The sequence below is a fragment of the Ceratotherium simum genome, chromosome 22 (assembly GCF_057802395.1).
Source record: "Ceratotherium simum simum isolate JZ-2026a chromosome 22, ASM5780239v1, whole genome shotgun sequence".
Taxonomy (NCBI): Eukaryota; Metazoa; Chordata; class Mammalia; order Perissodactyla; family Rhinocerotidae; genus Ceratotherium; species Ceratotherium simum.
Window position 1 is genome coordinate 16446227 of NC_141921.1, and position 60948 is coordinate 16507174.

The window sequence follows — 60948 nt, forward strand, 5'->3', positions numbered from 1 at the left end:
GGGCACCTCTGTGAGGCCCAAAGCTCAGGGCTGCAGGGGTCTGGGGGCGGGGAGAGAAAGGCACCTCCAAGAAGAGGCGAGGAGAGGAAAGGCCTGTCTCCCTGTGCCTTTCCTGAGACCAGGCTGTTCTGAGAGATCCCACATCCTTCCAATAAACACTCCATGTTGCCAAAACAATTTGAGTTTGATTTCTGTCACACAGAGCCAAAAGAGCCATGACTGACACTGAATTTGGAGCCTGGGAACTGAGCGTGGTGGTGAGGGCTCCTGGTGCGTACGCCAGCTGAGCAGAGTGGGGTGTGGCCCAGGGGCGAAGTTCCCGCTCCCGGGCTGCAGATTTGGCAACACTCTCTCTCTGGTCGTGAAGCAGTCGGCCAGGGAACCATGTGTCGTCTCTTGAGGGTCAGGGTCCTCCAGAGGCTTGGGACTTGCTAGGAAGATGTCGGGATAGAACGTGCTGGCAGTTTCTTGTGGGTTTCAGGGACAGACTGTGAGAGAGGCAAGCTCCGTGCCAGTGGGCAGGCCTGACAGCAGCGTGGGAGCAAGCTTCAGTCTGATCCTTGTGAAGGAAAGCCCTCTCTGCTAATAGCTGGGGGTTGGAGAGGCGGGGAGTCTGATAACCACATACAACCCAATTACATACACTGGTCAATGACGTAGTGGGAGCCTGGCAATGGGAAGGCAATGCCTGGGAGAAGTTAGAGGAGTTGGAAGCTGGAAGTTTGGGAAGCCTGATCCCCCTGGGTCTCTCCGGAAGCAACCTCTCTCAAATGTCCACATCAAGGTCCCCTGGATTGCCAGCCAGCGGCAGGGCCAACTTTCCAGGCCTCCTGCCTGAGCTCCTGTTTACTGTCCCAGCCCCAGGGCTAAAGGATTAGGCGGAGACCCAGGAAGGTGGGGCTCAGACTCCAAGCGCATGATCCTAAAGCTTTTGTCATGTTAGCAGAGTTCCCCCAGAGTGAGATTGGTGGGTCATTGAATACGGTTTTAGGAGGCCTATACCTGACAGCTCAGCCCCTAAGGAAAGCCACAGACCCAACTATCATGGCAACAGAAGGTGCTCAGCGAAGGGGAGTGACCCTGGGCCCTGGAGTAGCTGACCAGGACCACCTGTGCCTGGGAAGAGTCTCGAACACCATGCATCTGAGAATAGGGATATGGATGAGTATTAGATGATGTCAAGGAATTATTGTTTATTTTGTGTTATATGCATCATTAATTTTGTGTGATAATGACACTGGTTTTTTTAATCCTTATCTGTTACACACTGAAATGATATAATGGATGGATTTGTTTTAAAACAAGTCTGGGGGCCGGCCCTGTGGCGTAGCGGTTAAGTGCGCGTGCTCCGCTGCTGGTGGCCTGGGGTTCGCAGGTTTGGATCCCCTGCGCGCACCAACGCACCGCTTGTCAGGCCATGCTGTGGCCGCGTCCCATATAAAGTGGAGGAAGATGGGCATGGATGTTAGCCCAGGGCCAGTCTTCCTCAGCAGAAAAGAGGAGGATTGGCATGGATGTTAGCTCAGGGCTGATCCTCCTCACAAAAAAAAACAACTCTAGGAACACAAAGGTCAGGGCAGAGGAAGTTATGAGATTGGTAGATGCCAGTGGTACTTAGGGGTCACTCTACTCTGTTTGTGTGTATGTTTGCAAGTGAAAAAAAAATAATAGGTTAAAAATACCTCTAAGCTTTGCTGGTTGTATCATTTAATACACCCCACTGACCACTGGAATGAGGGTGATAAATACTCCACAAACTCTTGCTACTGCCCACGGCAGCATCGCCTCACCTGGACACTTGCTAGAAATACAGAATCTCAGGGCTGGCCCCGGTGGTGTAGTGGTTAAGCTCGTGCCCTCTGGGTTTGCAGGTTCGGATCCCAGGCGTGGACCGACAGTTATCAAGTCATGCTGTGGTGGTGGCCCACATACAAAATAGAGGCAGATAGGCACAGATATTAGCTCAGGGCCACTCTCCCTCACCCAAAAACAAAAACAAAAAAGGAAATATAGGATCTCAAGCCCCACCCCAGACCGAGTGAAACAGATGAGGTGTTTTACTGAGATGTCCAGGTGAGTCACACGCAGACTGAAGTTTGAGAAACGCTGATCTAGGCTAGTGAAGGCTGTGTGGTGCTCCTCCTTTTCTAGAGGAGAATTTCAACTGAGCTTACCTGTTCTCCTCCATCATTTGAATATCAGGTATATTGAAAGGGGGTTGATTTGTGATTCCATCTAGAGTTGGCCAGATTATGGAGAGTCACAACTAAACCTGATCCAGGCGAAACTGGAGACGAAGGACGACACCCAGAGCAGGGCTCCCTGACCTTTTCTCCTCAGAGAGCACCTCCAAATAATACTTGGTTCAATTTATGAGAATACTGCCGGCCGTTTTATTCTGGACAACATTTCTGTGGAAAATAACTAAAAATGTTGGGGAAAGTGTAAAACATTCTTCAAAGCATCAAAGGGCTGGCACTGTCCTATGGAATCACCAAGTCAAACCTGAGAAGCACGCCTTCTCCCTCTGGGCCACATGGTGGCCACAAGGCCACCACGGAGCTGAAGAGTACTTGGCTGGCAGCGTTGGAGGCCGGTTCCATAGAAGGGGATTGTAGAAATAAATGAATATACTGAAGATAATGGGAGTCAGGCTTCTCACTGCCAGAGAACAAACTGACAAAGAGGGAAAGGGGAAAGACTAGAATAAATCCTGTGGTGTTGGACTGGAATTGGAGGTATCTGGATGAACACATGGCTTTTAATATATGTAGATAAAGATTGAAATAGATATCATCGTGTGTGTGTGTATGTGTGTGATATATGTACATACATATATCTATGAGCTCAATCCCCTAGAAAGGCCTAGAAGCAATGACACCCGAGTAGTAAGCTCATATCTTGATTTCTGAATACCATTCTCCACTAAAAGTTACCATAGCTCTGTGGAGAAATGGCTGATTTGAGGGCTGGGATAAGGAAAGTACAAAATAAGTTTGCAGCACCTTCATGTTCCAGAAAGTAACAAAGTGCTCAAGGAATGATGGAGACATGTCTAAAGGATGCAGAAACCAGATTAAAGCGGTTCCTACTGGCTTTATCTGGGACAATTTGAGCACCAAAATAAATAATTTTAGTAATGGATTTTAACTCAGAGAATAAAAATAAGAATCCATTAGTTCATACCAATATGAATAATTAAATAAGTGGGGAAGAAGAAAATTTACTTTACAGTAAAATGCCAACTAATATGAATAATTTATTTACTAAGTACAAAATACTTAACTTTACAGTGGTGAAACATAGCAGATACATCTTAATCAAGTGATAAGAGTTAACACCACCAGTAATGGGACAAGTCAGAATTGTGTGCCCTTTGATATAATGCACTGAGAAGAACACAGCATCATTTATATGATAGTCTTGCTAAAGGTGCAAAAATGGAATTACTGATGACAAGACAGAAAAATCCAAATTGAGGTTATTCTACAAAATAACTGCCTGTACTCTTCAAAACTGTCAAAGTTATGGAAGTCAAGGAAAGACTGAGGAGCTGTTCCAGATTGAGGAGATTGAAGACACCTTATAACTAAATGCAACCATTGATCCTGGATTGTATTCTGGTCCTATAAATGACATTCTTGGGACAACTAGTGAAATTTGAATGGTGTCTGTGGTTTAGATGAAGTAGTATATCCAAGTTAATTTCCTGAGCTTGATAGTTTCCAACAGTGGTTTTATGGTTTTGTAGGACAGTGTCCTTGCATTTTAGGAAATACACACTGAAGTACTAAAGGGATAATGAGACATCAGAAAGCAATACGCATAGATACACATGAAGAAAGGGCTGCAAGGCAAATATTTGTAGCATAATATTAATTGGGCAATCTAAGGGAAAAGCATACAGGAGTTCTTTGAACTATTCTTGCAACTTTTCTCTAAAGTTTGAAATTATTTCAAGATTGAAAGGTCTAAGGGAAAGCTAGAATACTGAGAAGCTGCTCTTCTCAGAGGGCACTTGAAAATCCAAGCAAATGTGGATGCCTCCCAAGATGGCAGTGGAAAGGAAAGCTCTGGGCCCACCTATGATGAAAATAAAAAATCTTTATTTCACCTTCATTTTTTTTTTAATTTTATTTAGTTATTTATTCCCCCCCCACAAAGCCCCAGTAGATAGTTGTATGTCATAGCTGCACATCCGTCTAGTTGCTGCATGTGGGACGCGGCCTCAGCATGGTCGGAGAAGCGGTGCGTCGGTGCGCGCCCGGGATCCGAACCCGGGCCACCAGTAGCTGAGCGCGCGCACTTAACCACTAAGCCACGGACCGGCCCTCACCTTCATTTTTGAAAGATGTTTTTGCTGGGTGTAGAATTCTGGGTTGACTTCCCACTCCTTTCAGTACTTTACAGAGGTCATCCTAGTGTCTTCTAGCTTACATAGTTTTTAAAGGAAAAGTCTGATATAATCTTATTTTTGTCCCTCTGTTTTTCTTTCTGGCTGCTTTCCAGATTTTCTCCATCTTTGGTTTTCGGACATTTGACTATGAAGTGCCTGGGTATATTGTTTTCTTTGTGTTCATTTTGCTTGGGGTTTTCTGAGCTTCCTGGATCTGTGGTTTGTTATCTTTCATTGATTTTGGAAATTTTTCAGCCATTATTTTTTCAAATATTTCTTCTGCCACATTTTCCCTGTCTTCTTCTGCTACATCTATGACATCCTTGATATTTTGTTACAGCTCCTAAATATTGTTTTATTTTTTCCACGTTTTCCTCCATGTTTCAGTTTGGATAATTTCTACCGACCTATCATCCAGTTCATGAACTCTCTGCTCTGCTGTGTCATCGTTCAGGAAGCACACCTAAGCGCTTCCTCACTGCTGATGAGTGTGGGCTGCTGCTACCTCCTGCTTAGTTTGAGACCTGGCATCCAGAGTCTTCTTAGTGCTCCTGAGCATCAGCAGTCCACACCCCGCATGCCTGCCCCCAGAGGGACTCTCTCTCTGTGCTCTCATCCCTCCCCAGCAGCAGCTTGCCACCATTTGTTTTAAGATGCAAGGCTCATGTTGGTGGCAGGGGTGGGTTCTCAGTTCCCCTGCTCCAGCCTTAGTCATAGACAGGCCCTGCACACCTGAGCCTCAGGGGTGGGGCCTTCTCCCCACCCCACAGCATCTGAACTCTGTGTTGTCATGGTAGGGATCTCGGGTGGGAGTGAGTTTCCTGCCCTCCCACCAGGCAGCAGACTTTGTATCAGTGTAGGATCCTCGTCCTGAGTGGGTTTCCTACTTCTCCCTAAAGACAGTCAGCTTCTGCTTCCACCCCATCTCAGAGGGAGGTAACCTTTGTTTGGGACATAATTCTTTCTTTGCTTTTCATTCCTTTTATATCTCCTAATATTCCAAACGGGATCATTTCCCTCTGCTTGTGAGTGCATGTCTGCCACTCGTGAATGCTCTCCATTCTCGTCTCACAATGCCTTTTTTCACCTCCATGTCCTACTCTGCATAGAATCCTACGTTGGCATTTATTTTCCTACAGATCACTGAAGACAGCATTCCACTGTTTTCTGGCACCCATTGTTTCTGCTGAGAAATCAAATAGTAGAAATCAATTACTCCTTTGAAAGTAATCTTTTTTTCCCCCTGGCTCCTTGTAATAGTTCTTCTTTTGTCTTCTTCTCTCTTTTTTTTTTTTTTGTGAGGAAGATTGGCCCTGGGCTAACATCTGTGCCCAGCTTGCTCTACTTTATTTGGGATGCGACCACAGCATGGCTTGACAAGCGGTGCACGGGTCTGCGCCCGGGATCCGAACCTGTGAACCCCGGGCTGCCGCAGCAGAGTGCGTGCACTTAACTTAACCGCTGTGCCACCACGCCGGCCCCTTGTCTTCTTTTAAAATGTGCTACCATTATTGATGTGTTTAGACTTGATTTCTTTTTATTTACTCTTTTTGGGCTTCTTGACTCTTTCTTTTGGGGTTCCCGCCTCAATCATTTTTGAATAAGTCTCAGCCATTATCTCGTCAATTCTCTCATTTATCCTTTCATGTTTGGTTCCAATTATAGTCTGGTTGATTTTCCTACTATATTCTCTGTCTCTTAGCTTTTCTTCTCTATTTTCCAAATTTTTTATTCTCTGTACTTCATTCCAAATGGTTTTCTTTCAACTAGCTAATTTTATCTTCAACTAGATTTACTCAGCTTCTAAAATTGTCCATTGATTTCTTTAGGGTATTGTATTTGTCTGTTCTCACATTTTTACCTGGTTGATTTAAAAAAATCTGCTGTGTCAATTTAAACAGTTTCTGGTTCCCTTCTTCATTAGTTTGCTGGGGCTGCCATAATAAAATATCACACACCAGGCGGCTTAAACAACAGAAATTTATTTCCTCACAGTCCTGGAGGCTAGAAGTCCAAGATCTAGGTGTCAGCAGAGTTGGTTTCATTCTGAAGGCTCTCTCTTTAGATTGTAGAAGGTTGTCTTCTTCTGGTGTTTTTACTTGATCCTTCCTCACGTGTGCATCCACGTCCTAATCTCCTCTTCTTATAAGACACCAATCATATTGGATTAAGGCCCATGGTAACAACCTCATTTAACCTTACCTCTTTAAAGACTCTATGTCCAAATACCGTCACACTCTGAGGTATTGGGAGTTAGGACTTCAGTATATGAATTTGGGTGGGAGAGGGACACAATTCAGCCCATAACACCTTCTAAAATTTTCAAGCCTATCCCTTTATCTTCATGAACATAGTAAACATAGTTGCTTTACATTCTGTGTCTGATATTTTTATTATCTGGGGTTCCTGGGGTCTTTTTCTATTGTCTGTTGTTTCTGCTGGTCCTTGTTCATGGTGGCTTGTCTCCTTGTAGACCTAGTTATCATGTGCTTGATTTGGCATTTGTAGGATATATGTAGAAACAATTTAAAGCCTAGGGTTATATTATTTTCCTCAGATAACATTTTATTTGCTTTAGCTTGGGGCCCTAGCAATTTTGGATCACCTTTATTCAAGTTCAGGGCTTGAGATTTCTGGGTCCCCATATGACTCCACGTCAGGTTGCAATCCACGTGAGGGTTGATTTAATTTACTACTATGGTACAACTATTCAAGGTTCCCGGCTCAAAGCATGGGTAGTTTACAAGGATGGCCACACTTGGTGGGCTTGGACTCTAAATTTTTCCCTCTAGCACTGTATAATTGTCCCTTCCAGATCAGCACTCAGCTTCTCGGCTGCCTCTTCCAGATCAGCAAACATATCCAGGGAAAAAGTAGCCCTGAGCATCAAATTCACTTTTCCACATTACCATCCTCTCCTGGACCTAGCATGGAAATCTCTCAGTATTTTGTTGATTTTAGAAAGATTTTTAAAAGTATTTTGTCTAATGTTCTTAACTGTCTTTTTTTTTTTTTGGTGAGGGGATCAGCCCTGTGCTAACATCTGCCAATCCTCCTCATTTTTTGCTGAGGAAGACTGGCCCTGGGCTAACATCCGTGCCCATCTTCCTCCACATTATATGGCACGCCGCCACAGCATGGCTTGCCCAGCAGGGCGTCAGTGCGCACCCGGGATCCGAACCGGCAAACCCCGGGCCACCGCAGCAGAGTGCGCACGCTTAACCACTTGCGCCACCAGGCCAGCCCCTGTTCTTAACTGTCTTCAGCAGAAGAGTTGGTCCAACATTATCAGAAGTGGATGTCAAGAGTCATCTTTTCAAAATGCCATCATATAATTTTAGAATACATTTTAAAATTATTACTCAAGTAGAACATTTTTATTTATTTATTTTTAAATAATTTTATTTATTTATTTTTCCCCCCCAAAGCCCCAGTAGATAGTTGTATGTCATAGCTGCACATCCTTCTAGTTGCTGTATGTGGGACGCGACCTCAGCATGGCCGGAGAAGCGGTGCGTCGGTGTGCGCCGGAGATCTGAACCCGGGCCGCCAGCAGCAGAGTGCACGCACTTAACCGCTAAGCCACGGGGCCGGCCCTGTTTATTATTTCCTATTCTGTGAAAGTGATTGTTCACGACAATCCAAATTAACAAAATAATTATTAGATATTAAAATACCACAGAGTTGGTTTAAAATTATATCACTTCATTTTTAAAAATTTTAAGTTTTAATTTAAATATGCATTCCAAAAATTATATAATGAGCACATAAATCTTGCCTTATGATATTTTTACAAGAATGGGAAAGAAAGATAATATACAAATAACAAATCCTCATAAAATGGCCTTTAAATATTCGTTGTTTCCACTAAAGTTTTTCTTCCTTGGTTAGGTCATTTAACTTCTCTTTCTACAAAATCTGACAATCACTGCAAGACCCCAAAATCTGTTTTCTGTTTCCAGTCTACTCTTCCCTACATCTTTCCTCAACATCTTTCTCATCACTTTTCAACTTTTTTATTGTAGCAAAATACACGTAACATTTACCATCTTAACTATTTTAAAGTGTACAGTTCAGTGGTATTAAGTATATTCATACTGCTATGCAACCATCACCATTACCCATCTACAAAACTCCTTTCATCTTGCAAAACTGACACTCTATATCCATTAAAGATTAACTCCCCATTACCACCATTCTCTTTTCCATCTCTATGATTTCGACTAATCTAAGTACCTCATATAAGTGGAATCATACAGAATTTATCTTTTGTGATTTTTCAGATATAGGATTTTTGGTTGACAGTTTTTTGTTTTAGCACTTTAAATACACCAGCCCATTGCCTTCTGGCTTCCAAAGTTTCTGATGACAAATCTGATAATCTTATTGAGGATATTTTGTAAGTGATGAATTGCTTCTTTCTTGCTGATTTCAAGATTCTCTGTCTTTGGCTTTTGACAGTTTGATCATAATGTGTCTTGGTGTGGGTCTTTTTTAGCTCATCCTACTTGGAGTTTGTTGAGCGTCTTGTATGGTTATAGTCATGTCTTTGCATCAAATTTGGGACATTTTCAGCCATTACATTATTTCTTCATATAGAAATATGCCCCTTTCTGCCTCTTTCTCTCTCTCTTCTCCTTCTGGGACTCCCACAATGCATGTGTTGGTCTGCTTGATGGTGTCCCACAGGTCCTTTAGGCTCTGTTCACTTTTCTTCCATCTTTTTTCTTTCTGTTCCTCAGACTCAATAATAATGGTCTTATCTTTAGGTTCACTGATTCTTTCTTCTGCCTGCTCAAATCTACCTTTGAATCCTTCTAGTTAATTTCACATTTCAATTATTATACTTTACAGCTGTAGAATTTCCTTCTGATTTTTTTTTAGGTTCTCTATTGATATTTCCATTTTGTTCACAGATCATTTTCTTGGCTTTCTCCACATCTTCCTTTAGTTCTACGCGCATTTTTGTTTGTTTTTTTGTGAGGAAGATCAGCCCTGAGCTCAGATCCGATGCCAATCCTCCTCTTTTTGCTGAGGAAGACTGGCCCTGGGCTAACATCCGTGCCCATCCTCCTCTACTTTATTTTTTTATGAGGAATATCTGCCCTGAGCTAACATCCATGCTAATCCTCCTCTTTTTGCTGAGGAAGACCGGCTCTGAGCTAACATCTATTGCCAATCCTCCTCTTTTTTTCCCCATCATAGTTGCACATCCTTCTAGTTGCTGTATGTGGGACACAGCCTCAGCATGGACACAGAAGCGGTGCATCGGTGTGTGCCGGGAATCTGAACCCGGGCCACCAGTAGTGGAGCACATGCACTTAACCGCTAAGCCACGGGGCCACCCCCAATCCTCCTCTACTTTATATGGGATGCCGCCACAGCATGGCTTGATGAGCAGTGCGTCGATGCACGCCCGGGGTTGAACCTGCAAATCCCAGGCTGCCGCAGCAGAGCGCGTGAACTTAACCACTACGTCACTGAGTGAGCCCCCTATGAGCATTTTTAAGACAGTTGTTTTATTTTGTCTAGTAGATCAGCCATCAGGTCTTTCTCAGGGACAGGTTCTGTTGGTTTATTTTCTTTCCTTTGAATGGGGCATATTTCCCTTTTTCTTTGTATGTCTTGTGATTTTTTTCTTGTTATTAAAGACTGGACATTTGGATCTAATAATGTGGTAACTCTGGAAATCAGATTCTCTCTCTTCCCCAAAGTTTGTTGTATTTGTTATTGCTGTTTTTTGTTTTTCTTGCTCTAGGCTGTCTCTATGCCAAGGATCAGCCTGAGGTGTAAATTTAAGGTCTTTTCAGGTCTTCTCTGAGCCTGTGTCTTCCCCTGGGCATGTGCAGTGACTTTCTAATTTTCCTCATATATATAGTTGCTTTTGATTTTCCCCTAGTCTTTAATGTCTGGCTCTCAAGAGGGGGAAAAAGACTAAAATGAATGAGAGTGGGGGAGGCACCAGTGCTTTATATACCCTGGAAGTCACTTCAGCTGGAGGGGAGGGGCTTATAACAATGTGAGGGAGGTACAACAATGGCTGCTGCCTCTGGGTCTGCACCTCCTTGATCAGAAGCAGCAATCAACAATCAGAATGCAGGTCCCTCATATTCAGAGGACAGGGTCCTTTTTGCCCATTCTGGATCCTGCAAGCTATGTGCAAGCTGCTCCAGGAACCAGTGCACAACTGCATGCCACGGGGTTGGGCCAGGGGGTGGGTAGCTGCTGCTCAGCTAAGAGCCAAAATTAACCTCAATTTACCATATAAGCCTTCCCTGAATGTCACAAGCCTTCAAGACTCCAGAGTTCCAACAGTTACATCAGACCGATTCCGCCAGGGTACATGTTATCTGAGGGGGGACTAGAGTCCTGGGTCTTCCTACTCAGCTATCTTCCCAGGATCCTTTCTCACCTCCTTACTTTTTTTACGATGCTTCTTGTTAGTCTGGTCCTCCAGTCGACCCCCAAATAGGATTAAACGTGCAAGGATTTTATTAGGGAAACACCTGTGAGAGAAAACAGGGAGGGAGCTGTGAGAGCATCAGACAGTGCCCGAGTGAAGGAATATTGAGTGGAAGCATCCTAGACTACCAGGCAGTCTAAGGAAAGTTTGGCAAGGCCATCAGGGGAGTCCTTGCCAAAGTCAGCTGTCAGTGGAATCTCATGTCTCCCAGGAACTAACTGCTTTAGAATCTCTGCCCCGCTCACTCATTGGCTTGGCAGCACTCTGGAAGCACCGGTTCAGGGCAAACATGTAGGTATATTTCAGAGCAAGGAATCTGTGAATTATGTGCCCTGTAGTTAAAGGTGTGCAAGTCACATTCTCACGGCCACCACACTGTCAGTTTACAATTCTCAGAGCTGTTACCTCAGGTGATCCTTACAACATTCCTGTAATAATAACAGCCAACATTTATTGAGCACTAACAAAATATCAGGTATTATTCTCACTTAACCTGCACAAGAACTTTGGAAGTCAGTGCTAGCTGCATCTCTATTTCAAAGATTATTTAAAATGATCATTCTGAGGCTCCTCTCCTGCGTTTGGATCAGGCAGTTTGATGGTGGGATCTAGGAATCTTGATTTTCTTGTGGATAGTCCACAGACCTTGAGAAACTCTTCAATGTTAAGTACTGACTTTTATGTGGTAGCTCCATACTGAGGCTCTAGAAGGTGAAGTTTCATTGGCAGGACTTTTACTTTCCCTCCTGGTGTCTCAAAATGATTTGCAAAAATTAGATCTTATGCAGCAGGTAAAATGAGGCATTTGGTTGTACCACAGTCATAAAGCTATCTTCTTGGTTGGCTCCTTCTTCCCCTCCTTATAAACAGGTCTCCTCGTCCTAAAAAACCCTTCCCTCAAACAGACCTATCTCTAGAATGGCCAGAACTCCCACATTGCCCCGGGCCGTCCTTTCACCCCCATGTAATTGACAACCACTTCCCTTTCTCTCTCAAGAGCATCGTATTTGGCTAACACACAAATTATATGGTCACACAAATGTATCTGCCCTTCCAGAGGCAACCCTTGCTTCCTTCATCCCACCTCATCATTTCTACTGAGTTGTTACTCTGGACTCTTTTGCTCTGTTGTAGATGCTGGGATATAGCAGCCACGAACAAAACAGACAAAAATCCCCACCTTCTGGAGCCTACTTTCTAGCCAAGACAGAGAATACATAAGTAAATAGAGATTGACAGATGATGATATGCACCATGAAGAAAAATCAAGCAGGGTAAGGAGGTTGGGAGGTCTGGGCATGAGGAGGGCTGCCATTAAGAGTAGTAGGGGAAGGAGGTCTCTGACTTCCTAGCCGAAGACCTGTAAGAACTGAGGAGAAAGCCATTTAGTTATCCGGGGAAACTGTCTTCCTGTCAAGAGGGAAAAGCAAGTTGAAGGCCTTGAGGTGGGAGTATGCCTGGCACAGTGGAGGAAAAGGAGGCCTGTGAGGTTGGAGTAAACCGGGCAGGGCGGGGGGAGAGCAGGACAAAGTGGGAGTGCGATAGGTGCGGGCACATTGTGAAGCCTCCTGTAGGACGCTGGCATCTGCTCAAAACTGAGACTGGAAGCCTCTGCAGGGTTTTGAGCAGAGAAGTGACCTCAAGTCGGACAAAGTTTTAAGACGATACCCTGGCTGCTATGTTGAGAACTGAGTGCAGGAGAGGGGTTGGGGGTGGGAAGGAAGTAGCAAGGAGCTCACCTAGGAGGCTCCTACAATAACCCAGGTGAGAGGTGATGGAGCATGGACCCAGGTGGTTGGAAGTGGTGAGAACTGGTCAGATTCTGGATGTTTCAAAAGCAGAATCAACAGGATTTGCAGACTCATTGGACGTGGATTGTGAGAAAAAGTGAAGAGTCAGGATTGACTCTGATCTCTTGACTACGATGCCGACTGAACCATCTCCTATTTAGTTCTCTAGGATTCTGTAATGTCCCCCCTGGATTTTCCAGATCTTTTCCTGGCCATCACTTTCATGTTCTTGTCCTTCTTCCAGAAGTCTGAGTCTTCACCCTCTGCTCTCCACAGATACTCAAGTGATGTGATTTCATCTATGACCACAGCTTTCAACAGCCACATGGCGAGTGTCAAAAACTCAGCTTCAGCCTATACCTTACTCCTTCAACTTCAAATCTGCTTCCTGCACACTCCCCACGGATGCCCCACAGGCTTCTCAAACTTCATGTATCCAAAACTGAGCAGACCCCTCCCCTCTGTGCACTCTCTATTCCAGCAAAGGACACTATCTGTGTCAACATCCTGCAGTCATGCTGTATTCCTCCCTCTTCCTCATCCTTACATTCAGCTAATCACCTAGACCCGTCAACCCCATTTCTGAAAACATCTCAAATATGACCCCCTCTGTCCTACTGCCTTATCTATGGTCCAGGTCTCAACATTTATCTGGACTTCTGCAAGAATGTCCAAATTGGTCACTTCTTTTCTGATCAAAGCTTTTTCTTTTGCCCCACAGTAATCTAAAATGAAAATCATTCTATTTAAAATAATCCAGATTTCCCTACCACTAGCTCCTCAGCCCAGACAGAATTCAAGTGCAAGAGGGCTGTACAACTAGCTGCCTAAGGCTTAAGAGCTAAAACATCACTTGGATATATAAATATGGTGCAAGTTAACAGTCTACCCCTTCTCCTGAATCGTTTACAGCCTTTATAAACAGGCAGCCAGATTGAAGGGATGTAAGCAGCCTCTCCACTACCTGGGGCACCACTCAGAGCAGGGAGGGCCAAGTTCCTAATAGAACTGCTTTCCCCAGCCACAAACCAGCCTCACCACTATCAAGCGGCAGACTAATCCTTCCATGAGAACCTCAGGACGAAGCCTGTCATGTGCTATACTTCTGTTCACCTCAATCTCTACCAGATGTTCAAGCCTCCCCGTCAGCTGTCACAACCTCAATTCCCTTTAGCTCTATAACCCAATATTGCTCCCTTCCCAAATCTTCCCCTGTGCCCTCTGGAATTGTCACCAGCCTCTTCTCTGAAGTTTCTTACTCCACCTCTAACCTGACTCGCCCCCAGGACACTACTTCCCTTGGAGCCCTTTCAGTGATAGCTTCTTTTCTTCTCCTAAGTCCCAAGTACCATGGTGCCTGGTGGTGGGCTAGGTCTCCTGTTACACCATCGCCACTTCTAAACCATTTTTTCTCCCTTGTAAGCCCTCAAAAACCCCAACTTCCTTTAAGCCCATGCCTTCAGACTCAATTATCCAGCAGCATTCCTTTAAGATGTTAATTCCAGGGTCACCATCATTGCCTTCTCCACACCCACTACTTCTACCATCACTTGTGGTAATTTCAAGACCCACAGCGATCCTTTGAACACTATGGTCTATTTTTTACCTCTTTGGTCCAGTAACGTCTCTTCCTCCTCCTACCTTCCACTCACATGACCATACCCTAAACTCGGTCATTACCAATAACTGCACCACATCTCAAGGTTAAGCATGCCAGTCTGGGACCGCCAACCCATATTCTTCCAGCTCCCTTAAATTAGTACTCCCACTCCATTGAGTCAATTTGGAATACTTGCCAACTCACGGATCGATCCCAGTCACCAGAGAATGCTCAGCTCTTACTGGTTTTGCCTCATCAGGTTCCATGCTTGCATCCAGGGATGTGGGTGCTGGGAACATTACTGTCAACTATAACCTGGCATGCATTCACTTTCAACAGCTTTGCTCTTTTCTTCCTTTGCTGAATTCAGCTGGCAAAGCCCTGGTGAAACCCAACCCCTCCTGCTGGCAATTCTATTTCCCTAGTATATTTATTTTCCCATTCTCCAAGACAACTATTTTATCTTTTCCTCTCTTCAGACCTCCAACATCTCTTCTCCCTTTTCTAAGATCCACCCAAAAAAAGTCCTTTTGAATTGTTTACTGAACTTAATTTGAATCAATAGACAAATTGACATCATTGAACCTCAATATCCATGAACACGAAAACCTCCATTTTTCTTTAACGTCTTTCAATAGTTTTGCTTCCTCCCATAAAGGTTTTGAAAAGGTTAGTCCTAAATACATTTCCTTAATACTACCATAAAGTAGACATTTTTTTACCAGCTACTATTATACAGAAGTTTTAGCCATTTACCAATAAATTATCCATTAACTGCAAGCTCTTGGGTTTTCTGTTACCAGCATCACCTATGGATGACGTTCTGTTTCCTTTCCAATCCTTACTCCCACCTCACTGCATGTCCTAGGCTCTCTTGCAGTGTTCAACAGAAAACATGACAGCAAGCATCCTGACCTTGTTCCTCATTTTAAAGGGAACAGAGCATACACATGCCTGATGCGATATGGCACCTAATTCCTTCCCACTCTCCCATGCTCTCTGCTCCAGCCACATAGGTCTTCTTCTAAAAGGATATTAGGTATTCGTAATTGTTAAGGCTGGAAAACCAGGGTCAAGGCTAAGTGTCAAACTGAGAGGCAGAGTTGCCTGATGAGGAAACCATAGACCATAGCCCATAGCCGTTGTGGCTAGAAAGCACTGCTTCCATCCTCCCCTCTAACAAAGTGGTGACTTCCCCATAGTTGCATGCTGGTGCATCTGACTGGCCGACCAGGTTCTCAACCTGCAACCTGGCTGCAAGAAAGAATGCATTCTCTGGATTGTCTTACAAAGATTGTAGGCTATCTAATCCTTACACATGGTGAAGGAATTCATAAAGTGCTGAGCAACAGAGCACAAATACATAGGAAAAAATGCATAAGTAGTTTTGTATGCAACATTAGCAAGACTGTGTAACAAAACCTTTCCTCCTTGCCATGGTTTTCAAAATCACATCTTAACACTATTGGATATTTAACCAATACTGTTGGCATTGTCATTTCCATGATATATACCCTAATGTATGTAATTATCAAAATCACTACATTTTACACACCACCAGCAGTGTGCAAGTGCCTGCTCCATTGTACTCTTATCAATGTTGAGTGTTTTCATGAAAGGCAGAGAGTTGGTCCCAAATTAGGAAGAGTAGTTTCAAAGACTGTTGACTGATATTAGTCTACTTGTGTATTCTTTCCCACTTTATTCACCAGTCTCCTAGAATTGAAATTACCGGTGCAATGCAATCTTGGTTCTGTGAATTCTGAGCACATTCTGAAAAGCGGCACCATCTGGACTTACACAGCACTGCAGGAATCCTGGATGTGCAACTGTAGCATACTCTACCGTCTTTTCCCCTGGGCCACGAAAGCTGGCCAAAATGATCCAGAATAAGTCTCTGGACAACAGCCAGATTATTCCATAAAGAAATCAAAGAGCATCTAATAAGACATTTTAAAAGAATAGCCAAAACAGGCTTAGGTTAGAAGGGAGTTGAGACCACAAAACTAATCTCACCAATCTCCATGATCTCAGCAGCCTTTCCACAGGCGTCACATTGCTTGTTGTTTTCTACTGACCATGACACCAGGCTCTGTGGCAGGCATCTGATAACTCTGAAGTGGGTACCTTCTTTTGGCAGGCTGAAATAACTCTCCCACAGGGACAGAAATAAGTGGCTTCCAGGGATTAGAACCCAGTTGGTCTCTGCTGGAGCATGTCCTCTGCCCTTTACCACTGCCTCCCACCAAAAAGGAATGTACAGAAAGGAAAATGGTTAGATTATCACAGTAAATATTTGCTAATTTTTTTTTTTTTGATGAGGAAGATTGGCCCTGAGCTAACACTTGTGCCCATCTTCCTCTACTTTATATGTGGGATGCCTGCCACTGCATGACTTGATAAGTGGTGTGTAGGTCTGCACCTGCAAACCCCAGGCCCCTGAAGCACAGTGCGCAAACTTAACCACTATGCCATCAGGCTGGCCCCAATATTTATTAATTTTTAGCACGAGCCCAGTTATGTGACTCAGTCAAGAATTACACGTTTTAAGAAAACTTCTCTGAGTCATTACCAGTGAGTTCCATCTATTTGCAGATAGGTTTAAGCTAAGGGTCCTATCACCAGCTAAGGACTTACAAACTGAAGACAAAAATATACACAAAGACAATTATTTAAGACCTTTATTAACAGGTGCTTGCAGTTTGTTGACTTTTTTGAAAAAATCAAGTTGTAAACTTTTATTACAAATTAAAAATGAGGTTCTTAAAAATCTCAACTTGACCAGATATGAAACAATTTAAAAACCTTTACAGGTGTATTGAGAAAAACCAGGCTTTTTTTTTTTTAAAAAACACGTTTGTCATTACCAAAAAGAGACATCTTTAGGTAAAAATAATAAAAACCCCATGCTGCATAGATAATGCAGATAGTTCTAGTTATCTGGTCAACAGGCAAAAAGCAAGCACTTAAGGTCTTCAGCTCCAATCTTTTGTTCATTTCTTATTGCTGGAATTTCATATTCATTTCTTCTTGTTGGATGACTAAACTGTAAAGAAAAAATAAAGATTATCTTGCACAACTCACTGCAATGTTCTTTTAGTATACTAAATTGCTCCAAATCACATTAGCTAAGTAGGGCAGGCACTAACGAATCTCACACTGGTTTATCCTGACAGTGATTTACAAAATGAGTGGACACTGCTATGTAACAAGCATGGTTTACCTGTACGTTCTGGATGACCTTCTGCCACCCACAAAATACTAGAGGGAAAAAACTTAAAGTATTACTGGCTGAAAATGATAATTCAAGAGCCTAAGAGACAAGTACATGTCTCTCAGTATCAAGTAAAAGGCTGACAGCAAAGGAATCCCTTAATTTTGGAACTGATGATACGGATGTCAAAGCTGCCACTTTCCCCAAAGAGACTATGTGGGTCATCATCAATCCAGGTTATTAATTCTAGTAGCTACCCTACTTCTCTTTGAAAATGAAGAATAACAAAATGTAATTAACATACTTATTAGGGTAAGGTTACCAAGCCTTTCCTCAGCTTACTGGTGAAATCACAAAATTCACTCAGAAAAGTTGACACAAGGCTCTAATACTCAAGATATGATGTGAAGCTAGGCCTCCAGGTGTCAGAATTGAGGTGACTGAGAGGCAAAGCACGGCTCTGATACTTGCCATTACCAAGATGTAATATTTAGACGATTGTAAAATTAATTTGGGTGGCAGTCACTGAAAGTAAAAATGGCTTACCTTACCTGATGAACTGGCCTTTTTCTCTCGCATTAATGGATACCACTCATAACCGCTCAGAGGCCTAAAGGCCACCTAGGTTTACTCACCCGGATGATGGTAGAGATGGTAAGCCGGCATTTACTCAGCCCCGCCCTGCTCAGCCTCGGGAGCGGACGAATTCTCAGCTGGTGGATCGGCTGCTTTAGTCTCTTTGCCATCTTGTGGTTTAGGGTTTTCCGGGCGTCTGCGTCGGTAGTTGAAGTTGCGGCGGTACCGACGTTGAGGGGGCTGCTGACCTTGGGTCTCATCTCCTTGATTTTCCTTATCTTCTTCATTGCCATCCTCTCTAGGCTGTCTTTGGCGAGGAGGGCCCCTGGAATGAACATTGCGCAAACTTGCAACGATAAAATCTTCTTTCTTTAACCCACCCACCAGTGTTAACACTTGGTTTACTTAAGTAAACACCATATCTGACCTTTCGTTTTAATCAAGTGGTCAGCAAGCAAATTAGCAGAAATGACAGACGAGGCTTGGTTCATCTTTCACAAACTGTGATTTTGTACAAGGATTTGAAGTGTGAACTGGAAGATGAGCATTTAAAACTGGTTTTAGGGCCGGCCCTGTGGCTCAGCGGTTAAGTGCGCGCGCTCCGCTGCTGGTGGCCCGGGTTCGGATCCTGGGCGCGCACCGACGCACCGCCTCTCCGGCCATGCTGAGGCCGCATCCCATACATCAACTAGAAGGATGTGCAGCTATGACATACAACTATCTACTGGGGCTTTGGGGGGAAAAAGATAAATAAATAAAAACAGAAAAAAAACAGAAAAAAACAAAACTGGTTTTAATGAACTAGCAAACTTTTACTCATAGTATAATCTATTATGAAGCTAATCATGAAATGACTATAAAAGCCATCAACACTTTGATGTCATCTTTAAACATTTTAAAATGGGCTTTATGGTAACCACACTTGGGAACAAGTGCTAACCTTTACAGAGGAACACTTGCTAAAAAGGCAGAAAATCAAGACCAAAGAAAAGATGCCCTCTTCATATGAATGAAAGTACAGGGCAACCATTAAGTCATTAGGGAAATGCACATCAAAAACCATCAGATATAACTTCATTATCTACTAGGATGGCCATAACCAAAAGGCTGGGAAATAACCAGTGTTGGCGAGGATGTGGAGAAACTGGAATTCCTCATACATTGCTTGCAGGAATATAGAATGGCAGAGCAGCTTTGGAAAACAGTTTGGCAACTCCTCAAAACGTTAGAGTTACTCTGTAACCCAGCAATTCCACTCCTAGATCTACACCCGAGAGAATATCTGTTTTGTGAATCACTATAATATTTATAACAACAAAAAAGTGGATGGGGCCGGCCCCATGGCTTAGTGGTTAAGTGTGCATGCTCTGCTACTGGCGGCCCAGGTTCAGATCCCAGGCACGCACCGACGCACCACTTGTCCGGCCATGCTGAGGTGGTGTCCCACATACAGCAACTAGAAGGATGTGCAACTATGACATACAACTATCTACTGGGGCTTTGGGGAGAAAATGGGGAAAAAAAGGAGGAGGATTGGCATGGATGTTAGCTCAGGGCTGATCTTCCTCACAACAGAAAGTGGAAACAATCCAAATGTCCATCAACTGATAAATGAACAAAATGTGATAATCATACAACAGAACATGATTTGGCCATAATAAGAAATCAAGTACCAATATATGCTACAACATGGATGAACCTTAAAAATATGCTAAGTGAAAGAAGCCAGACACATAAAGAAGCTGCGTATTTTATGATTCCTTTTATATGGTATGTCCAAAAACGGCACATCCCGAGACAGAAAGTAGATTAGTGTAAGCACGGGGCTGGGGTAGAGTGGAACAGAAAGTGACTGCTAATGGATAAGAGGGGGGGGGGGGGGTGAGGAAAATGTCTAGAATTAGTGGTAATGGTTGCATAACTTTGTGAATATACTAAAAACCACTGAGTCGCACACTTAAAAAAGTTTAAGCGTTACATTCCAGCAATATATTATCTTCAATGGCCTGAAATTAAAGATATCAGGACCAAAGAAAGTATCATGACTTCTAACCACCAAGAAAAAGACACTAGGATTTCTTTTTCTGGTGATTATGTCAGAAAACATCCTCTATCCATAGTCACAACACCCCAGAAAGCCCCAGGAACACCAAGATTAATATCATGCCTTTTATACCTACCAGTCATCACAGGCTCTAACTCCCATTTAGATCTGTACATCCTATTTTTCACCTTCAAATTTTCCAATCTCCCAACTACTCATCCCAACCCCTCCCCTCCTCCTGAAATCCCTTCCCCACATTTTTGGGAACTCACAGCCAAGCTTTGGCAAAATTGCTCTGGCTTTCTCCTGCAGACTTCAAGCGGTAGCTGCCCCATCCCCATCACTGTGGCTTCTTAGTCAATTCTCCTCATTTCTTTGTAAACCCCAAGCTTGCAAATCTCACGTGAGGCTATGTTCCGTTTACCATCCTTGCCCTGTTGTAGTTATCATGACAGCCCCAAATAACCTGGGCTTTTAGATTCTTGACCTCCCATCCAGTTCTTGTTTCCTACCCGAGTTTTCTCAATTTCAAGCATTCCACTCTCCACTCAGCCCTTCCTATTTTTCTTTATTTCCACTAGGACCTATAATCCAGCGATCCTATCACCTAGCTGGTCCCTCATTCTTCCTTTACCCTTTCCTCCACTCCTTACCCAAGTATAAAGTCCACCTTTAATCATTATAACCAACCCCAAACCTGGTATCTTCATCTGGACCAACAACTGCTGGTCAAATCCAACTCTCTCCCCAATTGGAGCCTGCTACTCAAAATGGCTGGAAAAACACAACCATGCTGAGTGGACGCACTTTAAATTTGTGATTACTACTCTATTATTTGATTTTCCCTATCTTTCTTTTTTTTTTTAAAGATTTATTTATTTATTTTCTCCCCAAAGCCCCAGCAGATAGTTGTATGTCATAGTTGCACAGCCTTCTAGTTGCCGTATGTGGGACGCGGCCTCAGCGTGGCCGGAGAAGCGGTGCGTCGGTGTGCGCCCGGGATCTGAACCCGGGCCGCCAGCATCAGAGAGCACGCACTTAACCGCTAAGCCACAGGGCCGGCCTCCCTATCTTTCTTCCAGAAATAATTTCATGTCTTTGTCCCAAACTCCCTCTCTTACCTCTCCTTTTGACTGCACTAACACACCAGTGGCACATACACTCTGGCTTCTTACATATGAAACGCCCATGGTTCCTAGCAAAAGGCCAACCCCTACTTGTGGACAGAACCCCACCCCAACTGAAGATAGTTCCAGCAGTCACTTTCCTGCCAACCGTCCTCTTATACTGCATTTTTCAGCCTACAAATATACCCTCATTTCCCATAAACAAGAACCCTTTCTTGACGCCACTTTTCCGTTATGGCATCTCATTCGTCTCCTTTTCAGCAAAACTCCTGCTCTGCCTGTCACAGATCTCTCAATTTGCTCTTGGACCTATACCAATCAGGATTTCACCCCACACATCAGAGGCAGTATGTGTCATCTACTACTCATCTGACCAAACAATTCCTGGCTAAAGTTTGGAAACCCCTGCATTCATTGATAGAATCATTGTAAATTTTAAGGCAATTATATGTCACCGTAGGAATTACCTGGCACTGTCAATTCTATCCATTCAAATGAAAAGTATTAAGTCTAACTTAAACCAAAAGGCAACAGTAAACCTGAAACACTCAACAACAAAAACTCATGTGCTATTTTTAAGAACACCAAGGAAACTACTAGGCAGAAAATTTAAGCAGCTCTACAGTGTAACAAAAAGGTAAACTAAGGATTCTGCTGTTGGCATCCATGGATGTAATGGATAAACTGCCATGAAAGCTAAACTTTAAAAACATTTGGCACTGTTTAAAAAATGGTATTGTTTGCAATACTTCAACAAGGTATCTATGTCTATGTTTAAAACAGTTTGAACCACAGTTCAGCTCAAGATCAACAAAGCCCAACAATCTGTCAGCATCAAAAATAATCTTCCTTACTGAACAGGGAAGACTGCATCTATCTCAACATCCAGCAAACAGCTAACACAATCTCCTGGTGGCATGACAATTAGGCTCCAATTTTACTGAACACCAGCTAGGACTCCAGCTCCTTTTCATGAATTAAAAACTTAAGACAGAACGTACACATCAACGAAAATAAGAAAAAATACATTCTAGACACCAGCTACTGCAAAACTCCACACACATATACTGATGTAAGTAATATAATCTCGATTGGGTTCCCTAATTCCTAAAGCTTCAGTGACTGCTCATTTTTGGTAAAGTATACAGCACTTGTAGTTAGAAACCTTCTCTCTTCATCAACAAATTTTGAAGACTTCTGTGTTGTATTTGAGTTACTTTTATAGTTAAAGGAACTCGTTTCTTAAACCTTATTTGGGTATCTACAGTGAAGGCTGCTATGTAAGCGATTATCAGCTAAGAAGAGTTATTCCTGTAATGGATTCTTGAATATACTATCTGTTAACGTTAGGGATCACACCTGGAGCCTCAATGCTCTGACATAAGACCCTTAAAGGAAGTAATTGTCACACTATTCTATCCTATCAGTGTGGGACTGGGAACACTGCCTCAAGGTGTACTACATTTATGTACTAAACATGTCTGCCTCATGGAGCTCTTCCCCAACTACTCTATACTCTAATTTTAAATTAAACACCTTCTGTTAAAAAGGATTCTCTAATACCCAAGCACGTAGGCTGGCTGTTTAAGGCTAATCTGGAACTGAGTTTCTTTTTTCCAAAATGTAAATTCCTAACCGAGTGATTTCATTAAGCAACTTTAGGGTGTCAAAGAAAAAGGACATACTTACATTGAGAAATGTTTAACGAAAAATTATGCCATCACAGAGATAAAAACGTTGATTCTTCATTTATGATATAGTGCAGTTCAGATACTCCTAATGCTTAAAAGATTACTTTTATCTTTCCCCTCGCAATGAAGCAGGTCTTAAATATAATACGGTTTAACCAATTCTCTTACCTGTTCCAAGGACAGAAAATTTGAAATTCCATACCCTCATCAGAGGGAGGGGGGAGGGGGAAAAAAAACAACAACTGTATAAAGTAGACCTCATCTACACAAGCTGTTTTTAACCAGTGCCAGCAAAGATGTTGCAAAGAACAAAGTCTCAAAGATAACTGACTTCAGGTTCACCTTAGGCACCTGACTAAAGAAAATGTGTGTTAACAGATAAATGACTCAAAAAGACTGCAGGAGAAGCGTGATGCTGCTGAGTCCTAACATATGCTTGAGAAATCTTTTAATAAAAACCATACCTGCGGAATCGTGGTCTATAACCTCGATACATATTCTGCCTCACTGGTCTACCTTGTTCTCCTGCACCCTGGTTGTCAGCACCCTGAAAAGACAATGGACATCCAGCCAACTGGATCAGAACATTAGAGTAAAAACCCAACCAGACAAATCCAAAGTCAAAATACAGGAGTTAAAAGTAAATAAACAGATCCATCTAATAACTGTGATTATACTATAAATTATTAATTTTCTGGGTTTTATTAAAAACCAAAAAGTGCTTCTAGTTATGATTAATAGCTCCACACAGAGGAAGGTACCTAGAAAATGTTTAAAAATGCAGTCCTATCAAAAGTTATCACATGCTGTTGTTGATCCTTATACTTTTTGGTGAAACTTACCTCCATCACTTCTCCTTGCACAGGAGGGTTGGAATACTGTGGTCGACGCCCGTAGGGTCTCCGCATGTAGTAAGGTGGGAACCGTCGCCTGCGGTAGGGCCGGCGCTGTTGGGCCTGGCCTTCGGGAGCACTCTCTGATCCCTCATTCTTTTCCCCACTCTCACTGTTCTGGTAATTCTGCTGGTAATTGCGTGGAGGACCCCTGCGACGTGGATAGCGTCTATAATGGTTACGGTCTGCTGCATATTTACTGCCTTGCACTGGAACTCCACCAGGGCCTGTAACATTTGCTGCCTCCGCACCCTACAAAAGCCATCACATACTGCCAGTGACAAGCGAATTAAGTACACTTAAAATTTACACAAATCAAAGAGTCTATGTGGCCAGGGGTGCATAGAAATGATTAACTATCAGTTCCTCACTGTTCTGAAGAGATTGCCCTCTAACTGCAGCCTGCGCATTAGGTTTGATGCACCTGTGTTCATGTAGTCACCTGACCCATCCATCCACATTAGAGCCACCATCCTCATGGATGAGATCTCCACAATATTTCCATACTGAAGTCAAACCTTTACACAAAAAGCATCCTCACCTTTTCTCCTTCAACAACATCAAACTCCACAGTCTCTCCATCTCCTACACTGCGAAGGTACTTCCTGGGGTTATTCTTCTTTATGGCAGTCTAGTAATATCACATTCCAAAAACAGATTAACAGGGGAGAATAATGTGCTTTTTCATTTAAAATGTACCAGAGTCAATATTATTTTAGCTTGGATATACACTTAAAATTAGCTTTAAATAAGACCAAATTGTCAATAAATTTAGGAAAACAGGGACCAATGCTACCCCCAACCTCAACCAAAATACTCCAATCTTACAAGGCCCCAGCATTTTACCACTATTTTCCAAACTAAAACAAGTAATTTAATGCTCAACACAGACACAACAATATATATTTTTAAAAACTGCTTTTTGCAAAAGCATTATGTGTAGCTTTGAACAAAACGAGGATATCCATTTATCCCCCAAAGACTGCACTTAATAGTAGAAGCTAGCCCCACACAGGGCCAGTTTAGATGACAGGCGAGTTTAGGTTTGCATGCTTCAAAGCTGACCAAACCAACTTTGTCCCTGTGGTACCATATCAAACTCAATTACAAATGTCAACCAAAATCCCTTCCAACCTGTCTGTGATAATACTTCAATGGAAGTGCAATTCACGTGTATTAACTATGTCACGTTTTATATCTTCTAACTGCACGGGACGGTTGGTTATTACCTCCCCAAAATACAATAAATCTCATTGTTACTTGTTCTCTAGACTGCTACAACAGAGTAAAAGCGGAAGAATAACACCTCACATCTGTGTGTAATACTTCTGCTAAGTTCTTCCATACATTACTATTCCATCTCATTATGACAGATGATGTGAGGTATTATTACTCCTTTTTTACTGATAATAAAACAGGCTTTTAAAAGTTAGGTGACTTGCCCAAGGTCACACAGCTAGTAAGCGGCCGAGTATGGACTTCTCTAAATCCAGGTCTTGGGACTTCAAATCCCATGTTCATTCTACTACATCTCAGCAGTATTCATTACAGGATCACTCATGCATTTCCATTCCAGAGGGGGCAGGACAACCAACAAATCTGAAGCCAATTAAGCTAAGTTGCCCAGAACTCCAGTCTCCTTGTTACACCACTAAGACCTGAGCATCCAAAGTCCCAAGAAACAACTATATGTTGAAACCACTCCCAAAATAAAGAGGAAAGCATATTGGTGACACCTTGTGGGTCAGTACAAGTGTGTGACATGCGTTTAGCCAAATAATTGATCTCATCTGTCATCTAAACCGTCACAAAGTTTTCATACCTTTCATATACGGCCAACTCTCAATTACCTGCAGTCATAGGGGATAGCAGAAGGATGGATAATCAAAATCCCCAAACTCTTATTTCAGTCAGCATCTACAATGCCCTCCCCCAAATCCCCCAAATCCTTTAGTGTTGCTGACAGGCAGCAAGACTGACAAGCCTTGCTGTCTCTTGTTCCTAGGTCTGCATATACCTTTGAAAATCTGGAAGTAAGAAACAGGCAAAAACTGGTATTCAATTTTATAAAACAAACATTTGTCTTAAAATAACCTTGTCTGAGCAGCCCTATAATTATGTTTAGGATTTAAATGTTCCCATACTTATATCTGTCCCTGTGATTATCTGCTAGGGTTTTGTATATACTAGAAATTGACCTGGCTTCCCCCTCGACTGCCACTGAGCACTGTGTAGGACACTTGAGAGAGCTACAAAGCACCAACCCAAGATAGCCCTTCCTAAGAAGTATGCTGTCATCCAAGTTCACACCTGCCTGAATAAAGGCACAGTGTGGACATTGCCTTTATGTCTTCTGATGTCTGGATTACAGTATTAAAAAAGTGGTCAAAAAGTTGTAATTTTCACTACAAGTTGACAATATTTCAACAGTCTTATTAAAAAAACCGCAGAGCACAGAAGTACACACATACAGACGTGTTTTTCCTACCCACTGCATATCTGTGAAGGTAATTAAGTCCAAGGGGGCCTAAGATAATAAGTTTGAGATATTAGCGTTCATTTGGCAATGGCTTACTTTAACAATAAATTCCTTAACACTCAAGCATTTTTCAAAATATTTTCCTTAAATGGTACTTGAGGAGAAAGTTCAGCAAGTAGTAACTATCCTATGTTAGTTTCTTCCTCTCAAAACACTAAAGCCAATCTAAAAATTATTTAAGGAGTAACTGCCAACTTTGATACACTGCCTTTTCACTTAACCATAAACTGGCGAGGATTTCTAATTTTCCAAGCCAGCCGAAATTCTCCAAAGGTAAAAATATCTTACCCATTCAAAGTGCTTTAGAGGGCTGGCCCCGTGGCTTAGCAGTTAAGTGTGCGCGCTCCGCTACTGGCAGCCCGGGTTCGGATCTCGGGCGTGCACTGATGCACCGCTTCTCCGGCCATGCTGAGGCCGTGTCTCACATACAGCAACTAGAAGGATGTGCAACTATGACATACATCTATCTACTGGGGCTTTGGGGGGAAAAAAAAAGGAGGATTGGCAATAGATGTTGGCTCAGAGCCGGTCTTCCAGCAAAAAAAGAGGAGGATTAGCACGGATGTTAGCTCAGGGCTGATCTTCCTTACAAAAAAAAAAGTGCTTTAAAATAAAGAGAAGAACCTATGCTACTTTGCTGGTTTTCTAGCATTCATTTCAAATTGATGTTTTGTGGCTTTGTCCTATTTCCTCCATGGTTACTGTGATTTGTCCTTACTATAGAGGTAAACCTAACAGCATTTGAAAACATCTTGTCAAAGTTTCTGTGTATTTATAGCAATAGTTCAAGTTTAGGTTAATGGAAGTTTTCTGTTCATCTGAAATTAGGTTTGAAAATTTAGTCCAATGAGTTAAGCAGATTCAACATTTTAAAAAGCTAAAACTATTAATAAAATACCAATTTGAAACACCTATTTTAATTAAGTAAACCGCCAATACAATGTTTCAATGTATACATTTAAGCATGCTACCACTCTTCCTGTAGGAACTAAATAAACTGCTTGGGAGGTGGACTTAAAAACATTTCTGCCAGGAATAATAGTTGAGAACACAACCACCCTTTTCTTCTCACAAGCCTTGAGCCAGAAGTGTAAACATCCACACAAACACTCACCTGGTGTACAAATACATCTTCCTTGGTGTCATTCCTGCAAGACAGAACCAAGTTGAACAAGTTAGAAAATGGAATATATTTCATGCTGCCAAAGATTAAGAATACACTTGGTCCTTTGTGCATTTCCCCCCTATTTTTCCTACTGTTATACAGACTTTCTGGCTGCCAACCAGGATTTAGGAAATCACAAAATTAAACAAAACAACAAAAACAAAACTAGTAAGCCATCAGGATTTCTGCTTTAAAGACTAAACTGTTGTCAACAGTTGTAACCTTACTACCTATAGAAGGATAAAAAAAAGTCTAAGATATCAAAAGTGTGACCTAACAGCCATTAGGAGGGTAAAAGCGACTAGCAACATATTATTTTGTCACTCCTTATCTTTTTATTTCCTTCCATTAATTACTAGCTTCCTTCTTCTTCATTTCATCCTCAAGCATTTCCTCATCACCATTTTCAATTCCCAACTCTTCATGAGATCATAAAAGTGACCACTAAAAAACCCTATAGAATGTACAACACCAGGAGTGAGCCCTAATGTAAACTACAGACTTTGGGTGATAATGACATGTCAATTTAGATTGCAACAAACCTATCACTTTGGTGTAGGATCATAGGGGACACCATGTGGGTGGGGGCATGGGGTATATGGGAACTCTTATCTTCTGCTCAATTTTGCCATGAACCTAAAACTGCTCTTAAAAATAAAGTACTAATTTATAAAAAGAAAGAAAGAAAAGACCATAATGAAGTACAAACACGGACACCACCAATACCCACATCATTCATGTGGCAAGCATTGTACTTCAGGGTTATAAAAGGAATATTAGAAAATGTTACCAAACTACTTATCTAGTCAGGACAATCTTAAAAATAGTACAAAGTAGGCAATACACAAGATAATGCCACTCCCTGGAAAACAGCTTAGGGAGATGTTTTGTAGGACACAGACACATGGAAACCAACACAGGCTCACTAATGACGTCACACCAGACAACACAGTACTCATTTATTCTGTTAACACTAAACCAGCCTACTAGGGAATATCACAGCCAAAATGTATATCAATTTTAGGAAGAAATTTGACAACTCAAAAAATGCAGTGTTAGCCAAGATAAAATACTATGCTTTGGATGCATTACACTGATCTAGTTGCAACTTATTAAATGACTACCCAGAAACTCAAGGCACTGCTAACATAAAACCCAATTTTTAGTCCTCATTCTACTGCTAACAGCTGTGTAACCCTGCGAAGCTGCCTCCTCCTCACTGGATCTTTTTCTTCATCTGCAAAATGGGAAAAACTAAACACAGCCGCTTATGTTATTGAGGGTTTAAGTCCCAGCTACTGTGCTGGGTGCTTTATCTATATCACTCAATCCTCACAATCCTGAGGCAGGTGTTATTATTAAGCCCCCATTCTACAAACTAGGAAAATGAAGTGTGTGGTCATTTGCTCACAGTGTTAGAGTTTGACTCTACAGGCTCAAAAAGGGACCAGTTTGGAAATCTTTACATTTTAGCTTTAGAGGTAGATCACAGCATATGGTCTCTCCAATATGTGAAGACAACCACAAAGAACAAGCATCCCTATCCTTGCCTGCAGTACACACAGTTATTCCATAATCAGACCACAGGGCTCTGCTACATATCTCTCCACACAACCCATTAAAAATGTAAAAACCATTCTCAGCTCACAAGCCATACAAAACCAGCCGTAAGCGGTAGTTTGTTGACCCCTGATCTATAGTTAATACTGGAAACAATGCACGCCATGGTCACTAGAGATCTTACCAAACAGGGAAAAGTAGCAATTAAAATAGGCTGACCAAAACAGTTCATCAAGAAGCAAGTTGGGGGGCCGGCCCAGTGGTGTAGCGGTTAAGTGCGCGCACTCCGCTTCAGCGGCCGGGGGGTTTGCAGGTTTGGACCCCGGGCGCGCACTGACGCACTGCTTGCCAGGCCATGCTGTGGCGGCGTCCCATATAAAGTAGAGGAAGGTGAGCACGGATGTTAGCCCAGAGCCAGTCTTCCTCAGCAAAAAGGGGAGGATTGGCATCAGATGTTAGCTCAGGGCTAATCTTCCTCTCTCTCTCTCTCTCTCTCACACACACACACACACACACACACACACACACAAAGCAGCAAGTTGGAACCTTTAGCTATTATGCATGCAATGGGAGGGAATAGAGGCAGTCCTAGCACTGCACCTCACCTTCTGTGGTACATCCTGAGAACCAAGAGGCACAATTCTGCCTCCACCATACTTTACTGAGGGTAGAAGGTTACAGACAGGGCAGACTAGTTTATGAGCACCTTCCCACTGGACGCAAGCAAGTCATCAAGGACAGACAACTGTCACTCTTTCATCTAGCACCCAGCATTTTGTAGGAACATGGTGGGTGCTCGATTAAATTTTTATTATTATTGTTTTGTGTGTGTGTGTGTGTGTGTGTGTGTGAGAGGAAGATCAGCCCTGAGCTAACATCTATTGCCAATCCTCCTCCTCTTTCTTTTTCCCCCAAAGCCCCAGTAGATAGTTGTATGTCATAGTTGCACATCCTTCTGGTTGCTGTACGTGGGACGCCACCTCAGCACGGCCGGAGAAGCGGTGCGTCGGTGCGCACCCGGGATCCGAACCCGGGCCGCCAGTAGCGGAGCGTGCGCACTTAACCGCTAAGCCACAGGGCCGGCCCATCAATTAAATTTTTAAAATATTTACTGAGTGCCCACTATTCACTTACTACTAGGCCAGCTTTTCAAATTAAAATTGTCACTTCTTACTTTCCTAAAATCTATTCTTTCATATTATTCCATCTTATGAGTTCTTCCAAAATCTGCCACAAGCCGCTGGGCCTATAATGAAAGGATGACACATCCAAAGACCTCATTCATTCCTTTAATAAAGCTGAATACAGTCATGTGTGGCATAACAACATTTCAGTCAACGATGGACTGCATACACAACCACATATACGACAGTGGTCCCATAAGATTAGGACCATACAGCCTAGGCGTGTAGTAGGCAATACCACCTAGGTTTGTGTAAGTACACTCTATGTTCACACAACGACGAAATCACCTTAATGATGCATTTCTCAGAACGTATCCCTGTCTTAAGCGACATATCACTGTTATTTACTTGTGCTAGCTAGCTAGCCACTATGCTAAGCACCAGAAATAAAAATAAGACATGACCTATCCCCAAGGATTTCAATCTAGAAGGCCACCACCATTCAACCCAGTGCAGCAGCTGAATTACTAAATATGGTTTTCTGCATATCATATTATGTTAAGCCATACTAATCAGAGAGAGAAGGGGGGGGCAGGTGGTATATAAAGCAGTGGTTTAGCACTTCTTACTAGAACCACTGGAGCCAAAATTGGAATCCTCGCTATCCCATTAGTACTTACATGATCTTAGGCAAGTTGCCTTACTTGTTAAGTGGGGCTAACAGCACTTACCTATGAAATGTTCACTAATTATTTTTTTTAAACCCAGTGAAGGCCACACTATAATCCAATCTAAGCCTATCCATACTGCTGCCACTTCAAACAATTATTTTACTTGCAGTGTGATGTCCAGAACAGCTGTCCAATAGAAATAAAATACAAGCCACATATCTAAGCTCATTTTCTAGTAGCCATAATAAGTAAAAACAGGTAAAATTATTTCAACATCTATAATATTAAAACTGAAGTATTTTACATTTCTGAAAATTAGATTCACATACTCAAGCTGTTCAAAAAGTGGTTCAAAACAAACACTAAATTGAGTATCAGTTTTAAGATACTAATTAGAATTAAAAATTCAGTTTTTCAGGTGCACTGGCCAAATTTCAAGCGCTCAGACATGTGTCTGATGGCTACTATGTTGGACAGCATGGGTCTACAATATCCCGTGTCATTCCATGTATCACACACCAGTCCTCCCAGTCTCCTGCAGCCAAGTGTACTCTTCCTGCTGTACTCTACTCTACCTCTTGTTAATAAGGACATTATACTACTGTCAATTTTTTAAGGAAAAACACACTGGGGGGGCCAGCCCTGTGGCTTAGCAGTTAAGTGTGCTCGCTCCACTACTGGTGGCCCAGGTTCAGATCCTGGGCGCACACTGACACACCGCTTGTCTGGCCGTGCTGAGGTGGCGTCCCACATGCAGCAACTAGAAGGATGTGCAACTATGACATACAACTATCTACTGGGGCTTTGGGGAAAAAAAGGAGGAGGACTGGGAATAGATGTTAGCTCAGGGCCCGTCTTCCTCGGCAAAGAGGAGGATTGCACGGATGTTAGCTCAGGGCTGATCTTCCTCAAAAAAAAAACAAAAAACAAAAAAAAACCCCACACTTGGCAGGTTTTCTCACCTACCTAGAAATATGGCATCGTTCTTATTCAGCCAATGAGGACACAGTTCTGACTTCAAGGAAAAAGGAATCACATAGCAAGGGGCTGAAGAAAAAAGGGGATACTGTTAAAGAAAGAGGAAGAAACCCTGCTGGGATTTAAAGAAAATGGACATCTCTTCAAGAGTTCCTAATCTAGTACAAAGAAGGTAAAAACATGTAGCCAGCACTGACCTCCTCTATTACTAAATATATCCAGACTAAAAAGATATCCTTAAATTTTAGGATAAGTTCTTAGCCAATCCACAGCATTGCCTCAAGCGAGACCTACCACACGTAGGCTCATCCATCCACAACTGAGTGCTCTTACGCTATTACCTTGTTGCAGACTGCCACACCAAGCCATTCTAACAGGCTACCTTGCCCAACTGCATAAATGTATGATCCTATAATTATAAAAACAAATTCCAGGATTTACTATCTATAGGCTCCAGAACCCAAGGCATCCATACACCAAGTCCGGAAGATGGCTCTAAGATCACAAAATCCGCTTACCTTTTTTTCTCTATTAAACACTCCTCACACCCACCAGACATACTCTCATTTCTTACATTCTTTCCTACCATTCTGCCTTAGATGAACTAGACTGTAGACAGTTCCAAAGGCCAAGACTGGAGCATAGGAAACTCAGCAACCACTGCCCCAGTACTAGGGAAACAGAAGGTGAACACACTAGTTCTCTATTCTAGGAGATTTTAAGATGAAAAGATTTTACATATCAGTGATTTGGTGAACATAGATGACTTCCAGCCAACTTACGATCAGTGGCTAACATAACCAGCATATAAATTCAATCCTAAAGTGCCCAAGTCATTGTCTTAAGACTTGGACCCAGTTCTGAAAAAGCCAACCAATACAGTGCTTTTTTAAGACTGCCAGTGACACATCATGACTTGGGGACTACTAAAGTACCTTTTTATGCCTCCCTCCTCCCCCATTCCTTCCTTAGTACTACACCACCGAGTCTTTAAGCCTTCCCCAGTGTGACAGCATTTAGTCAATTACGTTGTAGACGACCCATGACATCTATGACTTAGATCAGTCTGACTTTAACAGCCCAAGAGACTCGGCGATCATCTTTCCACAGGTCTACAAACTTTTAAAGAACCAGATAGTATTTTAGGCTTTGCATATTCTTTTTTTTAACAACTCTTTAAAAAGGCAAAACCCATTCTCAAATCACAAGCCACATAAAAACAGAAGTAAAAAGATTCAGAAGTGAGATAAAGGTCTAAGGTTCCCTCCTCCTTTAATTCTTTAATTGCCTCCCAATATTAGCTATTAAGCAAGTCCTTTAATTAGTAAAGCCACTCTAGACAATGAACTGGAACTATCAGAGCAACCCCTAACTACGTGAAATAGGCAGTGAGAAGTAGAAAGCTTTTCAAATCTGGGGAACTAGCAGTCAGCACATAAGAGCTTCAGTGACATGCTGGAACTCTTTCAACAGCTAAGACTATCCACCCTAAGAAATTATCCGTAACAATGTGGACAACAATCAATTTGAAGATGACCAGGGTCTACTTTCAGAGACAGTATAATATCAGGTAGTGAACACAAACTCCCGAGTCAGAAAACCGAGTTCAAACCTTACCTCCGCAAGGCACTCACTACGCTTCCTGGGGCAAGCTTACCCAACCTCTCAGTGCCTCAGACCAGCACCTACACATAAGGTCTTGAGGATTACGTGAATTCGTTCACTTAGAGCATTTACAACAATGCCTGGCACACGTACTTGATTAACATTAGCTACTTTTACCACCATGTGTGAAAGGAAGTCACCTTTATCAGTTATATACACATGGAATCCCCAAAAGGGCAGCCTCCCCTGAAAGGGAGACTGAACTTGACAGCCATGACTAAGTATTTTTGTAACGAGGGATAGCTAAGCCTTTCCCTGGCTTGGCTTATTACACATCTTCCTAAACCATGGGTAATAAACTCAAATGCATATACAGAGGTCAAGCAGGAAGAGAAGTCAACAACAGGAGAACACTAAGCCTGACAAACTGTGGTAAAAAAGAGAATGTGTGACCCATTTAGAAGTGGTAATAATACTCATGGCCAGCTGATGTTTATTTAGATGGGACTACAGGCCCCAAAGCTAAATGTCAGACCTTAAAAAAAAAAAAAAAGATAATCTGGATATTTTTGGTGTTATCTCCTGAATTTTAAGCGTTAGTGACCAATTCCTATTCTTTTTAACACATTGTATTGTCCAAACAAAACACCTGGGGGTAGATTTAACTAGTAGGTCACCAGTTTGTGATCTCTGCTCTATTTGAGTCTCTTTGCTCCAAATTCCTTGGCCCCCCCCAAAACCTTAGAATGATTAATTTAGCATTTTAAGTACTCTGGAGAACAGAAAAGTACTCCTCTTCTGGTCACTATAAAAGATACATGCCCCATTGAAATGTGAAGTTGTTACTGATTCATGCCAACCTTTCATGAATCTGGTGAGCATGGATTAATCCTCAACAGCTGGAAGCAAAAGACAAAATCCGGTTTCCAGGTTTAAAAAGCAGAGAATCAAACTCCCAAACCACTAACCCCTGTGGCATCCTTCCAGTGACATATTCAATAGTAATTTGGGGGGGGGGGTGCTAATAAACCCCCTCTAGTCACATAATCCAATTACCTTTTGCAGATGCAGGACACAAAGGAATGACAATGAATTTCTTAAAATTCCTAGATTACATAGCCTAAGAAAATAAAGCCAAAATTTTCGCTGTTTTAAAAAGCTCTATGCTCTTATTTAGCACCTTTTGCACAATAAAACTACCAAAAGAAAATTCTTTAAAAAATAATTCTACCAGGGCTGTAACAATTATTACAGGTAATAATTTAGACTGAAATAAATGTTTACAATGAAAATACATTTCTGTGAAGGCAAGAAATTTACATTAAAAAATCTACTTTAATTAAAAAACTCTTAAAAACCTAGAATATATAACTCATAGAATCACAACCTTAAAATTAGTGTCACAGTAATCATCCCAAACATTGCATCTTCTCCTTTATAAGAGACATACCCACCCCCCTTCCCAGCCACCCCCCTTTCAGGAGAGCTAGGTGCCTCCAGCCCTGTCTCCATACTGAACCAACTGCTAGCTTCCGGAACTGTAGTTCTTTTTCCTTAATCAAGGGAATCAATACATTTTCCCTTAATCAAGGCAAACTTCTCCTGGACTTAATTGCCATCAGATTTTACTGTATCTTAATTCAAAAACTCTCAAGATTACTGAAACGACCAGTTTAGAAATATAAAGCACATCTGAACAAGTAAATGTGACAAAACAGTTGAGGTTAGGACAGTCAGAACAAAGGATCATCAAAAGCCAATTTAAGTTTAACTTGCCCTGGAAGATGACCAACTGAGTTGATTGCAAGCCAGAACAGAGATATTCAAGGAATGGTACCTCACAGAATAAAAATAGAATACGTAAGGAACTATTCTTATCAGGAATATCATCAACTGTTCGCTTCAAAAATATTATAACCTATGTCCATTTAACTAAATGCAGCAAAACAGAAGGCACATACTACACTTTTTAAATCATAAATAAACTGCAATCTAACCACTGAAAAAGCTGCAACTTACAGACCCTTCTAACGTGCAGACCAGCAACATCCTATCATATTGGGTCAAGGATTAAATGCAATGGTTTTCAAAGTATGGTTCACAAGTCATAATCACCTGGAATTCTTGTTAAAAATGTACCCCAAACCCAATGAATCCAAGCTAGGAAGGAAGAATTCAGGAATTTGCACTTTTAACATCTTTTTGAGGTAAGCACACTTAAATTTGAAAACCACTGGTTTAAGGGTTAGGCCAGGAAGGAGAATCGGAGTAAGATGGTAATACTAACTGACACTAACCATCAATCAACTAAAAAGTGGCCAAATATAAGCACCAAAGTGTTCCTTTCGTTCCCAACTAACAACTCATTATCAAAAATCATGAAAAACGTAGCTTTGGGCTTGTCACAAAAGTAGACACTGGAAGAAGAGATGGAAAATTCCTAAAGATTCTGGAAGAAACAAAATGTTTCCCCATAACTGTAAACGCGGAAAACAGGCCATCAAATGCTTACAATTGCTTTTCCTTTAATACTTCATGGTTGAGTAACGAACAGTTCTCATCAGCCAATTATGCCTGTCTTTAAGCATGATCTTGCCCATTTGGTTTCCTGCAGCACTTATGCATTTCACAAACATTTGGTATTACTACTTAGCCTTGTTCTTTCAAACATCTAGTTGTTTAATGCCTTCTAAAGTAAGGACAGAAGAAGGAAAACGCTGACACGGCGGTATCACACCTGTAGGGCCCACAGTGTTACTACCAGCACACACGGTGCTCTGCACCGTGTAACTGCTACCAGCCCTGGCAGCCATCTTGAAAACGGTGCCCGGCTCACAGGGGACACACCGAGGAGTACTGGGAGTCTGCTGCGCATCGCCATCACTGCTACAACCAGTTCTAAGGATTAATCCCACACACGTAGCTGTAGCTTCGCATTCATACACGAAGAACGACGTTATCACGGAGTAAGGCCACTCTAATAATCTACAACCAAAGCTTTAAAATTCACGTAACAGGACTTTAAAACAAGAATTAGAAAAAATAAAAATTGAGAGAAAAAAAGGCCATTTTCTTCCAGATGTAATACTTACTCTACGAGGAAATAAAAACAACTCTGTTGTCAAAGTAGTCCTAACATGAAATTTATCTGAGGCATTCAAGACAGCATATACACAAACGTTAAAACAAAGGCAGTGTAACTTGATGGTCACGGTGACGAGATTCCACATACTTGTACCGTCAAATCACGTTACCTCCAAAGGGGAACAGGCTGTAATCAACCTATATACTAATTAGTGAGTCACATTTTCTAACACCAATTTCAATAACGCATAAAACGATGACAAAGATAAAAACGGGGTGGGCCCAGGCCTAACAGAATTATACTAAATCTTCGTTTCCTCCGTTTGCCCTGTTGGAAGGCTCACTCACTCCGCTCGCCTTTTAAATTGCTTTGTACCATAAGAAGCCTTTTAAGCTACAGATAAGCACTTAGCTGCAAAACAAAGACAATCTCCAGATCACTAATACCTTCAGTCATCAAAGGAAACAAAAATCACACTAACTACACCAGAGGTGGCAACCTCACGCCTGCTCACCATCCCCAGCCCGCAAAGCCTCCAGACGGGGCACAGCATGCAGATGGAGGACCGAGGCTTCAGCGGCCGTCAGCTCACCTGTTGATGAAACCATATCCGTTCCTTACATTGAACCATTTTACTGTTCCCAAAACCTTCGTTGCTGGAGAGAGGAGGGAAAGAAAAAACCCGACGATTACCAGGCAGCCTTTTTTTGAACCGCCACGCTTCGGCATCCGGTCCCTCCCTCGCTCCCCGCCGCCCGACAGCCTGCTCCGCTCGGGGCGCGCCGGCCCCGCGCACGTGGGTGAGCCGAGGCCGCGCGGCCGGCAGCCCGGGGCGGGCGCGGGGCAAGTGAGGAAGGGGAAGCGGCCCGGCCCACCCGGCCTGCGTAGGCGGCGCCGCGCCCTCCGGGCGCACGCGGAAGCAGCGGGTGGGGACGAACAACGGCGAGCTGGCCGAGTGCACGCGGCCGGCGGGCGCCCAGCGGCGGACCCCGCCGCACACGCGGCCGGGCGCGCGGCCGCCCGGGGAGGGGCGGGGGCGCGGGGCGGCGCGCGGCCGCCGGGCACGCGGACCGGGCGGGAGGGCCGGCGTCCGCGAGGGCGCGGGGGGCTGGGGGAGGGGCGGCCGCGCGCCGCCGACTCGGTCCCCGGCCGCGCGCCGGCTCGCCCCGCTCGGGTAACGGTTCCGCCGCCAGGCGGCCCTCCGGCCCCACCCCCGTCCCCGCGCGGCCCTCACCGATGACCTTCTTGTCCCCGCCGGCAGGCGCCGCCGATGTGAGGCCGCCCGGGCCGCCGCTCCCTGCGCCGCTGCCCGTGGTGCCGGGCTTGGTGTCGGCAGCGCTGAGGGCGGGGGCGGCGGGGGGGGCGGCGGGCGGCTGCTGGGTCTCGGCCTCGCTGCTCATGGTTGCGGTGATGGTGACTGGGGCCGGCTGCGGCAGCTGCGGCTCCTCCCGGGGTGTGATGGTAACTAGGCCGGCGGCGGCGGTGGGGCTGCTCAGGGCTCTCTGGGGTCCGCTCTCCGCTCCCGCTACCGATCGAACTAGCGAGAATGGCGGGACGGGCGGGATAAGCCCTGCGATCGACCCGCCCTAATCATCGTTCACTGGCCAACAGTACTGTCAGTCTCACCACCTGACCCCAATTCCTGACTCCTATTGGCTGATACTTTATCACTCCTCCACTCTCATTGGCCCTTAGGCGGCTAATTCGGCCGACCTACAACCGTTCCTGCCTCCGCCGCCGCCATAGAGACCGGAACTAGAATTAGAGTAGAGTCACCACGAGAACCATAGAGTGCCCGAGAGGACGGGTAGAGAGAACGTGACTTTCACGAGGCTGCAGCCTGGGAGGGAGGGTCCCCCGTCCAGGGTTGTGCCCTGGCCGAAAGAAAGGCACGGCCAGACACCTGAGCCGCGACTACCCGGCCTGACCCGGGCGCTTGGAAGGGGGCCCGACGACCCCTCAGGCCCATGTGGAGAGAAGGCCTCCCTCCCTGCTCCAAATATGGTCCTTGTGACCTCAGACCATTACTGCGGATAGAGCCGCCTTTTCTACAATGGCCGTGTACTCGCGGCACAGCCGAGGGTTTCTGGAACAGACTTAACCGTATGCGTTCAAAGAGCGTCCGTTTTCGGCGGAGCAGTCACCACGGAGGGACTACGCAGGCTCTCAGGCCGCCGCTGCTCAGCGTATTTAGGGTGGAGGGCTGGGGTGTACTCCATGGGGGCCTGCCTTCGGATCCATCTTACCAGGCATATAAGGACTTCTAGCTAAGTATTCATCTCCTTTTGTATTGCCCACAAATCAGATTTAATTTCAGCTCACATTTACTGAGCAATTGAGGCATTTTTCTTGCATTTTATCCTTACAACAACCCTGTGAAATAGGGATTACTGTCCACGTCTCACAAACGATTTATAATTGAGGCTGCCACCTGATGTAGCTGAAGTCCTCCACCTTCATTCGTCTTTACTAAGCTCTACTATCTGCTGGGAATGGACTAGTTCGCCAGTAGTTTCTGCCTTCTTAAATTCAGTCTAGAGATGAAGGCCGAAATTTAAAAACCAAACACTCTAAACACTCCAGCGCTGCAAAAGCACAAAGTATTTTGGGAGTGGAGGCGGGTGGAAGGTGGAGTGCTGACTCCAGGCACTTGCGGGTTTATGCAAAGGCTAGAAGCAAGAGGTGGGCAATGCAGGTAACGTAATCCAATAAAACGAGAATGAAGACACTGGATTATAGAGGTAGGCAGGGTCCGATTAGGAACATTTTATTTGAAATATGCCCTTATCCTAAGGGCAATAGTGAGAAGGGTAGAGTTGTAAGTAGGGAGTGGCTTTTTTTTTTTTTTTTTTAATGGCTACAGAGTGGTGAATGGGTTGTAGAGGAGCAAAAACAGAAGTAGGGAAAAACGGAGGCGAGTGCAGTAGTCCTTACCCTATCAGTATCATCTAGGTCTGTCAATTCCACCTCCTAAAGTCCCTCGGAATCAGTCCTAAAAATCTCTAACTGCCAATCCAGAGCCTCTCCATTCCCACTGCCACTACTCTAGTGTAGGCTATCATCAGCTATGGCTTAGAGCACACCTCTGTACTGACTACAGAGTAAACATTTTAAGCTTTGCAGGCCAGATGATTCTGTCTCAACCACTCAACTTTAGAGCCTGAAAGCAGCCACACACAATCAGTAAACAAGTGCACCTGTGTTCCAAAAATTTTTATTTATGGACACTGAAATTTGAATTTCATGTAATTTTTACATGTCACAAAATACTCTTCTTTAGATTTTTCTCAACTATAAACATTTAGAAACCATTCTTATTCTTAGTTCTTGAGCCATTGAAAAACTGGGAGTGAGGGCCGGCCCCGTGGCTTGGTGGTTAAGTGCGCGCGCTCCGATGCTGGTGGCCCCGGTTCGGATCCCGGGTGCGCACCGAGGCACCGCTTCTCCGTTCATCCTGAGGCCGAGTCCCACATACAGCAACTAGAAGGATGTGCAGCTATGACATACAACTATCTACTGGGGCTTTGGGGGGAAAAAATAAATAAATAAAATCTTTAAAAAAAAAAAAAAAAAAGAAAAACTGGGAGTGAGATCTGGCCTGCCAAATGTAGTTTGCTGTGGCCACCTAGCCAGTCTCTCTACCTCTTACTCTAATATTCCCCACCATAACACCCAGAGTGTTCCTTTGAAAAAATCTGATCATGACACTGTCTTTGTTAAAATCTTTCAGTGACTACCACTACCCTTAGGATTGTCCAAATTCCTTAACCTGCTTTATAGGACTATGTGACTTCTCTATGCTTACCTCCCATTCTTCTTTCCCATTCCTTGTCCAACCTTCCAGGTGATCTTTTAGCCATTGCTTCCTTTGGGTATCACCTCGTACTCCCTCTACTTAGAACACTCTCCTTCCTCCCTTCTTCTCCTGCTTGACTCTTCATCCTTTCGGTCCGGTCTCAGATGTTACTAGGCCAGGAGACCCTCCTATCCTAACACACTGTATTGCACTAATTAAATCTTCCCTGCCGGGCTATGAGTTCCTGCAGCATCTAGCATAGTACCTGACACACAATATCTTAATACATTTATTAAATGAATGACGGTGTAGAAAATGGATTGGAGAAGAAAGTACTGGCAGCAGAGAGGTCATCTGGGCAGCTGCACCAGTAATTCAGGTGAAAAATGCTTGCAGCAACAGTGTGTATGGAGAGAAATAGGTAGATTCTAGAGCTGCTATTCATCTGCTCCAGCTCCAAATGACTTTTGACTGTGAAGAAAATGTTTCCTCAAAAGGCACTTCTGGGCCGGCCCCACGGCTTAGCGGTTGGGTGCGCGCGCTCCGCTGCTGGCAGCCCGGCTTCCGATCCCAGGCGCGCACCGATGCACCGCTTGTCCGGCCATGCGGGGGCAGCGTCCCACATACAGCAACTAGAAGAATGTGCAACAATGACATACATCTATCTCCTGGGGCTTTGGGGAGAAAAAGGGAAAAAAAGGAGGAGGACTGGCAATAGATGTTAGCTCAGGGCCGGTCTTCCTCAGCAAGAAGAGGAGGATTGGCACGGATGTTAGCTCAGGGCTCATCTTCCTCACCAAAAAAAAAAAAAAAGGCAGTTCTGCTAACACTGAGGACATTTAAACACGTGCCCCTATAGGCTTGAGAGCTTTTTCCCAAAGTGGAGTCACAAAGACAGAGAACAATAGCAGCAGCACCTCTGAGAATAAGTGAGCAACCTTCCCTAAGGAACTGCTTTGAAGGGATGGCTTCTCAAGCAGAAATATAAATTCTGTAACATTTGTTTTTAAAATGTTACTTAAAAGTATCATTGCCTACTCATCCAATTACTTCACTAACCTCTCCATGCTCAGTGAGCATGAAGATGAGCCATTTAAGAAACTAGTTTCCAGGGCCGGCCCTGTGGCTTAGCGATTAAGTGTACACGCTCCGCGACTGGCGGCCCGGGGTTCGGATCCCGGGCGCGCAGCGACGCACCGCTTCTCCGGCCATGCTGAGGCCGTGTCCCACATACAGCAACTAGAAGGATGTGCAACCATGACATACGACTATCTACTGGGGCTTTGGGGAAAAAAAAGGAGGAGGATTGGCAATAGATGTTAGCTCAGAGCCGGTCTTCCTCAGCAAAAAGAGGAGGATTAGCACGGATGTTAGCTCAGGGCTGATCTTCCTCACAAAAAAAAAGGGGGGGGGGAATGTAGAGTTTCCTTGTAACCACATCTGTACCACTGCAGTGACGGCACTGAAGCACTAGAGGAGAAACAGTTCATGTCAAAATTCATCTCCTGTTCCAAGATGGGAGCTCTCCACTCCATAGTTCTGCTAGTCCCCCTGCCACCCTGAGAGCTCACACTGCCCAGAATAATAAGACAACTCCAGTGCCTGCCTTTAAGTGATGTGAAAGGCAAGGAGGTTCATTCCCATATCTCCTTTGCAAAATAACTTTCACCTCGTCCCCCATCTCTAATAGACTCTGGCCCAAGAACATAGTTCCCTCTTCCTGGAAAGCCCTCCCCACCCTTATCTCCTGGCTAATTCCAACCGATCTGTCAATACTTACCTGAAATGTTACCTCTTCCTCTCACTCCCAGTCTCTCCACTCCGCTCCTATAGCATCTTGCACATACCATGCAACAAATATTTATTGAGCACTTACTAGGGACTGGATACTTACCTCTTCCAGGTGCTGGGGACACAGCAGAAAAACAACAACAAAAAAATTTCCTGCCCTCACAAGGGCTCCCATTCTATTACTCACCACATTGAATTGAAACTGTGCCTATCTCCTGTTACAAGCATGGGCCACATCTTACCCATCTTTGCAGCTCCAGTACCCAGGGATAGAGACTGGCATAGAATGCAGATGCCAAGTGTAACTGAATTCAATTAAAATGGCCCATCACAAGAATGTCAGCTCAGATCCTAGCTGCTCATCCTCCTTCCTCTCTTTTTATAATTCCACCCTGTCTAGTCACCTGAAGATCTCTGCTCCACTAGATCACAGTCCTTTCTTCACTGTGTCCCCTGAACCCAGTTTACTTAGCTACAGAGTTGCAATTATCTATACTGTAGGGCCCTTGTATGTCTTGCCATCTCCCTTGTCCCCCAATACACTGAAATGGCACCTTTAACCAGGTTCCATTCTGTCATAGGATTTAGCTCTCTGCTACCTCTGCCGCTGCAGTTGCCTGCAGCCAGTAGTTAGGAGTCATCCCTGTCGTCCATGAGTCAGGAGAAAGAAAGTAGAAATGGGATAACACAGAAACTGCTTCATGAAAAAAATACCAGAGAACTCTCTTTACGTAACTCTTAAACACTATACTCACTGGGATCTTTTCATGTTGGGTTATTTCCTTTCAAAACAAGCACTTTCCAAGGCATGTTACTGTTTACAAGTTACCTTCATTTACATTCTCTTATTTGACTCTTTCAACAATGCTATGAAGTAGACAGGTATTATTATCGCCATTTTATAGATGAGGAAACTGGGGCTTTGAAAGGGGAAGTGAACTTCTCAAGACCTCAGCTGTTTAGTTTAAAAAATGACCCCAGATTCAAACCAAGACTTTTGACTAAATTATTCCCACTTCATCATGATCAAGATACATTCTACCAAATGGTCTTAAAAATATCCCAAGTTAGTGACCCTTTTCCCCCAGCCTCCAGAACCAACAAAACTGAACCTAATAGCAACATCCTTGGAATAAATAGTGCTCTAAGACCCTGGGGCTTCCACTTCTTACCCAATCAGCTGAACCTGAGAGGGGACTGCTACAGCTGCTTGTACATCTGAAGCATCACAGATACACAGCAGGGCCTGGCTCTGGTCCATGCTGGCCTCTGGGGAGAGCCAGTCCTCCTGGCCGAAGCTAAGGCGTGAGGAGACGAGGCTAGCGTTACAACCATTTACAAACAACACACATACAAAACCAAAAAACAAACTTTATTTACAGTTGAAAACTTAGAAAATCTTGGGTTCTGGATCTGTGACACTTCGAGAGTCTCTTGATCAAAGAGGGCAGCAGCAGGCAGGGAAGCAAACACAGGGGCCAGGCCAGTCCAGATTATCTTACTCAAGAGCATCACCCAGAGAAGGGAAAGCCTACAATGGCAGAGACGGGGAAGTCAGTGAGGGATGACAGAGAGAATCAGCTCTGAGGAACTGGAAAGGGACATTTCCCGAGAGACAATACTCCTGCTATTTTCTACCCTCCTGATCTTCTTTTCCCAAAAGAGCAGAACCAGTCTGTTTCTTGCCATAGGCCAGACTTTTGGTTCCCCAGAGCAAAGGTGACAGGCATATAACACAAGAACTAAGAAAGAAACTAACATTTATGGCTAAGCCTATTATCTCATTTATTATTTACCCTTCACAATTCCGTGTAGTATATATTATCTGTAATTATGCAAAGGAGAAAACTAGGGACCCAAGGGATTTAAAGGCTTGACAGTGATGGGACTTTCTGGTCTATTTGGTTCCAAAGTATGTGTGCTTTTTGCCAGACCTTAAGATGGCTCTCTGTGGCGCTCTAGAATAAAGAGCAATCCTTCTTCCTTGCAGGTTTTGGTTCCAGGGTTACAGAGAAGGGAAAGGCCACACCCTCTGTTATGGCCTTGGAGTTAGCTGTACTAAAAGAACAGGGTGCGCACACTCAGATAGTACTGTCCCCTCCCCCCAAACGTGGCCACACCCTTCCTCCAGAGGACAGTGAGTCCTGGTGTTGCACTGCAGGCTCAGACAGAAGTTTAGCCCTGGGCCTCGAGCAGAATGTATAAAAATGTATAAATGCCCTTTATAAGTTGCACGGTGCTCCATAAGCTCTGTCATAGACCAGGCACTGTGATAGTCAGCATGGTCCCTGCCTCAAAGCGTTCTCAGTCTAGAGAAAACCAGACCAACACATTTGTGATACACTGTGTTAAATGCTCTAATAGAGAGATGAACCAAGTACTGTGGGAGCACCCAGGAGGGGACCACTGAGTGTGCCTACACCTGGGAGGAGAAGATAGAGGGACCAGGGAATGATTCACAAACTGATGTTAACCACATGCTCCTCAGAGGGGCTGGGAGGGAACTAGGATTAATTAAAACTATATAGGGCCGGCCCTGTGGCTTAGCGGTTAAGTGCATGCGCTCCGCTACTGGCGGCCCGGGTTCGGATCCCGGGCGCGCACCGACGCACCGCTTCTCCGGCCATGCTGAGGCCGCGTCCCACATACAGCAACTAGAAGAATGTGCAGCTATGACATACAACTATCTACTGGGGCTTTGGGGGAAAAAATTTAAAAAAAAAATTAAAACTATATATACAGTATGTATTTCTGTTATAAGATACACGCTCAATGTAGAAAATTAAGCATATACAGGGCAATATAAACTGGAAAGAGTCTCTTTGCAATCTCTACTCCACAGAGGTAACCATTATTAACAGTCGGCTATAGATCACCACCGTAATTTCTGAAATAGTTATTCAAAATAAATAGCATCATGCTTACACGATGTACTACATCTTGACTTGGTCACCTGATTTACCTTAGAGATCCTGCCGGCACATACAGATCTACTTTGTTCTTTCTAAGGCAATATAGTATTCCATTGACACGATGTACCTCGACGAGTAAGACCTGGTTACAACACTGGGAGCTGTGCCTTTGCACTGGACCGTACTGGAATGAAGCCAGATATTCTCCCCTGCCCCCTCCCTTTTTAGCTGGCAGGGCCTGTGACTCTGAGGGCAGGGGACAAACAGTGTCACACACCCAGCAGGCATGGAGATTTTTGCTGCCAAACCTCTGGTGCTCCCTAGACCCATATTTCACGGGAACCTCTTTTCTCTTGCCTGGACTCTGCCTGGACACCTCACCGGCCTCCAGCCCCTCCTCCACACTGCTGCCACAATCAGCTTCTGAACAAAAAAATTCAATCACAATATTCTCCTGCTCAAAACTCTTTAGTGGCTCCTACTGGCCTGGTTCTTTTTGGTGGGTCAGGTCCCCTTTTGAGAATCCCAGGAGAACAGTGGACTCTCGCCCCAGGGGGAAAAATGTACATACTGCCTGAAGCCCATCCCCACCGTCAAGATAACATCCGAACCTCAGCGTGCACTGGTTCTCACCCCTGGCCCTGGCCTCCTCCAGCCTTGCCTCTTACCATTTGCCTTTCATACCTTCCTGCTTTGGCCATATGGGATTATTTGCAGTCTCCCTTATACTTCCTGCTGTTTCTTCCTTTTGTGCCTTTGTTCATGCTGCTCCCTCTGCCTGGAATGTCCTCCCCACTTTTAGCCACCTAGTAAGTTCTATCCTTTCATGTACTCAGCTGAAGCATCCTCTATCCTGCAGTCTTCCCAAACCACTCCAGGCAGACACAGGCATTCACTCTTTCCTTATGTGGTCTGAAACCCTGCAGTCCAGTGCTTTATTGTACTGTAACTGTCAGTTTCCCCAAAAGACTGTGAGTTCTTTGAAGGCAGGAACTGGGTTTTTCCAATCTGTAGCCTCATATGCAGCACGGGACCTATCTTAACTAGTGCTTAGTTGTAGAATGAATGAAGGACCAGCCCACATGCCAACATATCTTTCATAATCTTCCTCTACAGGAATGTACCACATCTACAGGTAATCCCAGAATGCGGGACAGTGTTTCCTAACTGTTACTGTAGCCACCATCCACAGGCACAATTTTTAACCTAATCACTATTCGTACTTCAATAATGCCTCACTGTAAGCTATAACAACTGTAAAATTATGTGTTGCGTTAATTATTTATTTGTTCCTAAGATGCAAATGTTAAAAGATATTCATCCAACACCCCCCCACCCCCACCCAGAGGCAGTGCTACCCACATTTCTCTAATAAGCAGCATCAGAGATTCTTCTTGCAAACAGAGCATCCTGGGTCCTACCTCAAACTCAATCAAACTCTCCAGGGGAGGGATCTGGGAATTAGTAGGTTTAACAAATGCCCCAAATGATTCTTATCTTTAGGGAAATTTGGGAAACAATGAACGAAAGAAAGCCTCCTACTGTTTGAGACAAGCACCAGGTTTGGGGATCACAGAGAGGAGCAGCAATTCAGACTAGTGGGGCTGCCAGAGCTCACAGCCACTCCCTGTTCAATGAGACTCTCAGACTTTCAAAACAGAGGTTCCACCAGCCCCCATGTGGTTGTAAGCAGCAAAGAACCCAGTTCAGACTACAGCAGAATCCTGAGGGCCAAGGCTTGTTTACCTATACCTAACCAAATTCATCATAAAAAACTTTCACAGGGTCCACTGAGATAAACCATGGTTTCTACATCTAGAGCTGTACAGATAACTTTGTCTTCACTCAAACCAGTCAGGACCTGAGGCAAAACATAAAAGAGTTCTGGAAGAAAGTGCTTCCCAGGAAGGTACAGTTGACCAAGTGACCCCACCGGTCTTCTATCTCCTTCCTGTCGTCTTCTGTTTCCAGTGCCTCGGACTGAGGCCTCAGATGCATGAGCAGGTGATTTCTTTATTTGAATGCAGTAGATTCCTGCTGGACCAGTGCCACCAAGAGATTATCTCCTCCTGGGTCTTTTCTGATTGGAATATAGCAGGTTCTCAATTAAAAGACTGTGATATTCCCCTGTAGCCTTGCCACTCAAAGTCAGCATCAGCATCACCTGAGAGCTGGTTAGAAATGCAAAATCTCAGGTTCCATATCCAGACCCACTGAATCAGAACCAGCATTTTAACAAGATCTCTTGATGATGCATATGCACATTCAAGTTTGAGAACTACTGCCCAATAGGGCTTGAAAATATCATCTGTAGAGGACGTCAACCATTATTCTGCCCCAAACAACCTGAGGGATCTGAAGTGTTCTTGTAAGAATTAGAGATACTTGTAACTTTATAGGTGGGAAGAAAAATGATGGGATAAATTCTCCTGCTCCCCAGAGGACTGAATCTACTCTTTGTCTTACTTTCTCCCCAGTCCCAGTACTCAGAAACCCAAAGTAGGGCACCTATCGGTGGAACCCCTTGATGTCAGACTGCTACCTAGATTCCCTAACACCTTAAAACCTATGATAGAAATTTTTGGTAGAGTTAAATGAGATAATTCAAGTAAAATTCTTAGCTCAATATTTGAGCACCAGAAGTATTCAATACATAACTGCTTTTATTATATTGTCCCTATGTATTAGCTATGAGAGATTCAATTCTGAGCAAGTCAGGGTTAGGAGACTACATGTGGCTCTTTAAATTTAATTAAAATAAAATAAAATAAGATAATAAAATAAAATAAAATAAAAATTCAGTCCTTTAGTCACACCAGCTGCATTTCAAGTACTCAATTGTCACACGTGGCTGGAAGCTACCATATTGGACAGCACAGATATAGAACATTCCCACCATCACAGAAAGGACCGACTACTGGACAGTTCTGGTCTAGAGGGCCTCTGCAATGTCAAATGGCCCCTGTGGAATCTGTCCTGCTTGAGTTGCAGGCTGAGAAGAGGGGCTTTCCTGGGGGCAAAGGTTTACGTGACCTTTGCTGGTGGGTGAGGCGGGGAAGGCTGACGATCACCACCCTCACAAATCAAACCCCCAACAAGGATTTCCAGTAACCTTCTGTAAGGGACTTAGAAAAATACAGAAAAGAGGCCCCAAAGAATTTCTAAATTTTATTCTTTTTATTATCTTCTGTCCTCCAGTAGCGATCAGTGTTCAATCTTTAGAAGGAAAAGGACCTATGAGCTCAACTTTAGTTACAGCAAAGAAATGAGTGGGAGAGGGAGGAGAGCAGGTTGAGCCATCGGGTCCCCCAATACTGGCAGAAAGGAAAGCTCAGGGTGTCAACTGGGCCTGAGATGGGACCATCTGGCTGGACAAGAGAGAGGGCCACGTGTAGCTTCCAGCACACACTTGTGCATTCCTGCCTCAGCATGTGCTCACACCAGTTCCCTGCCTAAAATGCCTGACATTCTCTCTATTAACTCTTGTAATAAATTTATACTGAAGGCCTATAAGTGCCAGATGCTGTGAACACAAAGTCAGTCACAGATAGAGGTATGTATAATCATTAAAATGGTCTGGTATTTGACTAGATTTCTATTTGGCAAAAAAGGCAGAGTACAGAAAAACAAATTCTAGATAATTTTGTAAGTACACAAATAAAACTATAGAAATATTAGAAAAAATACAGAAGACATTATGATCTGAGGTAGTAAGGACTTTGTTAAACAAGACAAAACACAAAAGCCATTAAGGGAAAAAAGACTGATAATTATGACCTCATCAAAATTTAGAACTGCTGTTCAACAAAGGATATCACGAAAGTTAAGATAAGCAACACACTGCCAATTTTTTAAAAAAATATATATTCTGGAGAATATAGTCACAACATGTAAAAGAAAGAACTAAGACTCAATGTATAACTATTCAAATCATTAAGAGAAAGGTAAAATAAATTACATGCTACAAACATCTTATTGCATGTATCAGGTTTTTTTTAATATGAGGTAGTTTTACATGGATAGAGGGGGAAAAGTCTTCAACATAATGGCACGTGGAAAAAAAATGATGAATAATATAGTATGATGCCATTTAGGAAAAACAAAACCTCCCCAAATGAGAAGCCCTGATGGACGTACACCAAACTGATAAAGAAGTTACCTCTGGGGAGAGGTGTGGGATTGGGGGGGAATGTCAAAGTGGGGAGACTTTCACTTTAACTGTTTTGGGTGAAAATTGTCACCAGATTATATCATGTTACTTTTATAATTAAAAATAAACAACAAAATGAAATGTGCAGACCTTGATTAGAACATTTTAAGAGCTGTAATGGTTACTTTGTGGACAACTGGGGAAATCTGAACGTGTATGTTAGATAATATCATTGTGGTTATATAGGATATTTTTATTTTTAGGAGTTGCTTGCTGAAGTATTTAGGGGTAAAGTGTTAAGAAGTCTTCAACTTTCAAATGGGAAAGGATGAAAGGAAGGGAGGAAGGAAGGAAGGAAGAGAGGAAAGAAGGAAGGAAGGGAGGAAGGAGAGCAGGAGAGAGGAGGAAAGGGGATGGGAATGGGAGGAGAGGGAAGAAGGCAAAGAAAAAAACATGTTAAAGTAAAATGATAAAACAAGAATGTTAATCACTGGTGAATCTAGATGAAAGGTATATGGGTGATCAATGTACTATTCTTCCAATTTTTATGCAGGTTAAAAAAAAAAAAAAAAAAGAAGGGAAAGAAAGAAAGGTGGGCAAAACACGCCTCCCCCCCACCTTAGCTGGAAGGGATCAGTTTCTCCCTTGAACTCTTACAATAGTTAACAATGGCACTCATAGTACTAGCGATCACCTCTGAGAAAGTGACATATTCCCCATAAGCTCCTGAAAGGTAGAGGCATCTGTCAATTCTTTGCCCCCATCTCCATGCCTCACATGATGCCCAGCACAGAGCAGGCAGTGGCAAGTATTGGCAGGAAGTGAGTCCACGTAGGCTGAGAAGTGTGTCACATTCGCTTACAAGGCTGGCAGATACAAAGCCAGGGCCTGGAACTGCAGCACCCGTTCTGATGAGAAGTATGACAGGTGTGTCTCCTGGCTGCTCAGGCTGGTCCCAGCAGGAAGTCACCCAGGGCTGCAGCCAGGTCTTTCTAGTGGCACTGCTGAATGGAATTATAGTCTGAGAGTGCTGTCAGAAAATGCCTAATGGTTTTCAGGTTGATACTGTGTAAACTACCAAGTCGTAGAAAGTAAAAGGCCCTAATAACCCCTTTCCTTTTGATCCTTATGATGACCCTAGGAGATAAAAGTATTATCTCCGTTTGACAAATGAGGAAACAGGCTCAGAAGGGAAGTGACTTCTCCAAAGTCACACAGAGAGTAAATGAACTCAATCCCATGACTTCAAGTCTCAAGTTCTTTCCACGAGACCATGCTGCCTTCTCTGGGGTCTGACTCCTAACCAGGAGAGGAAGACACTTACCTGATTCAGTCTTGCTCTGGACTACATCTCCCCACACTGTGAGATCACCACTGGCAGCTTGGGCTTATTGTTGGGGCCTGTGGGAACATTCTAGGAGAGAAAGCACCGTGGAGATTCACCCACTGAGACACACACTCACCAAATATTTACTGATGCCTGCCAGCCTCCGTGTAAGGACTGAGGACACAGAGACCGATGTGACAACAGTCCATGTCCTAGCAGACAGGTAAAGCACATAATACAGATCAAAGAGAAGATATACAACACTTAAAAAATATCAAACCTGTGAAATGTAACAATGTAATAAGTTATAAGAAAGAGTGTACATAGGGCAGAAGAAGCATTTAACCTGCTGCTCAAAGAGGTCAGGGAAGGATTTACAGAACAGGGGATTATTTGAGCTAGGCCTAGAAGGATGAATGGGATCCCATCAAGAGGAAAAGAAAGGAGAAGAGCATGCCAGGGAGAGGAAAGAGCATGAGCAAAGGCTCAGGGGCTGAAGGAGCAAGAGGTGGGGACATGTATGGCATATTTAGAAAAGAGCTAGCAGCCCAATGCAACTGGAACATGGAGGAGACAGTGGACTGGGCCATGAAGGACCCTAACTGCAATGCTGAGTGGGATTTGACCACGCAGGTAAAGGAGCCACCAGAGGCCACACCTCAGTGTGTGCTAGAGAGGCTAACTTACAGGCAAAGAAAACGTGGGAGGCATGTGGTCTCCCCTCCCTTTTCCTGAGGGAGGCCATGTCACTGGAGGCAGTGAAGACTGGGCCTAACAAACTGGAGCCCACTCATGGTTCTCCAGCTCCTGGACACTAGTCAGGTAATACGAGACCAAATGGCTGAGAAAGAGACAATCAAAATAGGACTCACCTCAATTTTTCTCATCACTAGAAGTCCATCAATGATTTTCCCTGTAGGAAGAGTATGAGCTAGACTTTACTATTCTCATGTGCAGAGCATTTTCTAACTTCCAATGCCCATTCTTAGCCATTATCCCATTTGATCCTTGCACTAATGTCAGGAAATTCAGATTGAGTCTAAGTGAAATGGCTTGCCCAAGGTCACAGGTAGTAAGTAGCAGAGTCAGGGCTCAAACCCAGGTCTGAGAGATCTCAAAGCCCCACTGTACCACCTGCCTCTGTGTGGAATTTCTTCAGTGCTACCATCCAGGTTTCCACCCAGACATACTTATTACCCAAGTGGTGACACTATATCACATGGGCCCTTCATCCTTTCCTCCAGTTCTCTAACCATACATGCTCCCCACTTCCCACCACTTTCACCTTCCCTACTATTACCCAAAGCAGTTATGCACTCTTGGCATGAGAATTCGGGGGCTGGCTCCTCTGGCAGTCCCACTCCAGGCGAAGGGGGCCTGGACTATGGGACAGGAGCAGGACTCACCAAACACTACATGCTTCCCGTCCAGCCAATCACACTTAGAGCAGGTGATGAAGAACTGGCAGCCATTTGTGCTGGGACCACTGTTGGCCTGACGGAAACCAAATATACATGCAGTGAGTTTTCCTGGCCATGCTAGCTGGAGGGCAAGATTCCCAAAAGATTCCTCCATGCTTTCTTTCAGCAAACCTTACTGAGCATCTATTATGAGCCAGGGCCCAAGCTACAAGCCAAGGATACAGAGATGAACAGGACACGCAATCTTTGCCCTCAAGGAGCTATTCTTGAGTAAATATACATCTCTCTTATAGTGTGAATTTTTATAATGAGAACAATTGTTGATGGGAACTGCATTTATTAGCCCAATACTGTTTATAACTGGATTATAGCTACAAATTAGCTACCAGCTGAGCAAAGGACTGCTACCTACGCCATAAGCTGTTTTGTCTGAATGGCTTTGTACTATATCATAACAATGGCATTAAAAAAAAATTTAAGAAGGTGAAAGAAGTTGCTATGCTAGGAAAAAAGACTAATTTAATCAATATTTGCTTTTTACAGCTACACCCAAAATGCTTTATTATCAAATTTTACAGGAAAAAAGTATTTTTTTAAATTGAAAACCTGAAACTCTCTAGCCATATCCTTTCCCTTTTCCTCCCTTGAAATTGTTTTCACATCATTAAATTTGATAATGCATTATAAAAAAACAGGCTATAATTACAATGCAGTAATATACTTTGTAAAGAGACATCTGACCTTCATACAAATTGTACTTTTCTACATTATACAACTGATATTCCTAAACGACCTTTAAAATGCTAAAATCAGACTTTTGGTTATCAGCAAACCCACATTAAGTTTCAGCAGCACTGCCTTAAAACGGTGTCTGTGTAACTATGTGAATGTTTTCTTGTATACTTCCCTTATTTTGGGGAAAAATGGGTAGAAAATGGAAAACTAAAAGGACTGGTACTATTAAAACGACAGGTCTCATAAAATTAATACCACTGAGGCAAAACTGGAAATTATTAGATAGGTCCCTAGCCTTAATGGGATGCTTAATGGATTTAAATTGATTGATTCTGTGTTCAACTGTGAAGGAATAAAAATGTGCATGAAATACATTAAAGATATTGTCTAGGATCAAGCCCTAATTAGGGATTTTATATTATACTTTAGAAATTCCCTATGTAAGATGAGGCTATTTTTGTTTTTTGTACATTTATTCAGCAACATTTCAGATATGAGAGTAAGGCACTGCCCAAGCCAGTCAAAGTAGACCTACGCTTTGGAACGAGGGATAGATTTCACTGACTCTGGAATATTCCACATGTCAGAGAAGGCTGGGACCAGGGATGGACTTCCCAAGGGTCCTAATTCTTTTCTTCCTCTCTCCCTCCCTCCCTCCTTCCTATCTTACTCTCAATGTATAAACATTTATTAGCAAGCAGGTAGGAAAACAGTCAGACAACATGTTTCATAGTTCAGGGAACACTCCCTGTCCTCAGGCACTCATTTATGCATCCTTCCAGGCAGTGGAGCTTACTGGTTTAGAGGATAAGCTCTGGAGCCAGGTGACCTAGCGTGAATCCTAGCTCCACAACTCACTGTGTGCCCTTAGTTTAGTCACATAACCTCTCTGTGCCTCAGTTTCCTCATTTGTACGTATCCCAAAGGATGTTGAGAGAATTAACATGAATTCATTCATACAATGAATTAATGCAGATAAGGCACTTGTTGAGTAAGTGCTCAATAAATGTTAGCCATGGTTCTGATTATCTTTCAGTCACTCATCAGCATCTGCTCAGCTTCTTACTGTGTCCGGTAGTAAGGCCTGGAGATCAATGAGACCCAGTCCCTGCCCTTGAAGAACTCATGATTTAGTGGAGGATAGAAGCAGAAACAATTATGCCACAAGATATGTGACAGTACAACTCAACCAGCGTCGGCCTGGAGCAAGCAGAGCCAAGGCTTCCTTCGATTTCACCGACTCCTCCACAGATGCTAACACAGGGCCATATACCTAGAGGGGTTCCAATCCTCGTGGTGAAGATCCGAGCTCACCTAAGCCGCTTCTGCACTCTTTACCTGCACTTGCCCAGGCTGGCTTTCCTACAAGGGGGCTTGCACACTGTTTGTTGTGCTAGTCTTGCCCAATTATTATGGCAGCCTCCTAGCTGGCCCCTCTGCCCCAGCCACTCCATTCCCCTCTGCCACTCACACTGCAGCCAGGGTCTTTGTCCAAAAACACAAAGTTGATCAACGCTGCTCAAAAAAGTGTATGGCTCTCCATAACCTATGAAACAATGTCCACACACCTCAGCCTTATTTTGGCATTTAAAGCCCTTCAGGAGCTAGACCCACTGCCTCTCTAGTTGTCTCTACTGGCCATTCCCTCCCCCACTCACATCCTATGTTTTCATCACCTTCATCACTTTCTGTTCCTTCTATGCCACCCTGCTATTTCATGGTCACATATTTTTGCAAAGGCTGTTTACTTGACTTGAAATGTCATTTGGTATAGAATTCCTTCAAGAACTCACATGTCCTCTCCTCTGTGAAGCCTTGCCTGGCCCCTGACAGCCATTATCCTCACTCCTTGGGCCCCTCACAATACTTTTACATACACTTCACGCACTGATGGAATCTGGGACTTGTCATTGTGCATGTGTGATGACCCCATTAGATGTTAAGTGTGATGAGGACAGGGATCAGGTCTGTATCCTTATGCCTTATCATGAGGCCTGAAACAGAGTGGGTGTCAACAAATCTTTCCTGGATGAATGCCTGAATAGATGACTGGAAGAGTGGCCGAGCAGGACAGACAACGTGCCTGTTAATACTGGATCTGGGGGAGTGAGAGTTGGAGCACTGACAGAGGGAAATGGGTAACCAGGGGGAGGGAGGGCAGGTTGAAGAGTGACAGGGAGGCAAGTGGGGAGGGTAACGGAAAATGAGGAGTGAGGGGAGAATAAAGAGAAGTGAAGGGGGAGGGAGCACAGAGGTGAATGAGCAGGGGTGGGTAGATGAGGGGGTTTAAATGAGGCAGGCAGGGGGACCATGAAAGGGAGATGTGTGAGTAGAGGTTATAAATAGGGAGGGGCAAGGAATGGTGAGGAGCAAAAGCGGGTGAGCAGCCAGGAGGCAGAGTGAGTGAATGGGTGCTGTGTGAGTCCTGGTGAGTCGAGCAATGAGCAAGTGAACGTTGGGTCTTGAAAGCACAACCAGCTACATTCTGAGCAGCAAGGCTAAATGCCCAGCCACAGATCCTGGCTCAAACAAAGGTAAGAAAACAGACATCAGAGTCCAATTCTGGTTCTGCAGCCTGCTGGTGGGGCCAGCCCAACAAAATCAAACCAGACTGAGGGAGGAGGTGGGCGTGACCGAGGTGAGTCCTGGGCCAAGGAAGAGAAGGAAAGCATTTGCTTCCATCCCAAGAAACAGCACCGGGCCTCAAGAGGGGTCCAGAAACCAGCTGGCTTTAAATCTAACCCAAAACCTTGATTGGACCTCACTTACCATGGAAAGTAGGCCTGGAGCTGAGTGTCTAAGTTTAAAATTTTCATCTGCAAATGGCCCCCGGTAAATACTGGCGACTCCAGTACCATCACCCTGAGCAGAAAGAAGGGAAGTGTTAGTAATTTGTGAGTGCTGGGCCCCCTGGAGCCTGGAGGAACACTGCTGCACCTAAAGCCTGGCTTCGTTCAAGTCCACTCTTACTCTTGTAGGTCATGTAGGCATCCACGTCTCTTTGATCCTACCCTGCAATCAAAGCAAGCCCCAAGCAAGGCACCTGCAGCCCACAAACTGGCCAGGATATCTCACAGATTAGGTAAAACAGGTCACAGCTGGGCCTCTAGAAAAACAGGTTAAGACACAAAGTAGGGAACAACAGTACAGTGATCATATACATAATCCTTCCCATTCCCAAACACTCTCAGGCCTGCAATCCTAGAAAAGTACCCACTTACTGACTACTGCCCCACTCCCCCAAACTATGTGGGTGGGTGGGCTCTTGGAAGTCTAGTGTGTATAACATGATGCCACCCTCCTGGCCAAAGTTGATTGGTTCAGGGGAGAACGCCTAACTCACGCAGGGCCAACTAGAGTTCGCTCTCTGAGGATCACGAAGCAGGACAGATGTTCTCTTTGAGGGTGAGCTTGTGTCATGTAAACCTGAAGGTGGATGTGACTATCTTCAGCAAGGTGGATTGGAGAACAGAAAGAAAATGCAACACATGTATGTAGAGACCACTAGCGAAATAGAGAGAAAGGACTACTTTGGTTCTATGTGGCTTTCCAGTTCATAGTTCTATTTCATACTTTGAGTTCCATGAAACACCTGATCATAAATCCTCAATTTATGCTTAAATCAAGCTTTATTTGCATTATCTCTTTGCTCTTCCAACAACCCTGTGGAATAAGCATTATCATCTTCTCCATTTTTCAGGTAAGCAAACTTAAGTCAGGGTAATAAAGCAACTTGACGAAGGCCATTATCTGCAGAAGCTGAAACAGAATCCCTGAGATTTAAAGGTAATGTTGAGAGGCTGCCAAAGACCAACCTCTCCCAGCCAGTCAGTAAAGGAAAATAATACAGGGTGCATAGTAGAAAGGGAAAACAGTGACCTAGTGCAGAATCAAAGGTCCCTTTTTGGGGCAAAGGCTACCACCAAGGGATTAACATAAGCCAGGGAAGAAAGGAAAACTATCAAATTCAAACCTTTACTTAACTAAAAATTATCAATAAAACCAAACTCTGTATAGTGGAAAGACCTGGATTTGAGTTCCAGATCTATCATTATGAGCTGGGGACGCCACTTCCTATCTCTGAGCCTCAGTTTCCTCAACTATCAAGTGAGGATGAAATCACCTACTCTTTCCAACATTGCCATGAAGATCCATGAAGATCCAATTAGATAGTGTCTGAGAAAGGCACTTTGCAATAGATATGGCACTGTATAAATGTGAGCTATCATAGCTTTAACTCCACGTAAATACATATAGACAGAAGGAAGAGATAAGAAGGTCATTTCCAGGGCCGGCCCCGTGGCTTAGTGGTTAAGTGTGCGCGCTCCGCTGCTGGCGGCCCGGGTTTGATCCCGGGCGCGCACTGATACGCCACTTCTCCAGCCACGTTGAGGCGGCGTCCCACATACAGCAACTAGAAGGAGGTGCAACTATGACATACAACTATCTACTGGGGCTTTGGGGGAAAAAAAGTAAATTAAAAAAAAAAAAAAAAAGAAGGTCATTTCCAATTTCCCAATAAACCTAGGAGACAAATCAGTTACTACATCATTCTCTATAGTCACAGTATCTATTGCTCTCCAGAAGACAGAGCAAAGAAGAGGACAAAACTAATGTTCAAAGCAAATAATAGAAAGCAACTTAAATCTTCAACAATAGTGGATTGATCACATAAATTCATCGTCTATTCATAATGGAATATTAGGTACTATTAGAAAGAATGTTTTGGAGGAAGACTTAATGACAAGAAATGTAGACAACCATTAAGTACAAAAAAATAAAACATACGTATGATCTTAAGTCTGTTAAAAATTATATTTGACATACATACATATGCAACGAGAAGAACGGCAGCTGTAAACTAAAATGCCAAGAGTATATTCCTTGAGAGGCAAGATTCCTTGAGAGATGATTCATTTTCTTTTTTGCACTTTTCTTTTGCAACCAGAAGAAAACAAAAAACAAATATCCAAACAAATATTCTTCACCCAACTTATAGAAGGGCTCAAATTCTGCTTTTTCTGCCTCTTGCTCATTCTATTTTTTCTTCCCTAAGGGTAGCTCTGAGCAGTTGCTTCTCTCTGACACTCAGCCTTCTGGCTGATCACTATTGCCTAACACTGGGGCTATGAGCAAGTGATTGGATGTGCCTGGCAATGACCAGCAAGAAGCTGGTCCTGTCCCTGCTAAGACAACATGGCAATACAGGAGTCTATGGGAAGAAAGGAAAGAGGGCAGAGAAAGCTTCTCAGCCCTCCTTACCAGCTAACAAAAAAGTATATGGTCACCCCAAGCCCTACTACCATCAACTGTGTGCAAACTTAAATGCCTACAGGGCAGATGACATAAATAAGGGAAGCAGGTGGTGGGGACTGTGGTGAAATGGCAACGACACACTGTCTAAAGGGAGCAGTTACTTGATTCCAACCAATTGTCTCTGCATGAGAAACACAGGCCTAGTGCACTCCTATTTTCCATTTTTTAGAGAGAAAACAAAACTCCGGAATTTTCAGGTGAAATTTCCCAGTTTTACAACATCATACAGGTGAAACAAAACACCTGAAAGCCTGATTTGGCCTAGAATCTGCCACTTTGTAACCTTACTTACATAGGAAAGAGCGAGGTCTAAAAAACTCATAAGGGGCCAGCTCTGTGGCCTAGTGGTTAAGTTTGGCGTGCTCTGCTTTGCTGCCTGGGTTCAGTTCCCAGGCATGGACCTACACCACTCCTTGGTGGCCATGTTGTGGTGGTGACCCACATAGAAAATAGAGGAAGATTGGTAACAGATGTTAGTTCAGGGCAAATCTTCCTCACCAAAGAAAAAAAAAAACCTCATAAGAGTCAAACTAAATAAACATACATATGAAGGAGAAAGAATGTCTCCCAGATCCAAGAAAATAGCACTATGACTAACCAAATGATAATAACAAAGACCATGCACAGACGTGGGTGGGTAAAGACAAAAGATTTAAGAACAAAATGTGGTTTATATGGCACTCTCCAAGATCAGGGGGAGAGGAGGCTTGATATTGGGGACACATACAGTCCAGTCACAAGAAAGCTATGCTTAGTAGAGAAGGACTATTCCACTGGGCTTCCCCAGAGAACAGAGGAACCCCCGCCCCCCACCCCCCGCCGAACTATCTGCCTCTCTTGCTCTGACTCTTTGTCCACCAATCAACTTCTGATTAAAAACTCAGCTTTCCAGGCACTGTGATACCAGAAGTGGAAGGGAAAATGGGGCATAAGCATTTAGCTCAGTGGAAAGGAACTTACCACCATTTAGGAGAAACAAATTGCATCTGATTTCTAGCTAAGTTTCATGTGAGTAATTTGAGTCTGTCATGGATCCTCTATAGGTATGCTGGGAAAGTTCAGTTTCTGGCTGTGAAAGGCTGAGATTTGGAAGTTAGTGATTCATTCAAAGTGCTGATGCCTGTCATTTAGTGGTACAGTGAGTACTAAAGGACAGTCTCTCCCTGGCCCCTCGCCTCATCTACTTTGGCTATTGTTCTCAAGCCTTAAGACTGGGTCCCTGTAGTAAAAACAGTAGCAGCAGCAATAACAACAACAAACAAACTCATAGGTCTTTGACAGGAAAGGAACAATACTTACGTTAACAAAATCCCCACCCTGAATCATGAAATCCTTTATGACCCTGAAACAGAAAACAGAGGATCCTGAAAGAAGACTCTGTGTTTTAGAAAAATATTCCCTTAGTCATTGTAGTTTACATTAATATTGACTTCAAAACACAATGTTTATCACTTTGGCTTTTAACAAATCTTCAAATCAGTACCGGACAGTTCTATCTTCCTCTAAAAAGTCTAATCCCCCAAGGAAGTCATTCTAAAAGCCCCCAGGATGGCTCTCCAAAGGCCTTACCTGTGGAAAGTGCTCCCTTTGTATCCTATAGGAACCCCATCTTTTCTATAACCAAAAAAAAAGAAACTTGGAATGATGACAGGTAATCATAGGCCTTTCCAGTCTACCACACACTGGAGCCAAAGGTACTCTCCTAAAGATGGTCGGGAGAAGAGAGATAACGAAGGCAAATGAACTGAGGATATACCCTTGGGGTATCGCCTTCTATCACTGTCACCAGCAATCATTCAAGGCCTGACAGTGGTTCCCCAATACCCTCGCTGCGGCCTCAAGACACCCCTCAGGAGCAGAGAAGCCAACCACGTCAGAGACTGACCTGAATTCTCCAGTGCAGAACTGCCTGAAAGGGAAGAGTGAACGATTCGGTCACCATGACATCACAGTTCCAAGCACCCCTAATCTCCAGAGGGCAGGGCACAGACATTGGCGCCAGCAAGCCCACCAAGCCGCCACCCAGCGTCCAGACACCCAAGCATACATATTAGCAACATAAATTGACAGGGGAACAGTGAAAACGGTGACTATACAGACAGAGCGATACCCAGAGGAATCAGACCTCAAGGGCAGGGAGTGGACGGAGAGAGGCAGGCGGACCATCCCGCAGACCGGGGCCCAGCTTCTGGCTCGGTTAACCCGGCAGAGCCGCAGCATCTCCTTACCTAAAATTCTCGGCCGTCTTAGGCACAACGTCTGCAAAGAGCTCGATCTTCATGCGGCCCACTTCCTGCAACGGGGAGACGGTCAGAAGGCCCAGTGCGAGCCCGGGGTCCCTGCCCGCGCCGCTCGGCCTCCCACGCCCGCCTCCACAGCCTCCGCTCGGCTCCGCGCAGCTGCTCCACCAGCTGAGCGCCGGGACCGCCAAGAGTCCTCCTCCCCTCCTGCCGCCCCGCAGGTCGACGGCTTCTGGTCCCATTTCACTTTCTGGCTCCCCGAGTCCGCAGCCCTGGGTGGGTGAGATCTGCCTGCCCGACCCCCTGCAGCCTCCCTTCGGCGCAGGGCTGGCTGGCCGCCCAGGCCTCACCTGGCCGCCAATGCTGACATCAAAGAACACCACGGGATTGACAGGGCTTGAATTTGCCACCGCCATGGCTCCGACCCGGAAGCAGAAGACGAGAGGGCGCAGTACCGGCGAACGGAAGCCCCGCTCGGCGGGTGTGTTCTCCAACGCAGGCGCGGGAAGAGCCGCCCGCGGCCCCGCCCCCGGAAGCCCTGCCCCCCGCGCAGCGCGCTCTGCCTCCCTCGCCGGAAGTGGGCGGTGTGCGCGTGGCGGGCCGTTCTTTCAGTGCTGACCGTGAAGGGGTCAGCAAGCTGTAGCTTCTTGGCGTCTCCCCCGCATGTGGTTGGGGAGAGGTAGGTGGAACAGGGAGGGTAGAGAAAAGCGTGGGCACTTCTTTGCTCAAGGTAAGCAGG

At 44.0% G+C, this 60948-nt stretch overlaps 2 protein-coding genes across 5 annotated transcripts; both read right to left on the minus strand.

Moving 5' to 3' along the window:
* Positions 1-16912: 16912 nt before the first annotated feature.
* YBX1 (Y-box binding protein 1) lies at positions 16913-38048 on the minus strand. Its single transcript, XM_087446139.1, has 8 exons — positions 37756-38048; positions 37114-37177; positions 27448-27481; positions 24336-24425; positions 23744-24046; positions 23366-23448; positions 18099-18364; positions 16913-17295 (listed from the first exon to the last, which is right to left on the minus strand). Exons 1-7 carry the CDS (start codon positions 37919-37921, stop codon positions 18130-18132), a joined length of 975 nt encoding a protein of 324 aa, XP_087302265.1. The 5' UTR covers positions 37922-38048; the 3' UTR covers positions 16913-17295; positions 18099-18129.
* A 5411-nt stretch (positions 38049-43459) lies between these two features.
* On the minus strand, positions 43460-60696 carry PPIH (peptidylprolyl isomerase H). Of its 4 annotated transcripts, none has more exons than XM_004443134.2 (10): positions 60560-60696; positions 60198-60262; positions 59855-59878; positions 59539-59583; positions 59269-59311; positions 55423-55515; positions 51904-51991; positions 51370-51410; positions 50495-50584; positions 43460-43639 (listed from the first exon to the last, which is right to left on the minus strand). In XM_004443134.2, exons 1-9 carry the CDS (start codon positions 60623-60625, stop codon positions 50516-50518), a joined length of 534 nt encoding a protein of 177 aa, XP_004443191.1. In that variant the 5' UTR covers positions 60626-60696; the 3' UTR covers positions 43460-43639; positions 50495-50515. The 4 variants fall into 4 exon arrangements, with proteins under 4 accessions (XP_004443191.1, XP_087302268.1, XP_087302266.1 ...); XM_087446140.1 differs by lacking the exon at positions 43460-43639 and adding an exon at positions 48991-50171; XM_087446141.1 differs by lacking the exon at positions 43460-43639 and adding an exon at positions 48991-50174.
* Positions 60697-60948: the final 252 nt, after the last annotated feature.

What these genes read in the sequence shown, in the direction of transcription:
- YBX1 (XM_087446139.1), bottom strand. Translation starts at nt 37,921, where the DNA reads ATGAGCAGCGAGGCCGAGACCCAGCAGCCGCCCGCCGCCCCCCCCGCC. An exon ending in GGATATGGTTTCATCAACAG is followed by an intron (nt 27,482 to 37,113) that starts GTGAGCTGACGG and finishes TCTGTCTTGCAG; the next exon opens with GAATGACACCAAGGAAGATG. An exon ending in TGCAAGGAGAAGTGATGGAG is followed by an intron (nt 23,449 to 23,743) that starts GTAAGTTTCACC and finishes TTGTCTTTTCAG; the next exon opens with GGTGCTGACAACCAGGGTGC.
- PPIH (XM_004443134.2), bottom strand. Translation starts at nt 60,625, where the DNA reads ATGGCGGTGGCAAATTCAAGCCCTGTCAATCCCGTGGTGTTCTTTGAT. An exon ending in ATGTCAGCATTGGCGGCCAG is followed by an intron (nt 60,263 to 60,559) that starts GTGAGGCCTGGG and finishes TCCCCGTTGCAG; the next exon opens with GAAGTGGGCCGCATGAAGAT. An exon ending in CGGGAAGCATGTAGTGTTTG is followed by an intron (nt 51,411 to 51,903) that starts GTGAGTCCTGCT and finishes CTCTTCCTACAG; the next exon opens with GGAAAATCATTGATGGACTT.